At 36.5% G+C, this 72,089-nt stretch overlaps 1 protein-coding gene across 11 annotated transcripts; it reads left to right on the plus strand.

Moving 5' to 3' along the window:
* The first annotated feature begins 34,641 nt into the window (after positions 1–34,641).
* Positions 34,642–48,706, plus strand: LOC140863112 (putative disease resistance RPP13-like protein 3). 11 transcript variants are annotated; one of them, XR_012143837.1, is made up of 5 exons: positions 34,642–35,999; positions 36,730–36,864; positions 36,962–37,016; positions 44,244–44,311; positions 45,010–45,075. XR_012143837.1 is itself a non-coding variant. In XM_073266274.1 (4 exons), the coding sequence occupies exons 1-4, from the start codon at positions 35,063–35,065 to the stop codon at positions 48,526–48,528; spliced, it is 1,131 nt and encodes a 376-aa protein (XP_073122375.1). In that variant the 5' UTR covers positions 34,642–35,062; the 3' UTR covers positions 48,529–48,706. The 11 variants fall into 11 exon arrangements, 10 of the variants coding, with proteins under 10 accessions (XP_073122375.1, XP_073122373.1, XP_073122374.1 ...); XM_073266274.1 differs by lacking the exons at positions 44,244–44,311; positions 45,010–45,075 and adding an exon at positions 48,525–48,706; XM_073266272.1 differs by lacking the exon at positions 44,244–44,311 and having other exon boundaries at positions 45,010–45,144.
* The last annotated feature ends 23,383 nt before the right edge of the window (positions 48,707–72,089 follow it).

Genomic DNA, 72,089 nt, shown 5'->3' on the forward strand with positions numbered 1-72,089 from the left:
GAGGCCACAGCTCATATCCTAGGTGCCAGTCCAAGCAGGTTGATACAGTATATCCAAGATACAGATACCAGTCATAATCATGTTCGAGCAAAATTTATTTCCTAGTTCGAGCATACTTTCTGCCCAGATTTCAAGTCATCACCTACAACAACCTAAGCCAGAAAGCTGTCCGAAGTTGATCCAAGAAGCAGCGCCAGAGTTGATTCAATATTTTTTGCTCATCTTTGAGGCTTTCTACCAACATCAGATCTTACACGATTTTCTTAGAAATCGAACAATAAGTGGCTTCTATCTTTCTGTTGCGTGATATAAGTTTATACACTTATATTTACTATGAAAAAAGCACGTGCTACGCACGTGTTATCAGTTTGTTTTTAGTCAATTCAATCAAATATATCATATTAATAATAGAATATTTTCATTTCACAATTAATATTCAATTAAATTTACTTACACTTGGTCAAATATAAATAGAAACTTATATTGATTAGTGTTGGGTTCTCAGCAATATAATACAATGAAACGATATTTTATTATATAGAAAACTTATGCAACTACACATAATTTATAATTAACTCATTTTTAATCAAATTTTATTAAACTATTGCAGTATATTTGTAAACAAATGAATACTAAAAAATAAATAATAAATTAAATCAAGTTAAACATTTATAAGTAGTATGTATTATATATTTAACTTCATTAACATTCCAATAGTATTTTAATCTACGTCAATGATTTTATTATATATAATACAACATATGAGTGAATAAATCATAAAATCAAAAGACGAATGTTCTCTAAAAATCAATTTATATGTAATATAGTGAGCAGATATGGAAAATCATTTATAAATTTAAATTATTTTATTCAACTTAAATCCTAATAACAATTTCAATTAATTGACACATCAATTATATACATAAAATGGTAAAGAGATATGTGGAAATTAGTTTTACACTTTCAATCCAATTTAAATACTAATGATAATTTCAAGTTATAGACGTATAACAATAGAGAGACATGAGTAATAATGAATCTATATTAATTTAAAGTGATTCTTAGTTATCAGTATTGCATTTTATACATAAATTTTTTAATTGGTAAAAAAATCAAAAAAAACACTTTTTTAAAATGATAAAATTTAGAATGAATATATAATAAAAATTAATATGATAATTAACATAATTAAATTTAGCATCTTATTTAACAGTTACTAATAATTTATAATTGTTGAAAAATTAAGTTTTGGTGTTTACAATTACGAAGAAGGATAAACTGATCGAGCAACCAAGAAGCTCTAAACTGAATTATGGAGCTAAATTGCCTCGCTCAAACTGGCCGAAGACGCTAAACTGACTTCATCAGTTTATCTAGCTAAACCAACTTCATCACTTTACTCTCATCAGTTTACTACCTTGCCGCTTTTGGATAAGTTCTTTCGTACTCTGACACATCCTGCAGAAGGTAGTGCCGCGATCCAAAGTGCAAATATCGGCTCCAGAATTTGTTGTTGAAAGTGACAATTCCAACGGGAATAATTCAAAACCCTATCTGAAGATTCAATTTGAATTTATGACCGTTAACAATCCAAGGGTATAAATAGAGATCTTGATCATTCTAAGTAGCTCTCTCGCACGCTGAAGTTTCTGTATACATTGCTCGTTACGAGAACATTTAAAGTCTTACACGCTTGAAGATTGATCAAGGAACTCGAAGCACAAATGCTTAAGTGTTATTCAGATCATTGAAGGATTAATCTTGTGCTAAAGATTTTGAGTTGTATTCATCTTTGTTCCATTATCAGTCTAGGACTGAAACTGAGTTGTTGTACTAGGATTTCTTGTTTAGGCAGTGTCTAAGTCCTAAACTGGATCAGGGTTTTGCAAATTTCTTGTAAAATTCAAAGTCTTCTAGTGATATCTTTCCGAGGTGGAAGAAGGGGTGACATAGGAGTATTTGAAATCTTCGAGCATCCATAAACATTTGCTTGCGTTATTTCAGTTTACCCGCTATAATCACCTAACCTAAACTGATACCTACTCAGTGTTTAAATCTGTAATTTGGCATATTTACGCACATACTCTTGTTTGTCAAATTACATTAGACATCAAGATAAGCCTAGAATTCAGTCACTAAACCGATCGAGTTCAATCATTTTACACTAGTTTGTTTATAAGTGTATTCACCCCCCTACACTTGTAACCGATCCTATCAATTGGCGTTAGAGAAAGGTTCTTATCTCATCTTTGAACACTGTATCAAAATGTCTTCATTTAGCAAGATTCTTATGTTCTCCAAATAAGATTTTGATGATTGGAAGATTCGCATGCAAGCGCATCTATCAGCTTTAGATGATGACATGTGGTTTGTCATCACTGATGGACCTCTTACAATCACCAAGATTAATATTGTTGTGCTATTTCTGGTGGTAGTCCACAATACATTGAGAAGCCAAGAGTTGAGTGGACTGCAGAAGATAAGAAGAAAGCAAATTTTGACAACGTGGCTAAAGACATCTTGTACAAGACTCTTGACAAGAACACTTTCAGCAAGATCAAGATGTGCAAAACAGGAAAAGAAATTTGGGAGAAACTGATTCAACTTTGCGAAGGAAATGGGAATACTAAAGAGAACAAATTGTTTGTTGCTACTCAAAAGTTTGACAACATCAGGATGAAACCTGGAGAATCAATGGAAGAATTTGATGAGAGAGTCAGCAGAATTGTCATTGTACTTAATGCCCTGGGAAATACATATCCCAACAGGGAAGCCATTCTCAAATTTATTCGAGGTCTTCCCAAAGAATGGGATGTGAAGACAATGGCTATGAGGGAATCGAAGGACTTGAATAAATTAGAGCTGCATGACTTGTTTGCGGACTTGAAGGCCTTTGAGTTTGAGTTGCAAACTCAAGAGTAAGATCAGTCTAATTATCAACTAACCAAGTCTCTGGCAGCAGTCAAGATAGAATCACCTACTAAACCAGAGAAGACTGCAGAACAGTTAAGCAGTGATGCAATGTCCTTATTTGTAAAGAAGTTTGGAAAATTCATTTGAAGAAATCATGAGGGTTCTTACAGAATAAGTTTTCAAAAGAAGAATGCAATCGAAGAACAAAGAAGTTGCTTCAATTGTGGAAAAACAGGACACTTCATAGCCAACTGTCATAAACCAAAGAAAGATGAGCAAACCTCAACAAAAAGATGGAAGAAGTTTGAGAGAAGGAAAAGCTCAAGAGATGTCAAGTACACATCACGAAAGAAGCATGAAGAACTGGTTGCAGAGGATAGCAAAGCCAAATGGGCAGAAATGGATAGTGAATCAGACGAATCTAACTACTCCTCTAGTTCCAGTGACGATGATGAAGAAGTCGAGTGTCTAATGGAAAATGATCATGAGCAAGCATCCACTAGTCAACAGGTATTTGATTTTAGCTCTGAAGAGTTCACCAGAGAGGAACTGATCACATCACTTCACGATATGGCTGAAGAGTACCACAAACTATCCATAGCATTCGATGAAGTCAAAGCCAAGCAAGAGGATCTGCAAGATGTCTCAACTGAACCCACTTGGGAACACTCAGTTGAGAAAAATTGTCTTGAAACAGAGATTTCTGAGCTCAAAACTGAGAATGAGCAACTCGAGATCCATATCATGAATCTTACAATAGGAAAAAAAAAGAATGGATGATTTAGTAAGTTCATGGAATAGATCTTCGAGCATGTTGACAGAAATCCATGATTTACCAAAACCCTTGAATGACAAAACTAGTCTAGGGTATGGTAAAACAGTTGACATTTGTGAATCAAGTACTCTACCCAAACTGAATATGTGCAAAGGAAATTTTATAAACTTTGCACGAGCAGTTAGGAAAAATGAACTTGATAAGCCCATTCTTATGACTTGTCAGTCAATAGAGCAGATGAACAGAAAGAGATTTGGTATTGGCTTTAATCCTTAGGAAACTAAAGTTGAAACTGCTAAAAGTCCTGAAAGGACTACCGCATATCAACCTAATCCTATGAGAGGAAATCGAGGTCAATATCTCAATCAACGTCCAGTTCAGAAGCGATATCGACAATTAAAGGATACTGGAAAGGACAAACAACATATGGTCTCACAAGCACATCACACTCCACAATCTAGAGCACATAATTTAGTACGCACCTATAGGAACACTAAAACTGGTAAACTGGTCAAAGTATTTCAGGTTTGGGTTCCTAAAGGATTAATCACTCGTGGACCCAAATAGATGTGGGTACCAAAAGTTATTCAACTTTGTGAATGCAGGTAACATGTACTAAAGAACAATAAGATGAATCATGGTATTTAGACAGTGGATATTCGAGACACATGACTGGAAATGATAAACTACTGTCGGAACTCACTAAATACAATGGTCCAACTATCACATTTGGTGACAACTCACAGGGTAGGACCGTGGGTAAGGGTAATATTATCCACGTTAACATAATTATTCAAAATGTTTTACTAGTTGAAAATTTTAAGTACAATTTAATTAGCATCAGTCTAATGTGTGACTATGGATATTCTGTTGAATTTCAAAAACTAACTTGTCTTGTTAATGATGCTTCTGGTAACATTATTTTGACAGGAAATAGATGTGGAAACACATATAAAGTATGCTGGAATGTTCAGTCTAGAAAATCAGTTTGCCTCGTAGCTTCCAACTCTAAGCGCAACTGGATTTGGCACAAGAGTCTGAACCATCTTAACTTCAAATCAATTGCCAGTCTGAGTAAGCTTGAGCTAGTAACAAAACTGCCAAAAATTGATTTTTCTAAAGAAAAAGTATGCTCATCTTGTCAATTTGGGAAGAAAGTTAGGTCATCTTTTAAAAACAAGGGTTATAACTCATCTTGTCGATGCTTGGAACTGTTGCACATGGATCTGTTTGGTCCAATACTAGTAACCAGTTTAGGGGGAATGAAATATACTCTTGTCATTATTGATGATTACTCCCGTTTCACCTGGGTCATTTGTTTGAAATCCAAAGACCAAACTGCTTCTCAACTGATCAAGATTTTTAAAAGATTTTTTAACGAAAAATCTAGTAAGATTGACAGAATCAGAAAGTGACAGGGGAACTGAATTTGTCAATCAAACTTTGCCTTTATTTTTAGAGCATTATGGAATCAAACATGAATTCTCAGCAGCTAGAACGCCACAACAAAATGGTGTTGCAAAAAGGAGAAATCGTACTCTTAAGGAAGCTGCGAGAACCATGTTAGCTGATTCCAAAGTGTCGCAAAGGTTTTGGGCAGAAACTGTGAACACTGCTTGCTACACTCATAACAGATCGATGATATGTAATTTTTTTTTTAAAACTATGTGTACCATTTAAACAAGGCTCCATATGGACTGAAACAGGCTCCAAGGGCTTGGTATGACACTTTAACCAATTTTCTTCTTGAACACGAATTCACCATAGGCACAGTTGATAAGACCTTATTTAAATTTACAAAATGTGATCACACAATACTAGTACAAATATATGTTGATGATATTATCTTTGAGTCAACTAACCCCAAACTGTGCAAGAGATTCTCTAATTTAATGTAGGAGAAATTCGAGATGATCATGATGGGTGAACTAAATTTCTTTCTTGGTCTGCAAGTTCAAAAAATTGAGAATGGGATATTTATAAGCCAAACTAAGTACACCAAGGAACTAATCAAGAAGTTTGGTATGGGAAACTGAACAACAGCAACTACTCCCATGAGCGCCTCAATTAAACTTGACAAAGATGAAGGGAGAATATCAGTTGATGCAACAATGTATCGGGGTTTAATAGGGTCATTACTATATTTAACCGCCAGTAGACCTGACATTGTATTTGCAGTTTTTCTTTGTGCTAGATTCCAGTCCAATCCAAAGAAATCACACTTCGTAGCTGCTAAAAGGATACTAAAATATCTTAAAGGAACTCAGAGCGTTGGTTTGTGGTATGCTAAGGATAATTCCTTCAATCTAGTTGGATACTCGGATGCAGACTATGCTGGATATAAACTCGATAAAAAAAGTACAAGTGGATCATGTCAGTTCCTCGAGGATAGACTGATCTCCTGGTTTAGTAAGAAGCAAACATCCATAGCTACTTATACCACTGAATCTGAGTATCTAGCTGCAGGTAGTTGTTGTGCTCAACTGCTGTGGATACAAAAACAGTTGAGGGATTATGGAATAGAAGCAAAGGAATCACCCATATTTTGTGATAACACTAGTACCATAGAAATCACTTGCAATCCTATACTTCACTCAAGGACCAAGCATATCGAAGTCAGATGTCATTTCATCTTTGATCATGCACTCAACAAGAATATAAGGCTGGAACGGAACACATATGAACCGAACAACAGGCCGCGAACATCTTCAACAAACCACTTCCAGAGACTAAGTTTTCTTACTTTCGAAATACTTTAGGGCTTATTGAACTGACTTAAATTTGTATCGATCGGTTTCTAATTTGAAAAATTTTCACCAGTTTAGCATGGCCTAAACTGAACATATTTCAAACCATAAACTGTCTGTTATAAAGTTAGTTTACTCTAAGTTTTGGTTGATAATTTATTTCATCGAAGGTGTTTCCCAACTTATAATTTCTTTTGTTTATTATCCTTTATATGTTAAGTACTAACGTCTTAGGCATATTTTAAGTGGGAACGTTGTTATCTTAACAGTTTATCCTTTTGCAATTTACCAACAGGAGCACCATGTATAGGCAAATATCAAAACAACACACAATGAAAAAGAAAAGGGAGAATCTTATTTCAAATAATGGCCCAGTACAATTTCGATTCAAATTCTACAACCATTTTCCATAAGGACATATGCTCCTCCAGCTCGCCCTATTCTATTTCTTCCAAGCCGTGGAGGAAGGACACCATCCTCCACTCCTTCTTCAGGAGCAAAAGCTTAATGCCCTCCTGGCTAAGAACATAAGCAGGGTCGTTGATTCCAAGCACCTGCTTATATTTTTTCCAGGCGTCGCACCTCTTCAGGACTAAGGGCCTCAAACCCTCGGAACTGCATATGGATAGCCTTTGCCCACAGCCAGGCAACCTTCTCGTCAACAAGATTTTCATATTCTTGTCTCAGATTATCCAATTTTTTTGTTGCTTGCTTGATGTTGATTATGTTATCTAACTTGGTCCCTTGTTATAGTATAAAAGTTCAGACATCGAAGCATCTCTTCTATTTATTATTTTGGTTTTTATTTTTCAAAAAAAAGCACCATTATTTTCGGGAAAATATGAAGCGTCACTTACGTGTATTTCATGAAAAGAGCCATTATTTATGTGAAAAAATTTCTGAGACTTGATTGCATGTAATAATTCTCTGATAACATCGTTATTCTTGCTTATTATTACGTTTGCAGTTTACTTTTTTTACACTTAATAGATAAACTAAACCAGTTTAGGTAAAAAGTACATGAGCATACTCAGTTTAGTAAACCTTCTTTATTCATTCATAAGAGTTCAAGACCTACATTTACAACTTTTTATGATTCTTCATCATAAGAAATATTTCAAAGCTCCAGTTCATCACCCATGCTCGAAGAGGGGCAACTGAAGGATCCATAAGCTCATCCGATGCAATGCAATCCAATGTTATATACTCTTTGATGAGCATCATGTAGAGAACATTTTCATCCTCAAAAATGTCTTTGGGTTCAACTGTATCTAGTGCTATCATATAAAACATCTCCCTTTAAGCTATTTCATTCGCCTCTTCAAACTTCCTTGGAGGAAACTGAGAATGATGTTACATATGGAGCTCCTCAATCTTCAACCAAACCTTCATAACCTTTACAAAAACTCTATCTTCAATCTTATTTTTCTCAGCCTCGAAGTAACTTTCCTTGCACACTTCACAAGCAACATATGGGTCTTGACCAAAACCAAACAAAGGAACCTTGCTATCCATTCTTCTAAAAAACTGAAATAATAAAATTTCTAAGTGTTTTTGCTTCATATTTATAGTAGGAATAAGTTGCTAAATTAGAGGGAAATGTATGTACTTTCTCCCGCGTTGATATTGTACTATTTTTTTTGAATTTCAAAAATTTATGTGCCACGTCATCTCCTTGTTGTATTGACCAAGTCACACACTCTAACACATTTCAGTTTATCAAAAAATCCCTCAATCTTACTCACTTGCACTAATTCTTCTTACTCATTTGCAGCGACTATTACAATGGCTACTTCATCTGCCGTATACATTCTCAACGCTCTCGCCGTCGATTTTGAATCACTATACAAGATGAACAAACAAGGCATCACCGAGATTTGCAAGGCACTTGAACGATCTGGTCTTCGATCCTTTCTGGATATCAAAGCTCTGGAATTCTATCAAAAGGATTTACTATCGTTATACCACAAGAGTGAGATCAAGGACGATGGCCAAATCATACTATCTATCAGAGGACATCTTTTCCAAATCAGTGAAGAGTTCTTCGCCAAAACCATCAGTTTACCTACTTCAGGTACTATTGACTTCAATGCTATATCCACTGCTGATCTCACTAAAATGCAAAGTACATTCTCTGGCTCAACTCAACCAATATCTTTGTCTGGATTCAAACGAGACTTGAAGCTTGAATATCAACTCTTAGCCGATATTGTTGCTAAGTTAATTTTGGCAAAAGGAGGATCCTTCGCCAAATTAACTGTAGAAAAATTTAAAGTAATGAAAGCAATCATGAAAGGAGTAAAGATCAACTGGAGCACTCTTCTCTTCAATATTTTCACTCAAATGATGACTGCCACAAACAAATCCTCCGGATATGTGTTGCAAATCAGCAGAATATTTGAAAATATAGAAGTGACTCTTCAAGAAGCCTCTCAACTGCACAAGCTTCGAGTCATGAATGCTGACTATCTGACCAATTTGCATTCCAAGGAATCGACTGATTCCACTGCCTCAAGAAAGCACAAAGCAGTGGTCAAGACACAAGCCAAAAACAAGAGACATCTTGTTCTCTATGACAGTGAAGAAACTGATAGTGAAGAGATTGTGAAGCCCCAAACTAAAAAAACAAGAACTCTACAGCCAAGGGCTACTAAATCTCCCACTAAACTGATCATCTCTGTGATTCTCAAACCGGTGGATGTGGCATCTACTGAAGACACTCACTCTCTTGATGAAGCAGTTGATGAGCTAGTCAATCAAGCCAACACTGACCTCAAAAGAAAACAACCAATGATTGTTAAACCAATTCAGAGTCTAAGACCTTCTCAAGAAATCTCTGAACCAGAAGATTCAGCAGAAAATGTTAAAGTTCAACGCGTCTCCCTTCAATATATCTCAATTTTGGTGGTTTTGCCTCTTGCCAGACCCTCAGGTGGTCTATCCTCCAAACAAATAGTTGAGTACACTCACTCAGGACTGGACTTGGCAACAGGCAGCTCTCAAATTGCTTCCTCTTCAGATCTTGACAGACCTTCAAATGCAATTCAACTTCAGATAGATCTGACCATGGACGAAGTACTTGAATATGCTGAAAGACATACTGATGAAATATTTGATATTTGGCATAAATACAGGACTTTTACCCAGGCTAGACATCTGACTAAGAATAATGCACTGCATAAGTTTGTTAAACTTGAAGAAATTGTGTTGAGAATAGTCAAGACCGCCAATATTCAAGAAGCATTGGACAGGAGACAATACTTCTATGATCTGATGAGAATAAAAAAAACTCAGTCAAACAGTTGCTGAATTTCAACAGAATTATGATTCACATGCCATAACTTCTTATGAAGATAGATCTATTTTTACTCAACTTCAAAATGATCTCATCACTGTGCAAATGGGAGTCAAGTTTTGGGAAACTGATAAAACTTTGGAGATCCCAGAACCCTTTGTTTGGAAGAAACACAAATCTCTCTCAAGGTCTAGATCCAAACACAAGAAAATCAAGAAGAGTCATACCTCTACTGAATCTTCAAACCATATAGTTGATCAGGTGTTTAAAGAGCTTCAAAAGGAAGCTTCAGTTGCTCCAAATACAACAAATACATCAATTGAGCAGCAACTTCACAACTCTGGGGCTAAAACTGCCCTACCTGAACTACACTTAATGAATGTTGATGAAGTGATTTCTCACATTGAAGATGGCGAACAACAACTTCCTCTCTTACCCGACACATCCATGGAAGAAGTTGTTCCTTCCATCACTCATTTAGAGGAACTTGAAGAACCTCAACCTACCCTTTTGGAAGCACTACCTCATTCCACTCCTGTAAATGAGGATGAGACATGAACTTTGTCTAATATTGAATCTGCAGAACAGCAAACTCCTCTAATGGAAGATTTACCTCCTCCAATTCCTAGTGAGCTAGCACTCACAACATCAGAACAACACTCAGTGCCTCTAGATAATTCACCTCCCATTACTGATATTCATGTTCCATCAAGCTCAACTCAGGAGGAACCAGCTCAGTCATCCAGTACAACTAATGTATTACCAGCCACACCTCCTATTGCCACTAATGACAAGCTCACAGAACCAGAAAAATAATTACCAATTCCACACAACAGCAGAGATTTATCTCTTGATGAAAAAGCCATTGAGATTGAGACTTCGTCTCAAAATCTTGCAATGTTGTTCACTCTGCTCCTGGATCTTCATCTCATAAATGCAAAGGAAAAGAGAAAACTGCGATGAACTCAACTGAACCTCAATCTCCTTCTAAAGGACAGAATACAGATTTTCTCTGTGTTCTACGAACTGATCTATCCTCCAGTGGTAAAAACATTCCATCTTCAAAAACAGATCAAGAAGCTGAATGGTATGAGCTAATTTCTAAACTCGAAACTTTAGTGTACAATATGTCCAAAGATGTTACTGCTCTAAAGGACAATCAACGAGAAACAAGAAGCAACGTTTTTTTTCTGAGACAGTCAATGAGTGCAAAACTGATCAAACTCCAAGAAAAACTTGCACTACTGGACAAATTTTTACTGGATTTTAGTCACGTGAACAGTTCATAATCTCAACTACATCACTCTCACCAGTCCCTGGAGACAAAAGTTGACAACTTGAACGGATTTGTTCAATCCCTGCACACATCAGTTCACTCAAATTTTCAAGGACTTTCCAATCAAATCATCAACTTAACAAGCCTCTCTCAGAATATCTTGCGAGTTCAGTACGAAGCCCAATCATCCGAACATCATACATCAGCATCTCATTTACCATCTCGCAGCTCTTCATTGCCAAGACCTTCATCTGATCAAAGATAACTCACTTTGTGTTATTACAAAAAATTCTTATGTTATCTACATTTGTATCTAAACCTCCAGCTCTTTATTGTTGTTTTATCAAAAAGGGGGAAGATTTGGAAGAACTTGAAATTGGATATCTTTGACAAAGATCAGTTTATATTGAATATCAGTTTACCACTTAAATATCTCAAAGTTTTGATAAACACCAAAAAGGGAAAAATTGTTGGAAAATTAAGTTTTGGTGTTTACAATTACGAAGAAGGATAAACTGATCGAGCAACCAAGAAGCTCTAAACTGAATTATGGAGCTAAACTGCCTCGCGCTAAACTGCCTCGCTCAAACTGACCGAAGACGCTAAACTGACTTCATCAGTTTACCTAGCTAAACCAACTTCATCACTTTACCCTCATCAGTTTAATATCTTGCCGCTTTTGGATAAGTTCTTCCGTACTCTGAAATGTCCTGCAGAAGGTAGTGCCGTGATGCAAAGGGCAAATGTCGGCTCCAAATTTTGTTGTTGAAAGTGACAATTCCAACGGGAATAATTCAAAACCCTATCTGAAGATTCAATTTGAATTTATGACCGAATCCAAGGGTATAAATAGAGATCTTGATCGTTCTAAGTAGCTCTCTCGCACGCTAAAGTTTCTATATACATAGCTCGTTGCGAGAACATTTAAAGTCTTACACACTTGAAGATTGATCAAGGAACTCTAAGTACAAACGCTTAAGTGTTATTCAGATCATTGAAGGATCAATCTTGTGCTAAAGATTTTGAGTTGTATTCATCTTTGTTCCATTATCAGTCTAGGACTGAAACTGAGTTGTTGTACTAGGAGTTCTTGTTTAGGCAGTGTCTAAGTCCTAAACTGGATCAGGGTTTTTGTGAGACCTCGATTCTAATCGGCTAATAACAAATAATCCATAATTAAACATCATTAATCAAAGCCTAATAGAAAAGGAAAGAAAAAAAAATATTTTTTTTTGAATTAATAGTGTCGCGCTCGATCCTAGAAAATTCCAGGATCGAGCGCACCATATTCCTGAGCTCTCTGCCGAGAAAAAATAAAAGTGCCGTGCTCGATCCTATAAAAATTCAGGATCGAGCGCACCATCTGATCAAAGTTACTGCCTCAAAATAAATAGGAGACGCGCTCGATCTCAGAAAATCGTAGGATCGAGCGCACCCTGGGATCAGAATTTTTCCAGAAAAACTGAACATGTTTCAAATCTCAAATCAACAATTCAACTCAATCTAATATCAATCTAACATGCTCAATTCCGAATCCAACAACATGTAATCAACATACAAACTTCAATCTTCATCATTCATAATCAATTCTAATATTGAACAACGCTCGAGTTCTAAACATGCTTTCAAAACATAAACTAGATTGGCATGCATTTCCAATTCTAACTCGAAGTCCCACTTCTATTCTTCATTCTCGTTCTATCCCTGTCATCTCTGACTCGATTCTGCCCCACCTGTTGCCAAGCACACATACAAAGACAAGACAACAGCCGGACAAACCGGTGAGAATAATATTCCCAGTAAAAGAGACAAACATGCAATATCAGATAAGCATTTCAAACGAAATACATCAACTTCCAATTATTCAAATATCAACCATGAAATTCCAAGAACGTGTCTAAACTCAATTCAAATGCATAAAATGCAATGCATGTCTTTAAAATTTGGGATTATCAAGTCGGATAATCAAAAGAGTTGCTGCTTTTGCTTTTGGGATCCCGAGGACGAGATCACGTAAACGACTCACCGACTCTCCCGATCGAGGTGGTGCTACGTATCTCCATCCTCTAGACTTTGGTGCAACTATAAGGAGTATGCTAGCACTAGGTGAAACGGCTACTCCCAGGACACTCACAATATAATCCCCAAAACGTCTATCATAAAAGGGTCGTCCTGCCCGCTGCTCAAATCAATGATTCTTGGCTCAAGATGAATGCAATGCAAACATAACTCAATCAACTAAATTCAAGTAAAAGCAAATAACATGCAAGTATGTGATTCTTCGGAACACTCGAATCAAGTCGGATTCGAGTCACACGTTCCATTCCAATCTAAGTCATCTTATACCTCTTTTCAACAACTTCGATGCTCCAAACCTGGAAACAACAACGATTCCTCAATCAAGATTCAATCAAACTACCTCAATCGATAATAAGAAATCGATACTATACCGGCTACAATCTCCAAGTTGCACAAAGTTGCAATCTCGCAACTCAACTTGCCTCAAATAAATCTGTACAAGAAGTAATAAGGCTCGAGATTAACATACAACTCAATTGAAGGCTTGACTCAAATAATTCGAACCGATAGACAATCCAAAACTCAAACCGGCGGCATAACGGTTATAATCTGATCAAACCGGAAATGCAGACAGCATAATATCAATCCAAACAACTCATAACAATCATCCTTTACTCAATCCAATTCAATTCCAACAAATCTAAAAAAACACATTTTCGAATAATCTTCCAAAAATCAAAACAATTCCGAACGACACTCTATTTCAAAACCGACAAAGAATAAAGGATCAGAACTCTGCCAAGATCAACATACTCAAAACTCAATCAATTCTAACACATCCAAAAATATAAGTCTAGTTGATCGAAGAAAAACTTACTATAGAACGAAGCTCTCGCAGCCGTGATCGCTAATCTGCCTTCAAAAATAAATTCCAACGGACGGATCGACAAAAACGGAGAATTCCAAAGCTTGAAACTCACGTTTCTCTCAACAATGGAGGAAGAAGGCGAGATGGGGGAGGAGAGAATGGAGGAGACCAAGTCAAATCCCTTATAAATATCTAAAAAAACCCATTTTTGCATTTTAGTCCATGAAAATTCCAAAATTTGCAAAAAGGACCCTGATCAAAATTAAGGCGGCTCTTGAACTCTGCAATCTCTGATTATCTCAAATAAAGTCAATTAAGATAAAATCGGGGCGTTACAATTCTCCCCCTCTAAGAAGAGATTTCGTCCTCGAAATCAAACACGGTTCCAGCACGAACTGTGACTCTCGACTTATTCCTCCAAGTTCGTCAATCCAAAGTCGACTCATTCTCGTCAGCATAATCTTCCTCTGATCAGTCACAATCGAATCATTTCTGGTTCCAACTCAAGGCATAACGTCTAAAGTTCGACTTTTCTAATCTGGCTATCCGTCGTTTTGAGGATATCAACTGAACTCAGATGAACTGGAATAACAAAACCTCTTCGGAGACTAATCCAGAGGAAACGGTATAACAAAGATCTTTGTCTGAAATGACCAAATCCGGCAGTCAAAACAATCTGACAAAATTCTGACAAAATATCCTTCATCTGATCCTGTCTGAGAACCAATCCATAGGGAATACAATAGCAGATTAATAATCGTCAATCATACACGGATGGAAACTCAACTCAAACAGATCACAGAAGTCTCGCGACATATCTCTCGAACGTAATCTCTATCCCATTCTGATTCGGCTCAAAAGAAAAATTCTTGATAGGCCTCCTATCAGTCTCAAACTCTAATCAGAAGTGTAACAATCGTCGATCAAAGAAAATACCGATAGTAGATAAAATAAGAACATATCTTTCGGCTCAGAGCATCAGCTGTTGCATACAATTCCTCAGGGAAGATTCGCAGTCAGAATCTCATATTATCTAATCCTCTTCTCTATCTCCAAATCAGTTCCGTCTGCGAAAACAATTACTCCAATTCCTAAGATTAGAACAGATCACGAAAATTCCTCATAAGACAATAGATAACAGATCTTCTGATCAATAAGATCACTGCGAGCCCAAAGTCCAGATTCAGACATTGAGTCTCGAGAGTCTTCAGCTGTCTCTATGCTCAAGCAAATAAATTATTCTTGTGAACAATAGCATACCACAATCTCAATAAGAAGAAGTTCCAGGCACTGAAGATCATCAGTCTAGAAGGAAGTAAGAATTCCTAAAGCGCTGATCAATCTCTTCTGCAATCAATAAGAACTAGTATCATAAGATGAAGTCCAAACAGAAGAACATACTCTGCGAAGTAATCGGCTTCACCCACGATAAGAATCCCTCGAAGAATCAGGGATAGAATTCATAAATTTTCCAATCTCGGATAAGGACGTCGATCTAGATCATAAAATCGAGGAAGACAACTCGATCCAAACAGTATTCAGACATCGAAGAATAACATACCACTGTTTAGCACAAAATCTGCTAAACGATCCTCAAAAGCTCTGAATGATCAGTACAATTCTCATTCAAAAAAAAATAAGAATTCAACGATAAGAACAGTCCCGATCTCAAGTCGTTGCTGAAATTAACCTCATAACTCGGAGGAAATCCAGAAATCTCATCTAGAATACGTCAGAAAACTCTTCAACCACTGGTTATCAGCCAATTCGGGCTAGATTATAACATCAACTACAAACAAAGAGAATTCCTCTGCACAATTCTGAAATAAACGGTTCATCTATAGAATAATATCAAAGAAATCCTTGAATCAAAATTCTTACCAGAGGAACAATTCAATGGATAATAAAAATCCAAATCCAAAAGCCTAAGTACTATACTGCCTAGTTCAATCTTATTCCCAATCAAAATCCAGAGTTGCGACTAAAGAACCCAAAATCTCAACAAGAAGGGAATTCATCATCTAGAATCCTCAAAAGAAATAAGGGAACTCACCCAAAATCCATCAGTCAAAAGTGTAGTATAGAGAATCCCAAATTTGATCGATCTCTACTAACCAACTTTCACATCCCGCGGCATTCTCATTACTCTTCAGAGTCGGTGATTAAAACGACTGAAATATCATCAATAACTCTTCAATCAATGCCGAATAGATATCCCTCTGATCAGTCGCAGTATAACTCTATCCTGTCTGGATTCTATGCAGTTCGATTCCTATTCAATATACGTCAAGAACATATATCTCATACTCAAGCGAGTTAGAACACAATTACCTTGATCTTCCAACATTCGGTGTCCAAAACCTCTTTCTCGAATAATTCAACCATCCCGAGAAAATTCGAATTCGAACCAAAAATCCAAGCAATTCATATCTCAAGAAAATCATGCTTTAGAATGTAATCACATAATCATGTAATTCAATTAATTCTCAATCAATAAAGCATGCTCGCATGGTATTTAATAACTCAATTAAATAATTCAAACACATGCGAGAATTCAATTCATGCGGACTCGATCTACCCCCGCTCACTTCTAAATTCAGTCCAAGATCTTATCGCTTTGATACCACTTAATGTGAGACCTCGATTCTAATCGGCTAATAACAAATAATCCATAATTAAACATCATTAATCAAAGCCTAAAAGAAAAGGAAAGAAAAAAAAATATTTTTTTTGAATGAATAGTGTCGCGCTCGATCCTAGAAAATTCCAGGATCGAGCGCACCATATTCCTGAGCTCTCTGCCGAGAAAAAATAAAAGTGCCGCGCTCGATCCTATAAAAATTCAGGATCGAGCGCACCATCTAATCAAAGTTACTGCCTCAAAATAAATAGGGGCCGCGCTCAATCTCAGAAAATCGTAGGATCGAGCGCACCCTGGGATCAGAATTTTTCCAGAAAAACTAAACATGTTTCAAATCTCAAATCAACAATTCAACTCAATCTAATATCAATCTAACATGCTCAATTCCGAATCCAACAACATGTAATCAACATACAAACTTCAATATTCATCATTCATAATCAATTCTAATATTCAACAACGCTCGAGTTCTAAACATGCTTTCAAAACATAAACTAGATTGGCATGCATTTCCAATTCTAACTCGAAGTCCCACTTCTATTCTTCATTCTCGTTCTATCCCTATCGTCTCTGACTCGATTCTGCCCCACCTGTTGCCAAGCACACATACAAAGACAAGACAACAGCCAGATAAACCGGTGAGAATAATATTCCCAGTAAAAGAGACAAACATGCAATATCAGATAAACATTTCAAACGAAATACATCAACTTCCAATTATTCAAATATCAACCATGCAATTCCAAGAACGTGTCTAACCTCAATTCAAATGCATAAAATGCAATGCATGTCTTTAAAATCTGGGATTATCAAGTCGGATAATCAAAAGAGTTGCTGTTTTTGCTTTTGGGATCCCGAGGACGAGATCACGTAAATGACTCACCGACTCTCCCGATCGAGGTGGTTCTACGTATCTCCATCCTCTAGACTTTGGTGCGACTATAAGGAGTATGCTAGCACTAGGTGAAACGGCTACACCCAGGCCACTCACAATATAATCCCCAAAAAGTTTATCATAAAAGGGTCGTCCTACCCGCTGCTCAAATCAATGATTCTTGGCTCAAGATGAATGCAATGCAAACATAACTCAATCAACTAAATTCAAGTAAAAGCAAATAACATGCAAGTATGTGATTCTTCGGAACACTCAAATCAAGTCGGATTCGAGTCACACGTTTCATTCCAATCTAAGTCATCTTATACCTCTTTTCAACAACGTCGATTCTCCAAACCTGGAAACAACAACGATTCCTCAATCAAGATTCAATCAAACTACCTCAATCGATAATAAGAAATCGATACTATACCGGCTACAATCTCCAAGTTGCACAAAGCTGCAATCTCGCAACTCTACTTGCCTCAAATCAATCTGTACAAGAATTAATAAGGCTCGAGATTAACATACAACTCAATCGAAGGCTTGACTCAAACAATTCGAACCGATAGACAATCCAAAACTCAAACCGGCGGCATAACGGCTATAATCTGATCAAACCGGAAATGCAGACAGCATAATATCAATCCAAACAACTCATAACAATCATCCTTTACTCAATCCAATTCAATTCCAACAAATCTAAAAAAACACATTTTCGAATAATCTTCCAAAAATCAAAACAATTCCGAACGACGCTCTATTTCAAAACCGACAGAGAATAAACGATCAGAACTCTGCCAAGATCAACATACTCCAAACTCAATCGATTCTAACACATCCAAAAATATAAGTCTAGTTGATCGAAGAAAAACTTACTATAGAACGAAGCTCTCGCAGCCGTGATCGCTAATCTGCCTTCAGAAATAAATTCCAACGAACGGATCGACAAAAACGGAGAATTCCAAAGCTTGAAACTCACGTTTCTCTCAACAATGGAGGAAGAAGGCGAGATGGGGGAGGAGACAATGGAGGAGACCAAGTCAAATCCCTTATAAATATCTAACAAAACCCATTTTTGCATTTTAGTCCCTGAAAATTCCGAAATTTGCAAAAAGGAGCCTGATCAAAATTAAGTCGGCTCTTGAACTCTGCAATCTCTGATTATCTCAAATAAAGTCAATTAAGATAAAATCGGGGCGTTACAGTTTTGCAAATTGCTTGTAAAATTCAAAGTCTTCTAGTGATATCCTTCCGAGGTGGAATAAGGGGTGACGTAGGAGTATTTGAAATCTCCGAACATTCATAAACATTAGCTTGCGTTATTTCAGTTTACCCACTATAATCACCTAACCTAAACTGATACCTACTCAGTGTTCAAATCTGTAATTTGGCATATTTTTGCACATACTCTTGTTTGTCAAATTACATTAGACATCAAGATAAGCTTAGAATTCAGTCACTAAACCGATCGAGTTCAATCATTTTACACTAGTTTGTTTATAAGTGTATTCACACCCCCCTCCCCTGTACACTTGTAACCGATCCTATCAATAATTAAATCATTATTTTAGACAAATTTTATTAAACTAATGCAGTATATTTGTAAATAAACTACTACTAAAAAATAAATAATAAATTAAACCAAGTGAAATATTTATTAGTAGAATAATTATATATTATATATTTAACCATATTAACTTTTCAATACCACTTTAATCTACATCATTGGTTTTATTATATCTATCTATATATTTATATTATAATATATGGGGGTCTTATACTAACCGTTTTCGTGTGTCTAATCATACCAAATTTTTTCTCATTTTATACCTAAATTTAACACATATCTTCTTCAATTTATATCTCAAATGATTAATGTATCCTCATTTTTCTCTAACATTATTATCTTATTTTCTCTTTATCTTATTTTTCAAATTTTATTATCCGTTTTTATTAAATTATCTAAATACATTTTTACAAATTCTATTTACTTTTTAAAAACTCACATGTTTTTTATTTATTATATTTTTTACGTTTTTCCCAATAATTGAATTGTCGAACACGTGAAAATCACGTTATACAATTGCTATTATAATATAATATATGGGTGAATAAATTATAAAACGAAAAGACTAACTCTCTCTAAAAGTTAATTTATGCGTAATATGGTGATGAGATATTATAAAAAAAAAAAGTCATTTATATAATTAAAATTTTATTATACTCAAATCTTAATACTAATTTCAATCAATGACCATTTAATTATATACATAACATGACAAGGAGGTATGAGGAAAATTAAATCATTTTACATGTATGAGTAGTAAAAAAATCTTTATAACTTAAAAGTGATTATAAGTTATTAATATTCTACTTGATATATTTATTTTTTTTATTGGTAAAAAATGAAAGAAAATTAAAAAATTATTAAAAACAATAAAATTTAGAATGAGAATTAAAATAATAATTAAACTTATTAAATAACGTAGAATAGTATTTAAATTTTTTAAATATATTTTTATTTTTTACTTATGTTATTTTATTTATATTTGTACTTAACTCTTTAAAGTAAATTATAGTACAAAAAAAAGGCAAGATTTGTATCCACTTAAATTAACATGTCATTTGGTGTCAAAAAATATTGATAAAAATATTATAATAAAAATATTAATATAAATTAGACAATGATAACTATTAATCGGAGAGAGCATCATTTTTAGTTATTACTGAAAATATAATGCATCTGAAAATTATTGTGTATAAAAATATTGATCATTAATTAATTAACTACTTAGGACAAATTTTAGGTTTTTTACTTTAAATATGTGTGTCATTAGTAGTAATGATCTTTTATTAGTATGAGGTAAATTATGCAGTAAAAAAAATCTTGTGATTGTGTTTTTGGTTTTATAAACATTATATTGCATTTATAACGTTAACCCTATATATTATTATAGCATATATAAGTGCAATCAATAAATAAACTATTTTGATATAGTTTATTTGTTATTAAAATTATTAATCTTATTTCGCACTACTAAAATAAAAAATAACTAATTAATCATTTAAAACTTTTTAACAAAAATTTACACAACAACAAAAGCTGTATTTAAATAATATACATATATATATTATTAAGAATAAGTTCAAATTTAATATAATAATAAAAGCACACTATATTATTAAGAAAATAAAATTACTATTTTATTTGTTTTAACCCATCAAACACAATATTTTAATTTATTTTCAAAACATCATATTGAATTTGTAAAGTTTTAATATTTTTTATAAAAAAATTTGTAAAATTAACCATCTATACTATTGTAATATAAGTACAATCAATGAATAAACTATATGGATATAGAATATCACCATGTATGTATGTATGTATGTATGTATGTATGTATGATTAAGAATAAGTTTCACATTTAATATAATAATAAAAGCACACTATATTAGAAAGAAAATAAAAATACGATTAAGAATAAGTTTCACATTTAATATAATAATAAAAGCACACTATATTAGAAAGGAAATAAAAATACTATGCAATCCTTTTTTAAGAAAATTTGTAAAATTAACCATATATACTATTGTAATATAAGTGCAATCAATAAATAAACTATATGGATAAAGAATATCACCATACATACATATATATATATATATATATATATATATATATATATGATTAAGAATAAGTTTCACATTTAATATAATAATAAAAGCACACTATATTAGAAAGAAAATAAAAATACTATAAAAAATTTTTAACCCATCAAATACGATATTTTAATTTGATTTCAAAATATCATATTGAATTTGTAAAGTTAACTCTCTATACTATTGTAATATAAGTGCAATCAATTAATAAAATATTTTGATATAGACTCTTTATTATTATTGAAATTATTAAGTCTATTTCTCACTATCACAATAAAAATAAATAATATTTTTTTAGAAATTTTTACATTTATAAAAAATTTGTGTCAAACATATATATGAAAAAGTAAAATATTTGACAATATAAAAATATTGTGTTGAATCCGATATTTTGGTGATAACAAACAACAACTCATTGTATAGGAATGTGCTGCCAACCATTGTATTTCAGGAATCTACTACAACTTCTACCGGAAGCTTGTCAACCGCCTTTGCTCTCGACCGGCTGAAGTCACAAGCCTATCGACTGGCTATCAAAACCAGCAGAGGATAAATCCATCTACCGGAAGCTTGTCAACCGCCTTTGCTCTCGACCGGCTGAAGTCACAAGCCTATCGACTGGCTATCAAAACCAGCAGAGGATAAATCTATCTACCGGAAGCTTGTCAACCGCCTTTATCTCTCGACCGGTTGAAGTCACAAGCTTATCGACTGGTTATTCAAACCAGCAGAGGACAAATATCTCTACCGGTAGAATGCCAACTGCCTATCTAGATATCTCGAGACAAGTACCTGTGACAAGATGTTCTTTGCAGGATCTTTTATTAAAAGCAGAACCAGCGTTTCAGAAGATTTGTTGACTCCTGCAAATCAAGACAACAGGTTGTACCAAAATGGCAAAAACACAGAATGACTGCAGATAAAGCATTCGACCGTTTATTCCAGTTTTGGACCCTGGAAGTTGTCTGCAGTGTACGATCCTCATGCAGAATCATCAATGCATTTATGAGCATTAAATGTGCATTCAATGCAGCATCAGAACGTTCAAAATAAAGACGTTGATGATTGACCTATATAAAGGGAAGATTGCTCAAAAAGAGAAGAACAACAAGAACAACAACAAGTGATACGAGACAACGAAGAGAGACAAGCAACTCAGAAAAATTTCAATCACTTGACTAATATCAGAAGTCCTCATCTGATATACTTGAGCACACTTACAAGATCATTCATCTGCTGCTCAAATAAACCCTCGCCTACAGTTCACATATCTGATCGTCAAGGATCATCCTAGGGTTTTCAAGCCTCTCGACCGCTCTGCAGTCTGAGAAGCTCAACTCAACTATACTCAGTGTTGAAGAGACTTGAAGCTGCTCTGAAAGCTTCCACCAGTCTGATAAGAACTGAGAATCTTATCTGTGTAAATCTAGGAGTTTCGGATTAGGCATTGGATAAGTCCTAAGTCTGAAGTGGGTGTATTACAAGACGTTGTAATAACCAAAGTCTTCTAGTGAATTCCTTCCTAAGTGGAAGAAGGGGAGACGTAGAAGGATTAAGCCTTCGAACTTCCATAAAATCGTGCTTTAGCATTTACTGCCATTTATCTTACATCCTGCTCATACATTGCATTATAAACTTTGCATCACTAAAACCTCTGAACTATTTCCGCACTATTTAAGTTGTTCAAAACGTTTTAGAAGTTGAGAAAACTGATTAAGTGAACTAAACCTCACTTGATCATTTTAAAGAAGAAGAAGAAAAGTTTCAGAGTGTATTCACCCCCCCTCTACCCTCTGAACCGATCCCAACAAGTGGTATCAGAGCGGGTTCCTTTCTCAACTGCTGATCTGAAGTTTTCAAATCATGACTTCTTTCAACAGAATTCCTATGTTTTCTAAAGAAGAGTATGATGATTGGAAAATTCGCATGCAGGCACATCTTGCAGCACAGGATGATGACATGCTATATGTCATAACAGACGGTCCTATCAAAATTATGAAGGTCAACCCAGCTCTAGCCGATGGTGCAGGACAAATGATTGAGAAACCAAGAGCTGAGTGGACCACTGAGGACAAAAAGAAGGCCAATCTTGACAATGTGGCCCGGGACATCCTATACAAAACACTGGACAAGAATATGTTCAGCAAAATCAAGTCATGTTCCACAGCAAAGGAGATTTGGGAGAAGCTCACTCAGCTGTGTGAAGGGAATGACCAGACAAAGGAAAACAAGCTCACTCTGGCCATTCAAAAATATGACAACGCCAAAATGAAGCCAGGGGAAACCATGGCTGAATTTGATGAACGGTTCAGTAGTATCATCTGTGATCTTATTGCTTTAGGTAAAACTTATACTAACCGTGAAATTGCTGTGAAGGTTATGAGAGCTCTGCCCAAAGAATGGGAGATCAAGACAGTGGCCATGAGAGAGTCAAAAGACTTGAGCAAGGTTGAACTGCATGATCTCTTTGCAGATCTCAAAGCCTATGAGTTCGAGCTCAACATGAGAACAGAAGATGAACCATCTACTTCTCAACCAACCAAGGCCTTAACCTCAACCGTGATATGTCCACCGGTCGAGGAAGCTCCAAAGAGATCAGCTGAGCAAATCAGCAATGAAGCCATGACACTCTTTGTCAAGAAATTTGGTAAATTTATGCGTAAAAACAATTCTAAATTTAAAAATTATCATAAATCGGACCATACAAACGATGGTCCTACTTGTTTTAACTGTGGAAAGCCAGGCCACTTCATTGCAGACTGCACCAAGCCTAAGAACAATGATCAGAAGCAATTCTCCGAAAGAAGAAGGGGTAAGGAGGATAAAAGGACGTTTAGAAAAGGAAGAGACCAAAGGGTTCTAGTAGCAGACGAAAGCAAAAGCAAGTGGGCTGAGTCTGACTCTGACAACTCCAATACCGGAAGCTCTTCAGATGACAGCGATGATGAAAAAGTGGAATGCCTTATGGCCGACATCGAAGAAGAAGCTGAGGAGGTATTTGACTTTGGCTCACCTGAATTTACTCACAGTGATTTAGTTACTGCTTTACACGAAATGGCTAATGAATACAAAGCATTATCCAAGGAGTTCGAGGAAGTAAAGGCAGAAAGAGCTGACCTAAAAGATAAGTCAAGCAAATCAAGCTGCATGCAGCAAAAAGAGTTTGATGGTCTTAAGGTCAAGCTAAGTCTGCTGGCTACTGAGAACGACACCTTGAAAAGAGTATTCCAAGCTACCTTGATTGAGAATAAAAAACTACTTGAAACCATTAAGGCTTGGAATAAATCTTCGGTAACCATTGACAAGATTCAAGAAATCCAAAGACCGGTACATGATAAAACCGGTCTAGGGTTTGGAACAAATGAACAGTCTATGGAATCCTGTATTCAGTCAAGCCTGGACAAAGGCAATCTTAACAAAATAAGATTTGTCAGGTCCAGCACGATATATGAACACGATAAGTGCAGCTTTGACAAAAATCAGAAAGTATCGAACGAACGAAGCTCTAAGCATAGAGGGCTGGGATATGTGGATCCCCAGACCTCTAATCAAAGAGGAACTTGGATCAAACCAAAACCTAATGAAAGAAGAAAGGGAAACCAATCTAATTTCAAAAGGCCATGGAATGAGTCTAACTACTCTAAGAAAAGATGGTCAAAGGAGAAGCCTTACCAGTACTTTAATTGCAGGCCAGTTCAAAAGAGGTACAGGCTAACTGATGAAAATAAAAAAGGCAAGCAGCACACAGCAACCTCACAAGCACACACATTTACTGCCTATCGACCGCACAGATTTCTGGACACACACACGGGCAAACCTGTAAGGGTGTTCCAGGTGTGGGTCCCGAAAGGGCTAATCCGACCTGGACCCTACTAGATATGGGTACCAAAAGTTCTTCACTCTTTGCAGGTACTAAAAGTCCAAACGGGCGAGAAAACCACTTCTATCAAGGACACTACCTGGTATTTAGATAGCGGTTGCTCACGACACATGACAGGGAATCCAGAACTTCTAACAGAAGTGGTGTTGTGCAAAGGACCAAAGATCAGCTTTGGAGACAACTCCAAAGGTAAAACCGTGGGTAAGGGTAAGATCATCCATGGTAACATCATTATTAAAGATGTGTTACTTGTTGACAAACTATGCTATAATTTGATAAGTATTAGTCAACTATGTGACAATGATCATTCGGTCGAGTTTCACAAACACACTTGCCTTATAAAAAATGACAAAGGTGAGACTCTTATGACCGGTGTACGAGACCTAAACACCTACAAGGTAGACTGGTCTTGCTCACATATTTCTTCACCTACTTGTCTTACTGCTCATCATGATAAACATTGGTTGTGGCATAAGCGGTTAAATCATCTAAATTTTAAGTCCATTTTTAACTTGAGGAAGCATGATTTGGTTTCTGGTCTGCCCGAAGGAGATTTTATAAAAGACAAAGTTTGTCCTGCTTGTCAACTAGGAAAGCAGGTGAGAGCAACTTTTAAAAATAAAGGGTGTATGTCTTCTTCCAAATGTTTAGACTTACTTCACATGGACCTATTTGGTCCTATACCAGTAAGAAGCATAGGGGGAATGAGATATGCTCTTGTTGTTATAGATGACTTTTCTCGATTTACTTGGGTCATCTTTCTCTCTTCAAAAGATCAAACTGCACCTCACCTGATTAAGCTTTTTAAACGCTTGCAAAATGAACAATCTACTGTGATAGATAGAATCAGGAGTGATAGAGGGACTGAATTTTTAAACACCACTCTTATGACTTATCTAGATGATCAGGGAATCAAGCATGAGTTGTCAGCTGCTAGATCCCCACAGCAAAATAGGGTGGCTGAAAGAAGGAACCGTACTTTAAAAGAAGCAGCCAGAACTATGATTGCTGATTCAAATGTTTCTCAAAGACTTTGGGCAGAAGCAGTTAACACAGCTTGCTATACTCAAAACAGATCTATGATTAATAAACGATTTAACAAAACTCCATATGAGATCTGGAATGGCACAAAACCTGATATTTCTTATTTCAAAATTTTTGGGTGCAAATGCTTTATCCACAACAATGGCAAAAACCATTTGACAGCCTTCGATGCCAAAGCAGACGAAGGAACTTTTATTGGTTACTCAGCCGTTAGCAGAGCTTATCGAGTGTTCAATCAAAGATCACTAACGGTCGAGGAAACCATTCATGTTGTTTTTGATGAATCTACTCTATGTACAGAACAAACTCAAGGGAGCATAAATGATCTGAGTCACAGACTGGAAAACACAAATCTACAGGAAGAGAGTGACAGTGATCTATATCCTCCAAAGAAGGATGATCCAGTTCCCTCTACCGGGTGTGATCAAACAAGGCCAGAAGTGGATCCACCGGTTGATAACAATCCTCCAGCCAATGATGATCCAGTAAACGAGGACGTTCATCAACCAATTGATGACAACCCTTTAGGGAATTATTTTAGGTGGAACAAAGATCATCCACCTGGGTTGGTCATAGGTGACCCTTCTGCTCCTCGAAAAACACGTGGTCAAATGATTAATGAATTCTTGCATGCCGCTTTCATATCTCAGGTAGAGCCCAAGAAAATAGATGAAGCTCTATCAGATGCCAGCTGGATTGAAGCTATGCAAGAAGAGTTGAATCAATTCACCCGCAACAATGTTTGGCATCTAGTTCCTCGACCGAAAAATCAAAATGTGATTGGAACTAGATGGGTTTCGTAACAAGCTCGATGAACATGGCACTGTTGTGCGTAACAAAGCTCGACTTGTTGCTCAAGGATTCAGACAAGAAGAAGGCATAGACTTTGAGGAATCTTTCGCGCCAGTTGCAAGACTAGAAGCTATCCGCATCTTTCTTGCTTATGCAGCCTTCAAGAATTTTAAAGTTTATCAAATGGATGTGAAGTCTGCATTCCTCAATGGTCTACTTCAAGAAGAGGTGTACGTTGAACAACCACCAGGTTTTGTCAATCCTACTCATCCTTAATATATCTATAAACTTGACAAAGCTCTCTATGGATTAAAACAAGCACCACGTGCTTGGTATGACACTTTGCTAAAATTTTTACTGGAACATGATTTCCAAATTGGAACGGTCGATAAGACCCTGTTTAAATTTGTAAAAGGTGATCATGTGTTACTAGTACAAATTTATGTTGATGACATTATATTTGGGTCAACTAACCCCAAGTTGTGCTCAAAGTTCTCTAAACTGATGAAGGAGAAGTTTGAAATGAGCATGATGGGCGAGCTAAACTTCTTTCTTGGACTTCAAGTAAAGCAACTTGAAACTGGAATATTCATCAATCAGTCCAAGTATGCCAAGGAATTGGTAAAGAAGTTTGGAATGGAACAATGCTCAACTGTATCTACCCCCATGAGTACATCAATTAAGCTTGATAAAGATGAAGGGGGAATTCCGGTCGAGGTAACCATGTATCGAGGCCTTATTGGTTCACTGCTCTATTTGACTGCCAGTCGACCGGATATCATGTATTCAGTTTGTTTATGTGCTAGATTTCAAGCCGCACCTAAGCAATCTCATTTCATTGCTACCAAACGAATACTTAAATATATTAAAGGAACTACTAATGTGGGTCTTTGGTATCCCAAAGATTCAAATCTTAATCTTATTGGCTATTCAGATGCAGATTATGCAGGTTGTAGAATTGATCGCAAAAGTACAAGTGGCACATGTCAATTCCTTGGAGATAGACTAATTTCGTGGTCAAGTAAGAAGCAGACATCAATTGCTACCTCGACCGCCGAAGCAGAATACCTTGCTGCTGGCAGCTGTTGTGCTCAAATACTCTGGATTCAACAGCAGCTTAATGATTATGGGATTCGGTCGAGTGAAGCTCCAATCTACTGTGACAATACAAGTGCCATAGCCATCACTCACAATCCAGTGATGCACTCTCGGACAAAGCACATTGATGTCAGGCATCACTTTATCCGAGATCATGTCTTAAAGAAGGAAATCAGGCTGGAATACATCTCTACCGATCAGCAAGCAGCAGACATATTCACCAAGCCTCTACCGGACGCTAAGTTTTCATATTTTCGAAATATTCTTGGCTTAGTAGATTTAAGTTAGTATGCATGTGTTTAGGGGGAATGATTGTCAATATGACATTAATAGATTAGCTGTTACGTTGCCATTAATATTGGCATATCATCCGCCTTTAACTAGTCTCTGACAGGCTTCGTACTAGCAGCTTGGTGCTTTGAACCAAATGACATTAATTGGGCGCCGTGATTATGCTCTTCAAAACTTTTTGAATTTCAAAAATACTTTTCATGACATCACCCTATGGCCCATAGGTTCCTATATATACTTCTTTACACTCGTATATCAATCTTTCACCTTTGCTAAAAACTTTCATATTGTATTAAACGCTCCATCGAATTACTCTCAAGCTCTTGCTTACTCTTTGCTCGAGTTCTTATCTACAGATATCATGTCGATCCAGAAGACTTGCCTCGCCATCAACTTTGATTCCGTTGTTAAGGCAAACAACGCAGGAATAACTGAGGTCTTCACCATGCTTGAAGCCTCTGGACTAAAGAAATTTCTGGAATGCAGCGCCATCTGCGATTTGCCTGTTTTGAAGGAGTTCTTCGCAACCGCTCAAATCGAGCATGGGACTATCAAATGCTTGATCAAGACAGAGGTCTACTCCTTCAATCAGAAGTTCTTCGCCAGCACATTTGATCTGCCCTCCAGGGGTTTGACAAAATGCACGGATCTTCCAGATGGTAACTGCTCTTATTGGTTGAAGGAGTTCTCAACTACTGATGCTCCGATCAAACTGCCGGCCCAGAAGACATCTCTCAAAGCTCCATTCAGGCTACTGACTAATATCGTGGCCAAGAATCTTTTGGCCAAGGCTGGATCTTACGACAAGGTGACGCTGGAGAAATTTCAATACATGGCTTGTATTGCCTCCAAGATCAACATAAACTGGTCAGACATTCTGTTCAATATTCTATGTGAAATGATCAGGGGCAAAGGGCAATCCGAGGGATTTGCTTTGCAAATCTGCCACATCTTGGGCGTCCTTGGAGTGGACTTTTCCAAGACTGAGCCTCTGCATCCCACCAAATGGCTCAACAAGTCTACGATTCTCAAATTCCTGAACAAGAAAGAGACTGCGGTCGACACCTTGCCCTCAACCGCAAAGGTTATTGCTATCCCTCAACCGCTTTCAACGGTTTCGGTCGTGGCCAAACCAGTCCATACCAAAAAGTCTGCCAAGCGTCAACTGATCATCGAATCTGACTCTGAAGATGAATCACGTGAGAATGTTCCACTGATTCAAGCTTTCAGCAGGTCATCCCCTTCGGTTTCCAAAGCAGCTGTGTCATCCACGCCTGCAGGCGAGAAGAAGAGGCAGCACAAGAAGCTAAAGTCTCTTTCTGGACTTGCTCCTACCCTGCCAACGGTCGAGACTACTACCGTTGTTGCTTCTACTGCTCCTCGTCCTACAAAAGGTGTGATAATCCGGGAAGGTGCCTCATCAGCTCCTGAGGTCACTCTAGCTGATCCCAAAGACAAAGGGAAAGGTGTGATGATCTACACACCCAAGGCTCAACCAGCAGCTACGATAGAACTCAATATGATCATCTCTCACGTGCTCCGTACTGTCAAGCGTCATCTACAACGTTTTGACAGATGGCATCACTCCCGCACTCACTTGACACTCGCTCAAATATTTCCTAAATGGAAATCTCTAAACGTCATTGAGCAGAAGATGCTTCTATTTGCTGATACTGAAGACATCGTGGAGGCTCTGGGAAGAAGACATCTCATAGACTTGAAGCTTCGAGGAAGCCTGCTATCACTGCTAATTAATGAGCGTGTCAAGAATTTCAAATCCAAGAGTCCTACCGCTGCCGATGACTTTGTGATTTTGACTGGACTACAGGATAGTCTACGTCAAATCACTCAACTACTTCAGCACTTCCAAGCTCTCAACAATGTCAAAACACCAGCTTCAGCAGCCTGTTTGCAAGCTTATGTGCTGGAAGCACAAGTGATGATGAAAACCTTTCTCACTCAAGATCAGGGTGAAGAAGACGTCTATGCTCTCCCTTCTTCAGATGGGATTCTGACCGATCTCATCACTGCTGACCTCTTTCAATCATATGCTCTAAGATCGAGTGTAGCAGCATCTTCATCGGTCGACCCCTCCTCAACCGCAGTCCAAGCAGTTACTCAACCGGAAGCAGTTGTGATTGCTCACTCCTCTCCCGTGACGACCGCTCACACTTCTCCCGGTCATTCACAAGATGTTTTAGAAGTGGTTGCACAAGAGATACCTGTCACCTCTGTGACAGAGGCTCCTTGCAGTAGTGAAGCAACAGTGCCCCCAACGGAGATATCAAGCACTATTGTATCACCTGCATCTCCAGAACAGCAAGTGACTGATGCTGATCCAGCACTTCAACCGTCTCCATCTACTGAAAAGTTTATGGAAGATCTCATTATGGATGAACCAAGTGCTGATCCTGGTACTCCACCAACCATATTGGCTGCAGTCGAAACTATTACATCTCCAACTGTACCATTATTGGAAGGTCCATCGGGTAGCTCTCCAGCAAGTTCACCCGCACCACATCATCATGAGTCTAGCCCGGTTTCACCAAGAAATGACTCAGAAGGGCAAATGATTCAGACTGATGATTCTTTAATTGAAGCCATGGCCGCAGCTCTAGATCATACCTTGATAAATCGGCTTCATGAGCTCATGCAAACGGTTAGGTCCTTCTCTCAAGACATAACAAACTCATCCTTATCAGTCGATAATTCACGCCAGACGATGATTCGGCATTTCGAGACCGTGTCTCGAGACCTTGCTCGTCTGTCCACAGAGATCACTAATCATCATCGCACTCAAATCAACACGCTCTCTACCGTCTCCGAACAAGTTATCCGATCCGAAAATCGCCTTCATAAGCAGTTGAATGATCGGATGGACACTATGCAAGCCACTCTACTTGCTCAAATCGATGCAAAAATAGACACTATGCAAGCCTGCCTTGGCACTCAACTCACTGAGGTCATCCTTCGGCTCAACCAAGGTGATGCCAAAAAGGGGGAAGAAGAGCAACGTAGAGCAGCAGAGGCAAGAAGACGTGAAGAAGAGTCCAGAAGAAAAGAAGAAGCCGACAGAAGAAGAAGAGAAGGCGATAGGTCAGGAGGAGCCAGTTGGTTCAAAAGATGAACAACTTATCTCTTCTTTACTTATCGCAGCCGCATCTTATTTTTTTCTGTAGGTGTAATAAAAATGCTTATTGTACTTAATGAAATTCATTCTCTCAATGAAGTTCATTTTAATGCTTTCATATTGTTCTTGGAGCACTTAAGTTTTGTCATCACCAAAAAGGGGGAAATTGTTGAATCCGATATTTTGGTGATAACAAACAACAACTCATTGTATAGGAATGTGCTGCCAACCATTGTATTTCAGGAATCTACTACAACTTCTACCGGAAGCTTGTCAACCGCCTTTGCTCTCGACCGGCTGAAGTCACAAGCCTATCGACTGGCTATCAAAACCAGCAGAGGATAAATCCATCTACCGGAAGCTTGTCAACCGCCTTTGCTCTCGACCGGCTGAAGTCACAAGCCTATCGACTGGCTATCAAAACCAGCAGAGGATAAATCTATCTACCGGAAGCTTGTCAACCGCCTTTATCTCTCGACCGGTTGAAGTCACAAGCTTATCGACTGGTTATTCAAACCAGCAGAGGACAAATATCTCTACCGGTAGAATGCCAACTGCCTATCTAGATATCTCGAGACAAGTACCTGTGACAAGATGTTCTTTGCAGGATCTTTTATTAAAAGCAGAACCAGCGTTTCAGAAGATTTGTTGACTCCTGCAAATCAAGACAACAGGTTGTACCAAAATGGCAAAAACACAGAATGACTGCAGATAAAGCATTCGACCGTTTATTCCAGTTTTGGACCCTGGAAGTTGTCTGCAGTGTACGATCCTCATGCAGAATCATCAATGCATTTATGAGCATTAAATGTGCATTCAATGCAGCATCAGAACGTTCAAAATAAAGACGTTGATGATTGACCTATATAAAGGGAAGATTGCTCAAAAAGAGAAGAACAACAAGAACAACAACAAGTGATACGAGACAACGAAGAGAGACAAGCAACTCAGAAAAATTTCAATCACTTGACTAATATCAGAAGTCCTCATCTGATATACTTGAGCACACTTACAAGATCATTCATCTGCTGCTCAAATAAACCCTCGCCTACAGTTCACATATCTGATCGTCAAGGATCATCCTAGGGTTTTCAAGCCTCTCGACCGCTCTGCAGTCTGAGAAGCTCAACTCAACTATACTCAGTGTTGAAGAGACTTGAAGCTGCTCTGAAAGCTTCCACCAGTCTGATAAGAACTGAGAATCTTATCTGTGTAAATCTAGGAGTTTCGGATTAGGCATTGGATAAGTCCTAAGTCTGAAGTGGGTGTATTACAAGACGTTGTAATAACCAAAGTCTTCTAGTGAATTCCTTCCTAAGTGGAAGAAGGGGAGACGTAGAAGGATTAAGCCTTCGAACTTCCATAAAATCGTGCTTTAGCATTTACTGCCATTTATCTTACATCCTGCTCATACATTGCATTATAAACTTTGCATCACTAAAACCTCTGAACTATTTCCGCACTATTTAAGTTGTTCAAAACGTTTTAGAAGTTGAGAAAACTGATTAAGTGAACTAAACCTCACTTGATCATTTTAAAGAAGAAGAAGAAAAGTTTCAGAGTGTATTCACCCCCCCTCTACCCTCTGAACCGATCCCAACATATTGTGACCAAATATTGTTTGTGAAATTTTATGTTATATACTATACATTATCTATTAATAATTAATTTTGAGATTATAATTGAATATATATAAATAAAAAATTAAATACACCTTCATTACTCATAATGCAATAAATCTCTCATTAAAGTTTGACTAAAATTTTAATTCCTTTTTTGTCCTTGTTTTTTACCTCATTTTTTCACAATTTTCCATACAATTTTTTTGATCCATACACAATTTTAGGGCAAAGTTATAAATTCACAATGAAAAAACTTTGTTCATCATGCATACTTTATCGTAGAAATAGATTCTTGAGTGAGTTAAGCTTTATAAAATAAATTACATAAGCTTTTGAAAATTCGATCCGCGTGATACGTATATTCGTTTTATTTCGATATGCTATTTGTTGGCTATTTGTGATATTATTTGAAGCATGTTAGAATTATTGGAAGTATTTGATATGTACTGTTAAAAATCGATTTAAAAATTGTTAAGAAATTTTTGATGATTTGATTTGATATGGCCCTGACGCGGTGGGTTATAATAATCGTTCATTTGGCCTCTCTCCTTAGAGGAGTAACATATAGGAAGTTGATAAGTAAACCACGAAAAATAAGATAATTAAAAGTGCAATATTTGCCTTGTATTTGTGTCAGATTCAACATGCTTAATTTGTTTCGAGATTATAATATGTGCATGTGTATATTTTGGTGTTTATCATGTCTAATCGATCCCCGGCCCACTTGATGAGTGTTTTACCAAAACACTCACTCCCTTACCTTCCTCCCCATATACCGAAAAACAATTGGAAGAGGATGAGCAACATGCATTCTGGGGTTGGTAATCATGTAGTGGAGATATTATTAGTATCTTTTGTGTTTTATTGGTGTTTCCGCTATTACAGTTTTCTTATTTTGTAAAGACATTTTTTCGGTTATGTAAAACTGATTGAAGACTATTTTGTATACACGTGGTTTGTTGTTTTACACTACGACATGTTAAATAAAGCCGATGATACGTCTCGTTCTCAAAATGTGACATTTTTAACAGTAAAAAAGTAAATGTTCAATGCTACTTATACGTTATTTTTAATAATTAAATAATATTCATTGTATTAAGTACAAATAAATTTCATCGTATAACAAATAATAATAAAATTAATTTCAAAAAAACAAAAGACCAATATAATCGTATTTAATTTCAAAGAATTATTAATTATGTTTATAATGAGAACATAGAAAAAATGGGTACTAAGAAAAAATATTATTTTATGGGTTTATAAATTTATCAGCATTACATTTCTTACCCACTTTTATTTTGTCCAGTTGACTGAAACGAGATTCCATTTTCTTTTTAAAAAATGAATATAAATAAATAACTTCTAGAAACTAGTAAGGATTTTTTTAAAAAAAAGTTTTAAATGACAATAATAATATACAAAAATAAAAATAATAAAACGAATTACTATATAAGTTCCACATCAGTCTACCTGATTTAATAATGGGTAATGCTACATGTACACGGAGTTTTACACGTTGGATTACACATGACACTTAAAATTACGTGATTATCCCTCCACTTGATTTGGAAAAAATCTTTCAAAAATGCTTGTAGGATAATCATGTAATTTTAAGTATCATGTGTAACCGTGTACATGTAGCATTACCCTTTAATAATCGTCTTCCATTGTTGAAGTTTTACCAAGCTTTCTCCAACTCCTTTAGTTTTGTCATCTGCAGCTGTAGATTCTCTTACCGAACTCGTAAACCAGATCTTACCCAATCTTCAATCCTATTTTCTTCTTTATCCCAAAAATAAGATGGCATCCCTCCGTGACAACCTCGTTTTCTTGCAAGATTTCCTTCAAAATATCCTGGGCGAAACCATTAGCGAAAGGGATGTTCGAATCCGGGATGCTGCGGATCAAGCGAAAGATATAATCCAATCCCATGTCTCAAAGAAAGACGCTGCTCGAGACGAAAAGGAGTTTGGTGCATTCCAACATTGCATCAACGAAGTTGATTCGATCATTAAGGAAATTCAGGAGAAAGAAGATAATAATCTGCCTTCCAAAACTTCATCGGTTGGCAAAGAATCCATGGTGGGAGTGGATCAAGACTTGATTCAAATAAAGGATTGAGTCATGGGAGATGAGCAGAGTACAAATCATCCCCATCACCGGGATGGGAGGTATTGGCAAGACCACTCTAGCTAGAAATGTTTACGAAGACAATTCGACCGTCAACTTCTTCGATACTCGTCATTGGGTGACAATATCCCAAGAATATAGTGTCCCAGATATTCTTGGAAGCATCCTTTATGTCAAAGGGGCGGAAGCAGAGTTTTTAATCGAACGTGTGTACAAAAGTTTAAAGGGTAGGAGATATCTTATCGTGATGGATGATATGTGGCATTCAGAAGTTTGGGTTAAAGTCCGAAGGGCATTCCCCGACGACTTTAACGGCAGTCGTGTGATTATTACGACGAGGTTGTCTGAAGTGGCCTTGGACATCGATTCCAACAGCCGCCTTCATCGGATGCAACACTTCTATGAGGATCAAAGTTGGGCTCTATTTCGTAGCAAGGCCTTTGGAAACGACTACTGTCCTCCTAGGCATATGGAAGAAATTTCTGAAATTGGCAAATCCATTGCAAGTAACTGCAAAGGACTCCCCCTTGCTACTGTGGTGATCACTGGAATGCTGAAAGCCAACAAAACGAGAGAGTACTGGGAGAATATTGCAGAAAATGTGAACGTAGCATCCACCATAAATGATGATCGATACTCGGGAATCTTCTCTTTAAGTTACAGTAACTTGCCTCGTCACTTGAAGTCTTGCTTTCTATACATGGGATTCTTTGCAGAGGATTACGAGACCCCTGTCAAAAAACTGATTAAATTATGGGTTGCCGATGAATTTCTGGAACCATCATCATCAGAATCTAAAAGCTTGGAAGAGTTGGCGGAGGAGTACATAGAAGATCTGGTCGAGAGAAGCCTCGTTTTGGTGGCGCGCAAGAGATCTAATGGCAGGATGAGACATTGCAAGATCCATGATGTCTTAAGAGATCTAAGCATAACAAAAGGTAGAGAAGAAAGGTTTGTTCTGCATTTCACCTACATGGATAAAAGCAAAATTACTCTTTCGAAACTGGTTGAAATCCAACACCGCCTGATTATTCATACTGATCAAGCGGGCTTAAAAAAAACCAAAATTTGCAACTCAACAGTTCATACTCTTCTATATTTTGGCTCAAAAACCAGTACACTCTCCTCATTTGCTTCAAAGCTTACATCACTAAGGGTATTGGACGAACTACTTGTAGATTCCAAGTTTTTCCTCGACCAAATCTTCAAACTAGTTAACTTGAAGTACCTTGCTTTTACCTATAACGAAAGCGATAAATGTGTGATTTTGTAGTACCCCGGTTCTATTTTACAAGATTAAGTGATTTTAAACATGTTAGAAAGTGACATCTAATTTTAAAAATGTCAAAACATGTTTAAGGAGTCCTTATTTGATGAAAATAAGTGGAAAATCAGATCTAGAACGTCCGAAAATGGTAGGGTAGGTCCCGGGGGTCCAAAAATGAGTTCAGAAGGACCAAAACAGTTCGGAGCACTCGGAACAGTTTGGGCCCTCCGAACCCGAGTTCGGACCGTTCGAACTCAGCAGAGACAGATGTCTTAAAGGCTTGTACAAGTGGCAGTTTGGACCGTTCGAACCCAGTTCGGATCGTCCGAACTTTGCCTATAAATAGGCCATCCGAGGGCCTCATTTTTCACACCAAAAATCTTTTCTCTCTCGTTCTTTAGTGCTTTCTAGGGGTTTTTGGGTGTTTCCAGCCTTCCTAGGCTTGGTCCGGAGGTTGGCCAGGTGCTCTGGGGTTGCGGCGGAGCGGTGCCTAAGTTCTGGGGCAGTCGTCATCAGCGGGCTGACGACGGACGCAGGTATAGCTCTGGCTCCTTATAGTAAATATGGAGTATGCTATAGATTAGTTAAGGCTTTTAGAATAAGGTTATAATGCATGAGTATTTTGCATTGTAGTGCGGATTATAGTCTTGGAATTTAGAGCTGGTATAGCTTGCCTAGTAGAACTAAGGTACGTAAGTACAGACTGAGATAGCCAGCTAAATATACATGTTTATGTGTTGCATAATTATGTGTTGCATTATTATCTATCATGATATGCATGATTTAATGTTCATGATTTGTATGCGGCATTTGCATACCATGTTGAGTCTGTTATCCTTTTGAGATAGCCAGTTGTTCTAGAGTCGCTCAGCCCTAGGGTTGTTGTTATTATACGATCGGGTACCATGTGACACCCACTGGACCGATGGGGCAGCGTGTGCGGTTTTACCCAGGACGGTGATAGTCCAAGATCGAGTTCAGTATGTGTGGCACCCACTGGATCTTCGGAGCAGCGTGCACATATTGGAGGCGCCTGTGTACTAAGCATGATTTTCCAGATATGATCCCATTTACCCAGAGCATTCATAGTTCATGTTGCATGCATCATATAGACCTGTATATTCAATACTTTATGTACTGGGCGTTAGCACTCATGTCCCTGCTTTTATCTCGGACACCCCATTCGACGGGGCAGGTTTGCAGGTGGATCAGGAGCGAGAGTTGTAGTTGGTCGGTGACCAGGTCTTGGTAGCAGGAGTCTTCAGAAGAGTTTTAGATTAAGATTTTATTCGGTATATTCAATTTGGTTGTATCATTATATCAAGATTTATTTATCTTGGAATTGTTTATCTTTAAGATTTTCCGTTGTTATTTCTCTGATTATGTTTAATTAAGTTCAATGCATGCTTAAGCTTCTTATTAGTAGGTGATCACGGCGCGGGTCACTACATTTATGGTATCAGAGCATGCATAGTAATCTTGGGATCTAGATTGCTGAAATTGGGATTGACCTCTAATCATCGTGTAGATGGCGGGTCATGGTGACGAGAGTAGCCACGGCAGCATAGGTGGACGATGGGGTGATCAGGACGATCGAGAGCATCGTCGGGGCCGTCATCACCATCGCCATGATGATCGCAGGCGTTTCAGCATGCATAGGTTTATGCAGATGGGACCAAAACCTTTAGTTGGAGGAGAGTCACCGGAGAATGCGGGGAACTGGCTACGACGTATGGAAGTTTGTTTTCGAGAGTTTCGATGCACTGAGGAGCAGCGGATGGAGACTCTTGTTTTTTGGTAGAAGGACGAGCTCGAAAGTGGTGGGATTCTACTTCTGTGCCTTTTATTGCAGCCTAAGGAGTTGCTACTTGGGATGAGTTCCACATGGCTTTTCATAAGCTGTATTTTCCTCCTGCTCTCCGACAGACGAAGACAAGTGAGCTGTTGGGTTTGTGGCAGGGATCGATGTCGATCGAGGAATACTAGTTGAAGTTCTTTGAGTTACTGCCCTATTGCCCCCAGATTTCTGATAGTACAGAGGCGAAGTACAATATGTTCCTTCAAGGCCTTAATCCGGAGATTCATGACCGAGTTGTTGTAGGAGATGACATGACTTACGAGGGACTTGTGAGTCGATGTCATCAGGCTGAGGACAGTATTCGCCGTAACATATCTTTCCTCTCATCTAGACCCACGAGTTCTTTGGGTCCACGCACTCAGTCATTTAAGAAATCCGGATCTTCTTCATCTACAGGATCTGGTGAGACTCGTCAGTTGGGCAAGAATAAGTTATAGTGTGATCATTGTGGGAGAAATCATTCTACTGAGAATTGTAGAGCAGCTGCTGGAGCTTGTTTCATCTGTGGAAGTGTTGATCACTTCAAGAAAGATTTTCCCAAGCGTAGTGGACAGAGTGGACAAGCATCTAGGATGGGATCTCAGGTTAGTAGACAGTTTGAGGCATCAGTACAGCAGAGGACCCAGGGTAGGCATCATGGATATGGTCAGCAGTCTCGGATGCAGGGTCAGATATATGCTTTACAGGGAGCTCAGACGCAGTCAAAAAATAATGATGACGCTCATAATGATTTTGACGGATGATGTATTTGATTTGGTTTGATAGTTCTGTTTTGTGATAACAGAATGGTAATAAGTTGTAATTTGAAAATTATGTGGAATTATGATTTGGGGATTCTCTGGAGTTAATTCCAAGTATTTTATGATTAATTTTCAGCGGTGATGAATTAATAGATATTTTCATAACAAGGGGTTAGAGTTGTGCTGGTGATCAGTTCTAGGCTTTCTCCTGAAACAATTCAAAAAGTCAGTGGTTTGACATAGTGTCTGGGATGACTCAGTGTTAGGGTCATTGGTTATTGATGATGGATTTTCATCATAGATTCAGTGATAGATTATACCAGGTGCTGAGGATTGTGCAGGGTTGTTCAAGACGGTATAGGAAGCGCGACCTACGCCGGTGTTTTCTGGGAAGTTTATTCCAGATAGGCTATTGGGGGAGGCTACCTAAGTCTTGATATTTTGCACAGTTATAGCAAGGGGTATAATTATCAAAAGGAATGTTTTTATGAATTTGATATTGGTACTGGATTAGTGCCAAGAGATTTGAACGCTATCATCTGAATTTATCAGAGATACAGATTTTAGTTTCCATTGACAAAATAGTCTTGGAAAGAATTCCTTGACAAGTGTACATTCTGGATTGTTAGTTTTCTCTGGTGGTACTGGGAGAGAACCAGGAAATTCGATCAGTATTGTCTAGAATTATCGGAGTTGCAGATAGTGATCGGGGACATGATCAGTATGATGATTTGGGTTTCTTATTAAGTGATTGTAAGGATTATTTGGATTCAGTGAGGTCTTTTAAAATTATATTAGAGAATAATGAACTCGTTGTTATTATTCAAGTCCATGTTGGTACTTAAGATGTATTTCGAGGATGAAATTATCTTAAGTGGGGGAGAATAGAGTAGCTTGGTTCCATTTTACAAGATTAAGTGATTTTAAACATGTTAGAAAGTGACATATAATTTTAAAATGTTAAAACATGTTTAATGAGTCCTTATTTGGTGAAAATAAGTGGAAAATCAGATCCGGAACGTCCGAAAATGGTATGGTAGGTCCTGGGGGTCCAAAAATGAGTTCAGAAGGACCAAAACAGTTCGGAGCACTCGGAACAGTTCGGGCCCTCCGAACCCGAGTTCGGACCGGGACCAAAACAGTTCGGAGCACTCGGAACAGTTCGGGCCCTCCGAACCCGAGTTCGAACCGTCCGAACTCAGCAGAGACAGATATCTTAAAGGCTCGGACAAGTGGCAGTTCGGACCGTCCGAACCCAGTTCGGATCGTCCGAACTTCGCCTATAAATAGGCCATCCGAGGGCCTCATTTTTCACACCAAAAATCTTTTCTCTCTCGGTCTTTAGTGCTTTCTAGGGGTTTTGGGGTGTTTCCAGCCTTCCTAGGCTTGGTCCGGAGGTTGGCCAGGTGCTCCGGGGTTGCGGCGGAGCGGTGACTAAGTTCTGGGGCAGTCATCATCAGCGGGCTGACGACGGACGCAGGTATAGCTCTGGCTCCTTATAGTAAATAGGGAGTATGCTATAGATTAGTTAAGGCTTTTAGAATAAGGTTATAATGCATGAGTATTTTGCATTGTAGTGCGGATTATAGGCTTGGACTTTAGAGCTGGTATAGCTTGCCTAGTTGAACTAAGGTACGTAAGTACAGACTAAGATAGCCAGCAAAATATACATGTTTATGTGTTGCATAATTATGTGTTGCATTATTATCTGTCATGATATGCATGATTTACTGTTCATGATTTGTATGCGGCATTTGCATACCATGTTGAACATGTCATCCTTTTGAGATAGCCAGTTGTTCTAGGGTCGCTCAGCCCTAGGGTTGTTGTTATTATACGATCGGGTACCGTGTGACACCCACTTGACCGACGGGGCAGCGTGTGCGGTTTTACCCAGGACGGTGATAGCCCAAGATCGAGTTCAGTATGTGTGGCACCCACTGGATCTTCAAAGCAGCGTGCACATATTGGAGGCGCCTGTGTATTAAGCATGATTTTCCAGATATGATCCCATTTACCCAAAGCATTCATAGTTCATGTTGCATGCATCATATAGACCTGTATATTCAATACTTTACGTACTGGGCGTTAGCGCTCACGTCCTTGCTTTTATCTCGGACACCCCATTCGACGGGGCAGGTTTGCAAGTGGATCAGGAGCGAGAGTTGTAGTTGGTCGGTGACCAGGTCTTGGTAGCAGGAGTCTTCAGAAGAGTTTTAGATTAAGATTTTATTCGGTATATTCAATTTGGTTTTATCATTATTTCAAGATTTATTTTTCTTGGAATTGTTTATCTTTAAAATTTTCCGCTGTTATTTCTTTGATTATGTTTAATTAAGTTAAATGAATCCTTAAGCTTCTGATTAGTAGGTGATCAAGGCGCGGGTCACTACAGATTTCTCCATCCATCTCCAAGCTCCAGAATCTCGAGACCTTGATCATCGAACGGGGCGGTCTTCCTTCCGATTATATGTGTGAAGTAATTCTACCACTGGAAATTTGGAAAATGCCGAGATTGCATCATCTAGTCCTGATGAGGAATACGTCCTTGAGCTTTCCCTATCGCGATGGGCTAAGTGGAACATACTCCGCTCTAGAAAACTTGCAAACCCTTTCGAATGTGATGAATTTCAAATTCACCAAGGAGACAGTAAAAGGCTTTCCAAACCTAAAGAAACTGAGGATCCAATACAATAGCATTGAACCTAAAAAGTGGGTTACGTTTGGGCTTGACAATCTTGTCTACCTGCAAGAACTAGAGGAGTTAAATTTTCGCTTCCATGTCGGCTCCGCACTTGTAGATAGTAAACCTTTGGCTACAAATCTTGCCTTTCCACAGATTCTTAGGAATCTCACTTTGACGCGCTCTGGAATCCCATGGGAGAAGATGTCGATGGTCGGTTCGTTGCCGAATCTTGAAGTTCTCAAACTCAAGAAAGACTCATTCGTGGGTAAGGAGTGGGAACCAACCGAAGGGGAGTTTCTTGTACTAAAATACTTGGAGATGGTGACCTTAGATCTGAGGGAATGGCGGGTCAAAAGCGACCATTTCCCATGCCTCGAGACGTTGTTTATTCGATGGTGTTATGAACTGAAGGAGGTTCCATCCAGCGTGGGAGACATACCAACACTTGAGAGATTAACAATGCAAACTTTCAATGTGGAAGCAGAGGACTCTGTGAGGCTAATTGAAGCTGAACAACAGAGCCTGGGAAATGATGTGTTCAAAGTTCGTATATTTGATCCATCAAAACGAGTAGAAACTACATCCCAACAGTGGAGGGTTGCACGACGACAAGACCGGATCAGAGAGTTGCTCGGCGACGAGGCCGGCATTCGCAAACTGTTCCAATTTCATCATTAATCTAGTAATTTCAATTCTTGTATATTCATATGCTAGAAATTATGTAGTATGTGTTGCACTATATCAAAACCGCATCATGTGCTACATAGCAAATCGAGGCACAAGGGCACGAGTCACCCCAGGTGAGGAGTTCGGCTAAGCCAAAAAAAAAGATGGAGTTTAGAAAAACATATATCATAAAAATTTTATTTGAAACAAATTAGATGGGCATTGGGCAAAGTCATATGTTGTAAATTAGTGATCAACGAGACAACGACAGCAAATGTGAAATGTCGATGGTAAATTTTCTAAATCGAACACATGAAATCGGTATTATTTGGAAAGAATTTAGCTATTTAGTTTTTATTTTATCGTGTTATCTCTTTAATTTTTAATATTAATTGATACAAAAAATTGTATTCTTGGCCCTGAAAATCCTTCTGCAAAATAGAAAAAGAGAACATCTGGAGCATGATGCTTGACTCTTGCACTAGCTAACGAGTGTCGCTAACTCCTATGAAGTTCTTGTACAACAACAGCTATCAGATGATTATATGGAAGACATCTTTTGATGAGTTGTACGAGCAGAAATGAAAATCCCATTGTATTGAGATGATTTTTCTGAGTCACCTGATTTGAGACCAGATTTGATTCAAGGTTTATGAACAGACGAAGATTGTCTGTCGAGAATGAAGAGGACTTGGACTAGATAGTCAAAGTATACGAATTTTAGATGCAGACTTTCGTATTTTGATCGGAAAGATCAAATATTTTTGAAGATTTCGACTTCCAGAGGATTTGTGAGATATGAGAAGAAAGAGAAATCATCTCTGAGATTGTTTGAATCTCACTAGAGTCTGGAGATGACAGGCGATCTTGCCTACAGACTTGTGATGAAGCATCTCTTTCTGGTTTTCACAAGGTGATTTCCGTATTTCGTTGCGGATTATCGCCAGATCCGTGTTGCTGAATTACCCAACCAGATTTTCTTATGTTCTTTAGTTGATGAGACCGTAATTGGACGAGTTACCGAATTGCTTGAGACGACTGATTCAGAGTTTTGACCGAATAGAGAAGTAGCTTCGAAACCAACCGATTCAGTTTGTGTTAGTACAGTTGAGCTGTTACGGATTTGAAGAAGAGATTTTGAGACATAGTCCGATTTGAGACAGCTTTTTATGGACTTAATTCTGATATATGAATTCGGTTCAAGTGTTGGATATTATCCCTTCTCTTTTGGAGATTGAACTGTATTCGATTTCGAGGACGAAATCAATTCTTAGAGGGGAAGAAATGTAACACCCCAAAATTAGGGAATTTGAGGATTTAATTGATATTTGATCAGGGACTGAATTGCAAATTTGGAAAAATTCAGGGACCAAAGTGCAAAAATGGGATTTTATATAAATACACTTGGCCCTTATCTTTTTGACTTAGTATTATCCTTTCCTCTTCTCTCCTCCTTCACGCCACCAACCTCCATTAACGTGAATTTGAGCTTCTTGATTTCATTTCTTGCTCGATCCGTCCGATAGAATTTTAATCCGAATGCAGATTCACGTTCACGGCTGCGAGAGATCCATTCTACCGTAAGTTTTTCTTCGATCCAGTATACTTTGATTTTGGGGATGTTGTCAGAATTTATTTAAATTCGGATATGTTATTCTTGAGCTGAGATAGATCGTATACTTGAAGTCGGATCGAAAAAAGAACGTCGTTCGGATTTGTTATGATTTTATAGGCATAACTCGAGAATTGGGTATTGATATTTGTTGAATTTTGGATTGAATGGGATAATTTGTTGTTGTTGGGAGTTGTATTGGATCTATTTATTGATGTCTGTGTTTTTCGCTTGTTCAGATTATAGTCGTTATGCCGCCGGTTTGAGATTTCAGAATTTTGGAAGTTTGTTTGAGTTTTTGGGACTGATTTGAATTGGATTGTTGTTATTGAGTTCTTTTTATCTCCGTACAGATTGGACTGAAGAAGATTGAGTTCAGAGTTCGCAGAATTGGAAACGTCGCAGAATTGATCGAGTTTTGGTAAAGATTTTACCTTAATCGTTGAATAACGATTGTATAGAATTCTGATTAGAATTCTTATTATTGTAACTTTTTTAGATTGCAGCTACGTCAAACAAATAAGAGGTAAGAGACAACATCGATTGGAATGGGAAGATTTACTCGAATCCGAATTGATTCGTGTTTTCCCGAAGAAATCACATACTTGCATGTCACTTGAAGTATATGTTTGATTGTTTTCTGAATTACACTTGCATTCATATTGAGCCTATTATGTTGTTTTAGAGGGCACAGAAGCCCAAGAAAATTAGACGTTCTGGGGATTATAGTCGAGTGGCATTTGTGGGAGAATTACTACCAATTTTCGATCAAATCTCTGTAGATGCCCCAGAGTCTAGAGGATTGAAATATGCACATTTCACCTCGATCGGTTGAGTCGGTGAGTTGTGTGATATTTTTTCCTCGGGATCCCAAATAGAGCAGAGAACCATTTCCTTGATTTATCAGATATGAGAACTCGATTTAAAGACATGCATTGCATTTTATTGCATTTCAAATGGAGTTGTTGATATACTACTTGACGTGCTTGTCTTCTTGTTACGTATATCATGATTTGATATATTACGTGGATTATATTTTTTGTCTCTTTTATTGGGAATTGTATTCTCACCGGATTTATCCAGCTGTTGTCTTGTCTTTGTATGTGTGCTTGACAACAGGTGGGACAGGTTCGAGTTAGAGGCAGCATGACTAGACTGGAATTTGGACGATAGAAGTGAGGACTTGGTTTAGAAGTCGAACTTTGTATTCGAACTAGTTTTGTACTTATTGTATTTTGGATTCTATAACATAGAATAGATGCATGTTCTACTTATCGATGATTTGTACAACTTTAGAACTTCAAGGGTCCGTGTACCTTCGCATTGTTTGGAGTTTGCAGTTTTGTTCATGCACGGACCCCGTGCCACCTCCGGGTGAGGGTCCGTGTAATGAGGCAGAAAGTCGGGTTTTTAGTGTATTTCTTTCACATGGACCCGGACACGGAGGTGGTGCGGGGTCCATGTACTCTTCAGATAAATGCACGAACCCGTGCACAGAGGGTGGACGGACCCGTGCACGGAGGGTGCACGGGGTCCGAGCATGTTCTTTAAAAAAAATTCTTACCTTTTGTACGGACTCTCTGTGGATTATTTAAATGTTATGCTTTGATAGATGATTAGAATCCGGGTCCTCACAGAAACAAAAATTGAAATTCAGATCAATCAAAACAAATGGATTCATACAGATCGAACTTAACAAAGTTGTCCAGATCAAGTTTCCGGCAAAATTGGATTATTTTGGATAAATCAAGCATTTGATCTATGTCCCCTCACAACTATTTTACTTCAACAGATCAAATGACCATCCTCTAGAAAAAAAACCCAGATCAATCAAAATCTTATATCTTATGCCAGATCGAGTTCAAATCATATTTAGTCAAGATCAAATATTTACACTTCACAAGTGTAAAAGTCTCCAATCCAGATCAGATCAAACAAACGATTGGAATCATCAGCTGCCGAAGTTGTTGAGCTAGAATACAAACTCATTAAATAAAGTTTTGAACATTGGCTAGCCTTTCTTATAGTCAAGATTTGTAAGCCAATGTATGAGATATGTTGGCGGCTCATTCTCAGAAGATTTTTGCGGCTCACTGGCTAGTTTTGAAAGTTATAAATACATGGTGATTCAAAGATTCAAACCAAAGAGTGAACAATACGAGAAATCATGAATTCAAAGTTTGCTTTCCAATTCATCCTAAAACCAAAAAACCTTCACTCTGTATTCTAACTCAGAAACTTACATCACCAGATCGAAGTTTCGAAGCTCTGAGTTAGATAATATATCAAGATCGATCGAGCTCAAATAAATATACTTCACATCAAGAAAGATCCAGATCAAAGTTTCCGAAGCACATTTTGTGACTTCATCTTGTAACTCAAGCAGAGTATTTGATCTGCTTTAAGAGAAGTTTTGCTAGGAGTTCCTCTCAAAAGTGTTGATAGGATCGGATTTGTACAAAAAGTTATATAAATCAAATTCTTCTAGTGGAATCCTTCTGGAAACAGAAGAAGGGGTGACGTAGGAGATTAAGCTCCGAACATCCATAAAAATCCTCTGTCTCTTTTACTTACTGCACTTACATTATTTTGATCTGCCTTAGCTTTCTCAAGAAGTTCAATTCTGCGAGGAAGATTCTTCCTCCTGATCTTATCAGATCTTTCGAGCAGAACTGTAGTAGCCTAGTTCCATTTTATCATATTAATTAAATAAAAATTGTTAAACATGGATTAAGGGCTTAAATTGGAATTAATTGGAGAATTTTCGAAAATTTGGGTCAAGGTAGGTTCGGAGGGTCCGAACCCTTCCGAGGCATGAATCCTTGAATCGGAGGCTACGGACAGTTCGGAGCGTCCAAACCCAGATCGAACCGTACAAAATCAGTTAGGCCATGTTGCTGATGAGGTGTCAAGGTTGATCGGACACAAGGTCCGAACTGTGCATGCAGTGACATGTCCCGCATGCAGAGATTGGACCGTCCGAAGTCCCGATCGGACCGTCCGAAGTCCGCCTATAAATAGGCCATCCGAGGCTCACTTTTCTTCACACCATTCAGCTCTCCTCTCTCGGTTCTTAGACATTTCTAGGTGTTTTAGGGATTTTCCAACCTTCCTAGGCTTGTTCCGGAGCTTGGCAAGGCGCTCTAGGGTTGCTGCGGAGGGGTGCCCTAGTTTTGGGGCAGTCGTCATCAGCGGGCTGACGACGGACGCAAGTATAGCTTTGGCTTCTTATAGTAAATAAGAAGTATGCTATAGTCTAGTTAAGGCTTTTAGAATAAGGTTATAATTCATGAGTACTTTGCATTGTATTACGGACTGTAGGCTTGGACATAGTGCTGGTCTAGCTTGTCTAGTGTATGAGGCACGGAAATATTTATTCGAGATATCCAGATGAGTATGTATGTATTATGTGATTTGAATGATTTATATGATACAACATGTCATGACTGTATGTTGCATTCATATGCATATTAAGCTTTATTACCTTAGAGGTAACCTCTAGTAGGCGCTCACCATACGAGTCGTGGATGGTTGGATATGTAAGTCTTGTGTCAGGTCATCATGTAACACCCAGAAAATTTATACGTAAATCCGCATGCATAATTAGGAGAAATTAATTTTTAAAATGAGGGTTAAATGTATTTATGTGATATTATGTGATTTATATGCATGATTTAATTTATTTTAGGTGGGCCGGGCTTGAGTCTTTTAATTTTTAAGTATATTATGTTTTAATTGGTTTTTGGCCCAATTAATTAGAAATAAAATTATTTGGGCTTTCAAAATTATTTTTAAGTTAGCCCAATGATTTTTATGGGCTTGTGGGCCCATAGGAATTGTTGGGCCAGTCAGTGATTTTATTGGGCCAGTCCATGAATTTTTATGAATTAATTAGTTAATGGGCCTAAATATTTTTATTTAAGCCCAATAATATTTAAGCATTTTATTTTAGTAAAAAAAATTATAATTTTTAAAATTATTTATTAATTATGGGGTAAGTTAGATATTGGCTTTAAGTCAGTTAAGGGGCTTAGTAGGGAGACCAACAGTCTGGACTGAAACCATGAAAAAAAATCCCTAAGTTCGAAATATATATTTAATTATTTTAGTGCATGAAAATATTTTAAGTATAAGTATATATTATGACAAATCAATTAAATATATATTACGGACAAAATTTTCAGTGCATGCATTCATGAAATTTTATATGCTTATGATTATGTATGTGTTGAGCAATAAAATATTTTCTTGATGAAAATTGATGTAATGTGACATAAGGGTGGTTATCCACCATATGATTTATGATGTAGTTTACTACCATAGGATGTGATTTATCACCGCCACGTACGTTGGTTCAGGAGACTGATCGGTCGGCACAGTTAACGTCACACTTACGGATAGGATCATAGACTGTTTCAAAGAAATCCCATGCTCAACTATGTTATGTATGACGAAGAAAAGATTATGATTATGTTTAAGATTATGATTCAGCATTTATGTTATAAAAATATTTTCATGCATGTTCATGTATCATGTATATGTATTAGTATGATTATGTGATGCATTATTTTAAACCTTGATATTCAAGTTTAGACATGTTGAGCTCCTAGGCTCACTACGCTTATATGGTGCAGGTGAGACAGATGTTAATTATGTAGCTCCTACAGGTGGTGAGGACGTATGAGTTCACAGAACAGTGGCCCCGTGACCGTTGCAGCTCTATAGTTGATGTTTTAAGATACAGTTATTTTATTATGCTGAGTTTCAAACCAGTTATACTTTATTTGTTATTTCCGCTTATGGGAGTTTTTCACTAGTATACTTATTATATTATTTCATGCATGAAACCTTTTTAAGTTGTTAGTTGTTTATTATTATTTGAGATATTTTATTTAATAAGAAATATTTTTCTTGCATGTTTATACATATGTGTATGGGCATATATGTATAGTATTATTTTTAGTATTTTAAAAAAAAAAAAAGTTTTCCGCATTTAAGTTTAAAGAGTATTAGATGTTTCATTTGGTATCAGAGCGCGGTCCTTGGAGGGTGTCCTACTGCCACGTGAAGCTCAAAAATCTCACTATCGGTCTGTAAGTTTTAAATGTTTTAATAAGATTTATTAGGAGCTTATGTATTAGTTTAAGAATTTCATACTTAGTAAAACTTTTGAAACCCTAGCTATGCATTGCGATTTACGTAAAGAAACATGTGGTGGTGCAGAATGCCTCCGAGATAGATTAGCAGACGCGGGGGACCTCCACCTCCACCTCCGCAGAACCCTCTTTCAGCATTGGAGCAGGCCAATGCAAACATGATGGCTGGGATTACTGCTCTGTTGGAGCAGCAGGAGGCGCGCCCGAGACTGTCACATGAGGAGGACGTGGCTGAGCGGTTCCAGAAGAAGGGACCGAAGGAGTTTTCGGGTACTACCGATCCGCTAGTTGCTGAGGAATGGATTCGGTCCCTGGAGACCATCTTCGATTACATGGGGATTACTGATGCTGACCGGGTCAAGTGTGCAACCTACATGATGAAGGGAGATGAAGCTCTATGGTGGGAGGGCGCTGTCAGGGGAGTACACCTTCCTACCTTGACTTGGGCAGAGTTCAGGCGTACCTTCTACGCCAAGTACTTCACGGAGGATGTGCGCAGTCGCATGGTCCAAGAGTTTATGAGTCTCCGTCAGGGGGACAAGTCAGTGGTGGAGTACATGAGTCATTTTGAGAGGGGCTGTCACTTTGTGCCCTTGATTGCAGACAGTGCACCAGAGAAGCTGAGGTAGTTCGTTGAGGGATTGCGGGCTGAAGTCAAGCATGACGTTTGGATGATGGACGTCACTACATATGAGGCTGCAGTTAGCAGAGCTTTGCGTTCTGAGGAGGGCAGAAGGGAGATTCAGAGAGAGCAGCAGAGTAAGAGGCAATTTCATCCAGGGTTTCAGAGGGCGACTTCGTAGCCTCCTGCGAAGAAGCAGTACGCAGGGCCATCTAAGGGCCCAAATCAGCAGAAGCCACAGGGTCAGCACCAGCAGAGGGGCGGGGCCCCTAAGACTGGAGGAGTTCCGATATTCCCGCAGTGTCAGAAGCCACACACCGGGAAGTGTTTAGTGGGTTTCAATGTATGCTATCTTTGCAAGGAGCCAGGGCATGTGTCATACAACTGCCCGAAGAGGAAGAACACCACTAGGAGGGTGTTTGTTATGCAGGCTGAGGAGGCTGACCCAGATACCTCCTTAATCACCGGTATTTTCTAACTTCTTCTTTTAAGTAATTTTTGGGGATTTACTACATGATTGTTTGTTTACAGAGTTGTCTGATTGAATGATTAGAGTAAGATGTACTTTTACTTGTGTTTAATTAAGAGAAATATTTATAACTTTTATTGGGAGAGATTAAGTTTAGTATGTGATTGTTGGGATTTTCTGCGTGCAGGGAGAATTCTAGTAGGAGGAAACTCCATGTATGCGTTGCTAGATTCAGGGGCTACGCATTCGTTCATCTCCCTAAAGTTTATCAAGCGGGTAGGCATCAAACCTGAGGTTGCTGTTACAGGTTACGATGTCACTATGTTGTCTGGCCAGATTCTTACTGCCACTAGTATCTGCAGAGGCTTGGAGATGGATTTACAGGGGCACACTATCAGAGCAGATTTAGTGGTCTTACCATTGACCGGGTTTGATTTGATTTTGGGTATGGACTGGTTGGCGGTCAACGGGGCAGTGATTGATTTTCGGCAGAGGTCTGTGGCAGTGAAACCAGAGGAGGGCGACCAGTTTATTTTCTATGCATCTTCGAGCAGTGAGATCTCGCCTGTAATTTCTTATGCACGTGCGAGGAAGTTATTGAGACGTGGTTGCCAGGGGTTTCTTGCCAGTGTAGTCACATCAACAGAGCCACCTACCAGTTCCCTAGCAAATATAGAGGTGGTACGTGACTTTTCAGACGTTTTTCCCGATGATGTTGCAGGAATTCCATCACGAGGGAAGTGGAGTTCAGCATTGAGTTGATGCCTGACACTGTGCCTATTTCTAAGGCACCGTATCGACTCGCTCTTACAGAGATGAAAGAGTTGAAGGAGCAGATTCAGGAATTGTTGGAGAAGGGCTTTATTCGCCCTAGCTTTTTCCCTTGAGGAGCTCCAGTGTTGTTTGTGAAAAAGAAGGATGGTAGCATGAGACTTTGTATCGATTACCGCGAGCTCAACAGGGTCACAGTGAAGAACAAGTATCCACTACCAAGGATAGAAGACTTGTTCGATCAGTTGCAGGGAGCTTCGATTTTCTCTAAGATTGATCTGTGTTCTGGCTATCATCAGTTGCGGATCAGAGACGCAGATGTGTCCAAGACAGCATTCCGGACACGATATGGGCATTATGAGTTTTTGGTGATTCCATTTGGGTTGACCAATGCTCCTGCGGTTTTCATGGATCTCATGAACCGTGTTTTTCAGCCGTACCTTGATCAGTTTATCATAGTCTTCATTGATGATATCTTGATCTACTCGAGGAGCATGGAGGAGCATAGACAGCACTTGCAGACAGCATTGCAGACTTTGAGGGAGCATCGACTGTATGCGAAGTTCAGTAAGTGCGAGTTTTGGCTTGAGCAGGTGGCATTCTTAGGCCACGTGGTTTCGAGAGATGGGATAGCAGTGGATCGGACGAAGGTGCAGGCAGTGCAGGATTGGGGAATTCCGAAGAATGCTTCAGAGATTCGCAGTTTCTTGGGTTTAGCAGGTTACTACCGGAAGTTCATCAAGGGTTTTTCTTCTATTGCAGTACCCTTGACTTCCTTGACCAAGAAAAATGCAAAGTTTATATGGAGTTCAGACTGCCAGAGGAGCTTCGATCAGCTTAAGGAAGCACTCACTTCTGCGCCAGTGTTGGCGATTCCAGTGCCCCATGAGGAGTTAGTGGTGTTCACGGATGCGTCTAAACTGGGTTTAGGCACCGTGCTTATGCAGAGTGATAGAGTCATTGCTTATGCGTCGAGACAGTTGAAGATTCATGAGCAGAACTATCCGACGCACGATTTGGAGCTTGCTGCAGTGGTCTTTGCTTTGAAGATCTGGAGGCACTATCTGTACGGTGAGAAGTGCAAGGTTTTCACAGACCACAAGAGCCTCAAGTACTTCTTCACTCAGAAGGAGTTGAACATGAGGCAGCGCCGATGGTTGAAAGTAGTGAAGGACTACGACTGTGACATTAGCTACCATTCGGGTAAAGCTAAGGTGGTGGCTGATGCGTTGAGTCGGAAAAATTCGGTGGTATCATGTTTGACAGTACAGTTACCACTTCAGGAGGAGATTCAGAGATTTGAGCTGGAATTCTACTCGAGTGGTCATACACCGAGTTTGGCAGTGTTGGTAGTACAGCCGAATCTTCGAGATCATATCAGGGATGGACAACCTGTAGATGAGGAGTTGCAGCGGATGATGCATAAGGATGATGTTAAGGGTAGTCTCCTTTTTACTGTCAGTGATGGCATTGTTCAGTACCGTGGTCATATGTGCGTACCGAATATTGATCATCTGAGAACTGAGATCCTGACAGAGGCTCACACATCTCTGTATTTCATTCATCCCGGAAGTACGAAGATGTATAGAGATTTGCAGTCGTTATATTGGTGGCCCAGCATGAAGAGTGATATCGCACGATTCGTATCTGAGTGCTTGACTTGTCAGCAGGTCAAGGCAGAGCACCAGCGTCCAGCAGGGTTGCTTAAGCCTCTACCCATTCCGATATGGAAGTGGGAGAACATCACGATGGACTTTGTAGTTGGCCTTCCGAGGAGTGCTAGAGGATGTACAGCTATTTGGGTGATCGTGGATAGACTCACCAAGTCAGCTCATTTCTTTCCGGTGAGGACTACTTACTCGTTGACACAGTATGCAGAGCTTTATATCAAGGAGATTGTTAGACTACATGGCATACCAGTGTCGATAGTATCAGACAGGGATCCGAGATTTACATCTGCTTTCTGGAAGAGTTTGCACACAGCATTGGGGACTAGATTATTGTTCAGTCCAGCGTTCCATCCCCAGACAGATGGTCAGTCTGAGAGAGTGATCCAGGTTCTCGAGGATCTACTGAGAGCTTGTGTCATCGAATTTCAGGGCTCTTGGGAGACTAGATTGCCGTTGGTGGAGTTTACCTATAACAACAGTTTTCAGGCATCTATAGGTATGGCTCCTTATGCAGCTCTCTACGGGAGGAGATGCAGATCTCCCGTGCATTGGGATGAGGTTGGTGAGAGGATTCTACTTGGTCCCGAGATTGTACAGTAGACTGCAGACATTGTGATTCAGATTCGGGATCGTATGAGGACTGCTCAGAGTCGTCAGAAGAGTTATGCGGATACTCGACGACGAGATCTTGAATTCGCTGTTGGTCATCATGTGTTTCTGAAGGTATCACCTATGAAAGGGGTGATGAGATTTGGTCGGAGAGGTAAGCTGAATCCGAGGTATATTGGGCGTTTTGAGATCTTGGAGAGAGTTGGTACGTTGGCCTACCGTTTGGCTTTGCCACCAGGGCTTGCGGCAGTGCACAACATCTTCCATGTATTCATGCTACGGAGATACATCACGAACCCATCGCATGTATTGGATTACGAGCCTTTGCGGTGAGCACCGGATCTAGTATTTGAGGAGAGGCCTGTTCGGATCTTAGCTAGAGAGGAGCGGAGATTGAGGACATGGGTCATACCGATGGTCAAAGTCCAGTGGCTGAATCACTTCGAGGAGGAAGCCACTTGGAAGACCGAGGCAGACATGAGGATTCGCTACCCGGAGTTATTCGGTTAAGTACTTTAATTTCGAGGACGAAATTCAATTTAAGGGGGAAAGAATTGTAACACCCAGAAAATTTATACGTAAATCCGCATGCATAATTAGGAGAAATTAATTTTTAAAATGAGGGTTAGATGTATTTATGTGATATTTTGTGATTTATATGCATGATTTAATTTATTTTAGCATTTAACCCGCAATATTAGGATTTTTAGATTTTTGAGAATTTTATCGCGTAGACGAGACCGTGGACGGACGAAATACCAAAATTTTTAGCCAAAAATATTTTAGGAGTTTTATGAGCCTTAAAATAATATTTTAAGATATTTTGTAAGAAAATTTTAGTATTTAATTATATATTTATTTAAGGATTGATTTTTAGCCAAAATTAGTCCCTTTATTGACTTTTATTAAATTTTAAAATTTGCCTATTTTAATATTTCGGGATTTATGTTTTATATCAGATTAGTAGGTATTTTTAAAAGTTTAAAATCTTATGTTTATGTTATATTATCTACCTAATTAAATTATATTAGTTATTATCCTATTTTCTACCCAAAATTTAATCCCAAAAATCACTCCCTAACCGATTCCAAATCGGATCAGCCGCCTCCCTCCTCATCTTCAACCCTCCTTCACGCCATTTTCCAGAAAACCTAGCCTCCATAGCCGATCCCTCAGTCGTCCTTGAATATTTTGGTCCGTTCGTCGTTCCGGAGCCCCGTAGACGCATCAATCATCGTCCTAGAATTTTTAAGGCATGTCTAAAACTTTTATTTGGCCACCATATAAGCTATTACTCATGCATGACGTGTTTTATTTCAGATTTTTCATGAAAATTTCGAGTTTATGCATGTATGCCTTGTATTGATGCATGTTCTTGCTTGTTTGGTCATGAATCACGTTTTTTCCAAACACGGTACGGTCCAGGGCTGAGGGCGCGGTCAGGGGTGTCCTAGGGGGCCTTGGGGTCATGCTAGGCTAGGTGGTTCAGGTCGATTAAGGGCAGGAGGCAAGCTGATGCAACTTTGGTCCAAGGTGGGCGCAAGTTAGGGTTTTGGAGAAGAGGGGTCGGCTGGTGCTTGCAGGGCCGAGAACCAGCCAACCCGTGGCCAGGTTAGGACCGGCAGGACCTTGGGAAGGTCCTGTCGGTGGCGGTCCGGCCGGTCGTGGCCGGACTGGTGCGGCAGCAGCCCTTGAAGGGCTGCTGCACGTAGCCGAGAGAGAAAGAGGGAGGGGGGATCGGGTTTGGGCTGGGGTTGGGGCTGGGTCGGGTCTGGGTGGTACGGGTCGGGTCTGGGTGTCTAGGGTCGGGTTAGGTCGGTCCGGGTTTGGGTTAGGTGGGTCGGGCTCGAGTCTTTTAATTTTTAAGTATATTATGTTTTAATTGGTTTTTGGCCCAATTAATTAGAAATAAAATTATTTGGGCTTCCAAATAATTTTATTTGGGCTTTAAAAATTATTTTTAAGTTAGCCCAATAATTTTTATGGGCTTGTGGGCCCATAGGAATTTTTGGGTCAGTCAGTGATTTTATTGGGCCAGTCCATGAATTTTTATGAATTAATTAGTTAATGAGCTAAATATTTTTATTTAAGCCCAATAATATTTAAGCATTTTATTTTAGTAAAAAAAATTATAATTTTTAAAATTATTTATTAATTATGGGGTAAGTTAGATAATGTTCTTTAAGTCAGTTAAGGGGCTTAGTAGAGAGACCAACAGTCTGGACGAAACCATGAAAAAAATCCCTAAGTCCGAAATATATATTTAATTATTTTAGTGCATGAAAATATTTTAAGTATAAGTATATATTATGACAAATCAATTAAATATATATTACGGACAAAATTTTCAGTGCATGCATTCATGAAATTTTATATGCTTATGATTATGTATGTGTTGAGCAATAAAATATTTTCTTGATGGAAATTGATGTAGTGTGACATAAGGGTGGTTATCCACCATATGATTTATGAGGTAGTTTACTACCATAGGAGGTGATTTATCACCGCCACGTACGTTGGTTCAGGAGACTGATCAGTCGGCACAGTTAAGGTCACACTTACGGATAGGACCATAGACTGTTTCAAAGAAATCCCATGCTCAACTATGTTATGTATGACGAAGAAAAGATTATGACTATGTTTAAGATTATGATTCAGCATTTATGTTATGAAAATGTTTCCATGCATGTTCATGTATCATGTATATGTATTAGTATGATTATGTGATTCATTATTTTAAACCTTGATATTCAAGTTAAGACATGTTGAGCCCCTAGGCTCACTACGCTTATATGGTGCAGGTGAGACAGATGTTAATTATGTAGCTCCTGCCGATGGTGAGGACGTATGAGTTCACGGAACAGTGGTCCCGTGACCGTTGCAGCTCTATAGTTGATGTTTTAAGATACAGTTATTTTATTATGCTGAGTTTCAAACCAGTTATACTTTATTTGTTATTTCCGCTTATGGGAGTTTTTCACTAGTATACTTATTATATTATTTCATGCATGAAACCTTTTTAAGTTGTTAGTTGTTTATTATTATTTGAGATATTTTATTTAATAAAAAATATTTTTCTTGCATGTTTATACATATGTGTATGGGCATATATGTATATTATTATTTTTAGTATTTTAAAAAAAAAAAAAAGTTTTCCGCATTTAAGTTTTAAAGAGTATTAGATGTTTCACATCATGATTGGTTGGACACATGTACTAGTATCAGGTCACCATTATCCACTGGATATAGGAGTCACCTCCTGAGGCGACGGCGCAGCGTGCTATATATCCTGGGCCCGGTTTATGAGCATTTCTTGACCTGAGAGTCTTGGCACCCAGTTCACTTGCATGTACATGCACGTATAATACCTTATACGCATACTCTCGTACTGAGCTTTTTATGCTCACGTTCCGTACTTTGTTGTATCTGGACACCCTATTCCATGGGGCAGGTCTGCGGCTGGATTAGGCGGGTGGTTCCAGGAGATCTTAGGCGATGGAGGACCAGCAGGGTTATTGTCTAGGCTTTTTTTTCTGATGATTTATTTACTTAAGTTAAATGCATGTTTAAGTTCTGATTAGTAGGTGATCACGGTGCGGGTCACTACAAGAACAAAGTTTTTAAGCAAATAAATCTTCTGGTTTTCACAAATCAGATCGAATTAACTTTAATTTTTTAAAATAGTGTATTCACCCCCTCTACATATTTTTCGATCTCAACACATATATTGTAAATTAGTGGTCAACGACAGCAAATGTGAAATGTCCATGGAAAATTTTCTAATATTTTGAACATATGAGATCGGTATTATTTCCAAAGAATTTAGCTATTTAATTTATTTTATCGTGTTATCTCTTTAAATTTTTTATCTAAGTTGGTACAGAAAATTTTTCTATTTCTATAAATAATATTCATGCATGGTTTTAACTACAAATAAAATTCATCGTATAACGAACAATAATAAAATTAATTTCAAAAAAGCAAAAAACAATATAATCGTATTTAATTTTTAAAAATTATTAATTATGTTTATAATGGGAACATAGATTTATAGAAGAATCATCTGAAATATAATTATTTATTAATTCATCAAAACTATTAGTTTAGAAAATTGACTCAAATCGGTACTAAGAAAAAATATTATTTTATAGATTCATCAATTTATAAGCATTGCATTTCTCACCCACTATTATTTTGTCCACTTGATTGATCCATTTTCTTTTAAATAATGAATATAAATAAATTACTTCCAGAAACATAAATTTTCACTAGTAAATTATATTACTTCTAGAAACATAAATTTTCACCTAGTCAAGTTTTAAATGATAATATTAATATAAAAATTAGTCCACATAGGGATGTCAAAGTTGGCATAAGGTCAGCCTAGTGTGATCTAGTGTGATTTATATAGCTAAAATAATTTGTAAGGTAATACATTCATCAGAGGATGATAGTAGCTGTGGATTTTCATATAAAAAAATAAAAATAATAATAATATAAAAAATAAAAAAATAAAACGTATTACTATATAAGTTCCACATCAATCTACCTGATTCAATCGTCGTCTTCCATTGTTGAAGTTTTACCAAGCTTTCTCCAACTCCTTTAGTTATGGCATCTGCAGCCGTAGATTCTCTTACCAAACTCGTGAACTAGATCTTACCCAATCTTCAATCCTATTTTCTTCTTTGTCCCAGAAAAAAAAGATGGCATCCTTCAATGACTACCATATCATGCACGTGGCGCTTGCTTCAAACTATAAAGTTATTTTTTCAACTTGTAGACATGGTCCAAGTGTTGTGGATCTTCAAACCCATTGGATTGTCTCGGATGCAATTCTTAACTAAAAATACAATTCAAAAAGGTGTTTTTTTACATCTATTTGATAAAGTTTAATTCACATGGCATGCAATAGCTAGCAATAGTTGAACTGACTCAATGCGGGCTAAGAAAGCAAATGTCTCATCAAAATCAACCCCTTCAACGTATGTGTATCTTTGAGCAACCAACATTGCTTTGTTCCTAACGATATTTCCTTACGCGTAGGTCTTATTCTTAAAAATCTATTTTGTATCAATTATGTTGCCATGGTCAGGAGGTGGAACTAAGTACCACCATCATTTCAGACGAACTGTTCAAGTTCATATGCATTGATCCAAAATTCATCTTTCAAAGCTTCATTTATATTATTTGTCTCAATGTCAGAAATAAAACAAATGTCTTACATGAGAGTATACGAAACTCATACATACTAACTCAATCATCTTGCGGTAATCAACCCTTTATTTTCTTCAAGTTTGCATACTAACACAAAAATTTATAGATACTCTAATGCAATAAAACATTTTAGGTGTAACACAACTAAAATTATGAAGAAGCAATTGAAACTCGTAAGTTAAAATTATTTTCCAAATCTTGTATTTATTAAAGGCAAGCTATACATCAAGAAAGGATAGCACATATAGTACATTTGCATTAATGATCTACAGAAAGGCGTTGTGCTTCTTAATGCAAAGATCACTATAAATAAAGATTGCTTGAAGAGAGAAGAACAACCAGAACTCTATCTTTGCAACTTGAATCTCTCGCATCTACTTTACTAAGAAATCTCTTTGAGCAATCACAACTATTTTTATCTACCTTGCTCTCTTCAACTCTCGTTTGCCAAAAAATTTATCAGATCTTCTAGGATCAAATCAAAGGATTTCAATCTCCTCGACCGCTTAAGACAGAAAGCTCGAGAAGAATAGTTTGATAGTTTGAATAGGTAGATCAAAAAAAAAGCTATAATTGTGAAAGTTTGATAAGAACTATAATCTTATTGTGTGGTATACTAGGAGTTTCGAGTTAGGCATTTGATAATTAAGTCATAATATTGGAGTAGGTGTATTACAAGAAATTATAATAGTCAAAGTCTTCTAATGAATTCCTTCATGTGTGGAAGGAGACACTAGAAGGATTCAACTTTCGAACTTTTATATATATTGTTTTCTTTACTTTATTTTCTTTAAATTATCTTGTTGATCTAATCCTGATTTGAGTGCACAAATTTCATTGAAGATTCATGAACTATTTTCGCACTTTAAAGTTGTTCAAATAACTTCAAAAGTTGAAATTTTTGGTTAAGTAGAGTAACATCTACTCGGTCAGTTGATCATTTACAGAAAATTTTGGTTAACTACTAGAGTAACTTCAAAAGTAACATCTACACACACCTGATCTCAATAATAAGCATAAATTAGTTTTGATATAGTGTTCATCTCATAATATAAATATTGCTAAAATTTTTGTATATAACAGATTTTAGGCAAGTTTATTTTATATATATTTAATTTTGATTAAAATTCTTATATATCTAAGCTATCTAATATCTAATCCAATTAATATATATATATATATATATATATATATATATATATAAAAGTTTTGAGTTTAGTTCATTTACAAAGAAAATGTATATTTAAATATTTAAAAAAATCTTAGAGAACCAAACAACAAACCACACAAGTTTTTTTTTTTCAAATTAAACAAATTAGTTACTGAAAACAATGATGCAGGCCCGGACCTATAGTTCTAAATTTGAGGCAATTTTCTCGGACCCCAAAATTTTGGGGGCACCAAAATTTTAAAAAATTATGAGTATAGTATATATAATTAATTTATGACCTCATTCTATGAATAATAATTAATTTATAGTAGTCTGTGATGAAAACTTGATGTCTCAGTGTCCATTTATCTTTTTATCTCTCGTAAACATTCAGCAAAAATTGATAATCAATACGAAATATCTATCTACCAAGTTCCCGCTAAAAATCAAATCCCCACTATTCTATGATAATCAAGTTCACTATCACTCGATCTTTATTTATCGATTCTTTTCAGGATATTTTCCAACACTTGACTGAATAATTTTTGTGATCCATCAGAAGTTGTATTTACCGAAAAAGGGTTTTCAAGTTGAATTTACTATATTATAAGGAAGATAAATGATCATACATCAATCAAGAAAAAAAGTGTTTGATAACACTTATTATGCAAAATTAATCAATATTTTGCTTCCACAACTAAGAGACGATCAATATTCAAGTGAATATTTACCGGTTCAAAACATTAATTTCATATTTTGTTTGGATGATCTTGGCTTTATTAGTATTTGTTTATGACATGTTTTTATCTATTTTTAATTTTTTTGAAAGGTATCTATTTTTAATTTTATTTTTAGAAGTTATGTTATTTATATTATCATATTTATCGATAAAAAAATATATGAATGTTAAGCTTTAAGGGCACCAATTTTTTTATGTTCGCCTCAGGCCTCACAAAACTCAGGTCCGGCACTGCAATGATGTATTGTTAGTTGCGGTGAGAAATGTGATAAAATCGAGTGATTTTTCGTAAAAACCAAGGGGAAAAATGGAAAAATACCCAAAACGTGCACGCATAAAATAAATAAAACAATAATATCACAATTTTAAAAAACATGTAAGTATCAAAGTGATTAATCAAAATTAAATCCGATAATGACAAAAAAAACATGAAAATCGGAGCTGATTATAATATTGACGAATTTAATTGAAAATAAAGCAGAAAAAATAAAAATAAAAGATTAAAAACATTGAACGATTTGAAAATCAAACAAAAAAATGATTGAATAAATCACAGTTGTTTAAAATGATCGATAGATAAACTATGACAGAATATTTGTATTGAATAAGAGGTGGAAAAATTGTTTATGAACTTTCATTTGCAAAATTTTACGATCAAATATATAATGCTTTCAAGTTTGATTACTTACTTGTTATTAATCTTATATCTTATCTTATCTTATCTTTCTTATATTCTATTAAAAAGGATGAGTTGAATTGTGTAATGTTCATTTTGCTCTTATATTTATATTGTAATTGTGTTAAGTTTGTATTGTCCTTTTATCTTTTTTATTTATTGTCTTAAATAAATTAATTAATTATTGTGTCAAATTTGTGTTTGAGATCTTAATTTTAAATAGTGCATTCAAAATTAAGCATTATAAAAATAATTAACATATAGTGATAGATGAGATTGATGTGTGTGTCTATGGAAGAATGTCCTCTTATCCTTTTCATTTATTGTGTTAAATAAATAACGTAAACCTGTGTTTGTGATTTGTACGTCTTTGAATTATTGTGTCAAATTTGTGTTTGAGATCTTAAATTGCAAATTTAGGTACAATGCGATTCGATTTGGGTTGTTCGAAAAATATATTGAGCAGCAATACTAGATCAAATGTATTTTTCCTAATAACATAATTTCTTAACTAATTTAGATAGTGCATTCAAAATTAAGCATTATAAAATAATTAACACGTAATGATACATGAGATTATATGTGTCTATGGAAGAAATTGGTTAATGTGATAGACATAAATACAAGGCTAACAATTGGGTTAAAAATCGTGAATAAATTAGATTAAAATATACCAAAATGATAGCATTCTTATTAAAAATATATATATAATAAAAAAAAATTGATCCATTAATTTGTCTATTTTTGGGTTTTGGTACACTAACTTTAAATTTTAAGTGATTTTGGTCCAATTGCTGACGTGGCAGCTTGACAATTCAGCATTTTCCGGTACCACGCTATATTTTCTCGACGTCACGTCAGCATTTTCCGGTGTCACATCAACATTTAGACCAAAATAGTCGAAACTAAATTTAGTGTACCAAAACCAAATATTGAAAGTTAATGGACCAAAACCAAAAAATAAACAAGTTAATGGAAAAAAAACTATTTTTCAAAAAATATATTAAAAAGTGTGAAGAAAATGGCAAAACCGCGAAAAAAAATCTAAGTCAGCCATCCTCCAAAAAAGATACCATAGAGATTGAAAATGATGGGAAGATTGCTGATTTTTATTAAAGGAAGAAGAATTTGAAACAAAACAAGGGCATGATCCAAAAAGTAAAAATTAAGCAGGAGAAGAATTTAAAATGCTTTTTAATATCAAGAATTGAAATTTCTCAATGGAGAATTAATTTTTTACTTTTCCAAATAAATCTATATAAGTATCTATATTCCAAACATTACGTATCTCACTTGCAAATGTAGAATGAAGCTTTTGTTTTAAAAAAATAAGTCTATATAAATATCTAATTTTCATTAGCCAAAAAACTTAATGTCACCATTGGTGTATCTCACGTGTGTTCGCTTACTAGTCTATTAAAATGACGAAGATAGTTAACTAAGAGATTATTACATTATTTTACCGTATAAATTATAAAATAATCATAATTCCATTTTGATTACTCTTTTAACTGATAAAAAGTCAAAGACGGAAGGGAAAAAAAAAACATCAATAATTAAATCAAATTGTAGCATTCACATGGTTTTAACTGCTACAAATCAAAGACGGAAAGGGGAAAAACATCAATAATTAAATGAGTAATGTTAGATGTATACCTCGGTGTACACCTTGGTTTACACCCTTTCTTATTAATTATAAAACTTTCCTTGATCAACTAAATATTTATTTCTTATCATGAGTATTTTGCAATTAATGAGGGAAATTAGAAAAATTTTAAGTAAGGGTGTAAACCAAAGTGTACACTACAAGATGTACATCTAGCATTTTTTATAATTAAAATCAAATTGTAGCATTCACATGGTTCTATATTATTTTTGGTAAGGCTGCCATAATTAAGAAAGAGTAATTTGGTTGTCCGTCACTATCCTTGATTATTTTATTATACAGGGCTTTGTTTTATTGGTTGAATGTTCAATATATTTTTATACGCAAAATAGTTAATCATGTGTGAATAATTTTTTTAATTCCTCAAAGATAGTTGATAATATAAAATTATTATAAATTAGAATATAATATTAAATATGCTTTAATTGGTTTAAAAAATATATGTTTACCATTCGAATAATGCATGTGGTCTTTGTTCCAGGAACAAAAATTGTAATAAAGCGATACAAAATGGAATGTCATATATTGTAAATTAGTGATCAACGACAGCAAATGTGAAATGTCCACGGAAAATTTTCTAATATTTAAACATATGAGATCGGTATTATTTCCAAAGAATTTAGCTATTTAATATTTATTTTATCATGTTATCTCTTTAAATTTTTTTAGATATTACTTGATACAGAAACTCGAATTTTTGGTCATTTATTTTTCTTTCAGAAAAAAAAAAGAGAATTAGAAGTCCAGTGTTTTATTTCTATACAATTTAAAGTATTAGATTTGCACCACTATCATGAGCTAGTTAACAGTAAAAAAACAAATGTCAAATCCTACATGTACATTATTTTTAATAATTAAATAATATTCATTGTAATAACTACAAATAAATTTCAGGGTTTTTTATTAAATTAATATAAAATTAATAAAATGTAATTAAAATATTGCATTCTGTAAAAATTGACCAAACTAGTACAATTCGGGACAGACTGTCCAGGATTCATATTTACATATATATTATATATTAAAAAAACGATAGGCCCAAAAAAAATCGGCTGGACCAAAAATTATCGGTCCAGCCGATTTTTTTTTAAATAAATTAAGTAAATAAGCTGTCTTATCGGTCAATTTTTGACCGATAAGACAGCTCTCTGAATCTGAAGCAGGCTGCTTCGGATTCAGAGATTCACGTCATTGATTCACGGACTCAACAGACTTAATTATTTATGCATATATTTGTGTTCAATGTATTTCTCCTTCCCATTTCATTTCATTCCCATAAATATTTGAATTCCTCTTGCATTTTTTTCATGCTTCCTTCGCCATTGTTAAAGGTAACCGGTTATGTTTATATTCATTATTTAATTTATTGTTTTAGATTTCTTTTGTTATGATATTTTTATTTAGTTGATATTTTGTTCTAATTTTTTAAAAATATTGTCAGATTATAATTTAATTGGACGGTTGATCTTGCTTTCGTACACAATTAACAGGTAATTATCATAATTTTCTTACAATTCTATTATTGTTTAATTTTTGTGGAATATAATATTTAAAATAAATTTAATTTAGTTAAAAGTTTTTTTTCGTATTTTATACTTAAATTATTGATGAATTATACACAATTAATTTATATTTATGTACTTATTTTAAGAATAGAGTAATAAATTAATTTATTTTAAAATTATAGGAACGCAATTTTTTATTTTTTTTTATTAATTAGTGTGATTATATTGGATTGATTGTATGGCATTGCCTGAGTTTAGATCAGACTGTTATTGTTTATCGTGCGTGATCTCTACAGTTATGCTACTTTCCCCAAGTAATGTCTTTTCCTCTCTTCGATATTATATTGTTTAGATTCATTAAAAATTGTATATACCCAATCCACATTATCATCCTTATTTATGAAAAATCTTACATATAATATTCCAATATAGCGAATTTAATATATTAATTAAAATGAAGATTGTCTTAATAACTAACTAAATAAAAAATAATTTTCAAAATTTTTAAATAAAAAAAATAGAATATTAGATACAATTGTGAGTTAATAGCAAACTAAAAATACATAATTAAATCTATTTAAGAAAAAATAGTATGTAAATAAAACTTCATGTTAAAATAAGTTGTAAGTATTCCGTAATGATTTTTTGAAAGAGTATATTTCCAATAGTAAAGAATAAAAATGCCTAATTATTATTATATCAATTAAGTATATATATACGAATTAATTGTTTGAATTTAAGAATAAAATATATTATTATACAATTAATAATTTTGAATGTTAATAATTATTATTTCGACAAAGAATTTTTGAAAATAATTAAAATTTCTAAAAAAAAAATTATAGTACAAATGTAAATATGATATTTATTATTAAATTTTTACTAATTTTAATTTCCTAACCCCAAAGTTTAAGTAAAATAATAATTAAAATATATAAAACAATTAAATTTAATAATAATATAAATATGTATTTATTGTAATAATTAAATATTTAATGTTAAATAAAGTTAGTAACGAGTACAATATTATTGTTAAATAAATAATATATTATAATGATCAATAATAATAAAAATATGGTGAATAATAATTACAGTAACTATAATCTTAGTTATATTATAAATCAAAATTAGTTATTATTGAATTTGTTGTAATTTTAATATTTAAAATTAAAATTAAAGAGTATTTTTGGAAATAAATAATTTGTCAAGTTTTTTTTCATTGGTTTTTTTTTTTTATTTCTCTTAGCCTCGTTTAAATTTGAGTTCATCTTCATTTTAAAAAGAAATTAAACTGAAATGAACTATTATCATATATATGAAATTTATATTGAAACTGAATATAATCTTGGTGAACATAATTTATAATTTTAGTGAAATTAATTTATAATCTTAGACAAAAATCATTAGTAGGAATGAATTTGTGTATATATTTTTTTAGTAATTCAAGTTTATAATATTTTTTTACATATTATCAGTCGAATCACAAATAATAGAAATGATGGATTATTATTATACCAATTTATTCACCTTTAACTAACACAATCAACAACATATTATTTGCTACAAAGAAAAATTGCATAAATGCAAAAGTTTTTATTATTCTCATCAGTTATATTTGGATATTAAAATTAATATAGCTTATATCCATATTTTATTAATTGCAGGATGACCGAAAATGTAGATAATGTGTTGTACTTACAAAATGGACATATTTCGAATAATATCAATGCCGAGAATATGGATTCACTAATACCTCCACGTCGTTCCGATCGTTTTCTATGGGCATTGTATAATGAAGGAATTCACCATCGTGTTCGTCAATGTTTGGCGCACATGGGTTTTTATGGTATCTTACAGTGTGGACCAATAAAATATTATGATCATCGCTTGCTTACAGTCATGGTAGAGAGATGGCATCGAGAAACCCACACGTTCCACCTTCCAGTAGGTGAGACCACGATAACCCTACAAGATGTCGCAATGATTTGGGGTTTGAATATCGATGGCATCCCCGTCACCGGTGTAGATACCGCGTACAGTAAAAACGAGTTGCAACAACGTTGTTTATATTGGTTGGGTTTCATGCCCGGTGATAATAAAATCAAAGGTGGCCACCTTTCCCTCGGCGCTATACGAAAGCACTGTCTTGATCATATGATTCAGGATGACAGCACAGATGACGACGTGGCAAAATATTCTCGTTGTGTGGCATTACTGATTATCGGTGGATGTATGTTTCCGGACTCAGAAAGTTCTGCTGTAAAGCTTATGTATCTACCATTTCTTCAGGACATCGATAGAGTGAATACATATAGCTGGGGTTCGGCTGTATTGGCTTATCTTTACCGAGAGTTATGCAACACATCCATGGAGTCAAAGAACGGTCTATGTGGGCCTCTCCAAATACTTCAGGTACAATTACACTAATATAAAATTAATATATGTTGTGGTTAATTTTTTTATGAGAAGTTGATATTTTATATCGTTACAGATTTGGGTGTGGTCACGGATTACACTTCTGACTCCGGATATGGTACAACAAAGTCATCTGGCATCGGAGCAAGTTGCCGATGTGCTTCAGGGATTACCGTTCCCACCTTATGGCACAAAGTATTTTTCATAAACACTTACTATTTATTAAGATTCTATTATTTCTTATTAATGTCCTATAATGTCTGCTTATTCATATCATAGGTGAAAGCGTGGGTTTTCATGGGTGCACACTGTGCGTCATTCTGTTCGTATAATGAGAGATATGCTTGATAGGATGATAGACGGACAGGTAAAATTTTTCACAACATCTATAACTATAAAAATATTTTATATATTGTTTTATGATAAGCATGTTAATATTTTTACTTTAATTTTTTGGCAGTTTAAATGGACTGTATATGATATGGAGTCACCAGAGTTGTCTATTTACCTAGAGGAAAATAGAAATCTCCTTTGTCGGTCTGCATGTCCACTGATAAATTTTGATATTGTTGAAATTCATCGACCAGAGAGATGTCTTCGACAATTTGGGATGCGTCAGGGTATTCCCCCACCCGCCACGAACTACGACATATTTCATAAATTAACACGTCAAGGGCGACCCAATTATGATTGGGCCGCCTTTCACAAACAGTTTGTGGATATGTGGACTGATAGATATAATTTTGTCATGAACGGGGAATTTATCATACATGGTACACCTGACACCACATTGGAGTATATTGGTTGGTACCGACGTATTTCTCATATTTTCGTATCTCCGACGCAAGTACCTGCGACTATGGTTGGATATCATCCCATAGATGGAAGATATCGACAATCTTTTGTAAGATGTGTTACACTTATTTTTTTTATTTTATTAAAGTTGAAAAACTTGAGATGAATGTTAACATGCTCATTCTATTATTTTGCTTATCATATAGGAACAACAATATCAGGGACAAGAACATGCATTTATGTCGCAACCTCCAAGATGGACACAAAATGAGGGTGAGGCCGGAACTTCTACGACAAATCATCCTAGGTGCACACAAAATTATGGGGATCCCGGACCTTCGACAACAAACACTACATTCTATACTTCGCCTATGGTCTCGAGTTTTGGAGGATATGATCATGACTTCCACACCCCATATGCTGGTAGTTTTACACAACTCCTACAAAGTGACTTCCAGCCATTTATGCATGATATACGCCCTCGATTAAATATATCACCGATCCCATTTCAAGAATATTCTGATATACCAATAACTGAGATGAATATGAGCACGGTTGGTCCCAGCACAACTCCTGCACAACCACGGACGGAGGGAGACGAGGAGGAGAGGTATGGTCGTGGTCATAGAATAATTGTAAGACCTAGATGCGGCACTGGTGGTCACCGTTATCATCATCATTGACAGTTCTGTATTTTGTTTCCATGTACATATAAAAATATTCATGTTCCCAAAATATATTGTTTCTATATTTTGGTTTTTTATAGTATACATTTTTTTAATACTCATTTACATACGAAAAAAATTAATAGTTTCATATATGCATCAAAAACTATATATATTTTAAAAAATTAATAGTTTCATATGTGCATCAAAAACTAAATAATTAATAGATTTCAAAATATTATATTTCAAAGACAATAATACAAAACACTTAAAAACCAAAAAAAAAAAATATAAGTTTCATATGTGCATCAAAAACTATATATATTTTACATATATACATACGAAAAATAAGTAGGGCCAATACAATAATACAAAACACTTAAAAAAACAAATTAAAAGACAAAGAACTTATATTTCAGAGCATAAATTGAGAATCCGTAGGTTTCATATCCTCAAAATGATCCTGTCAAGTGTCACCTACATGTAATGAGAACAAGGAAAAACATTAAGATCTCATGTTAAATTACATGGTGAGGAGTGATAAATATTAAATTAGTGTATCATCGAATTAAAAGAAACATAGGATATCATTATAGATCTCATGTTACCTTCGTCTCTCTCTGCCAGAAGATTGATCCATCTCATTTCTAATGCGGGTCGTGGTATCTCTACCAGCTCTTCTCCTCTCTCGTCGAACTGGATTGTGTTGTAATTGGAATGTCGGTGCTTCCCAATATTGTTCATCATGTACAGGGTAGAATCTACCATCATAAGTGTTCACATATTCGCTAAGATCATACCATGGTTGTACGAGCTGTAAAGGATCTAGTCCAAACCATTTTGATGCACATATGACATGTGAACAAGGGATTCCAAATATTGTTGTCTTCCCGCATGTGCAATCACGAGTAGAAATCTTAACAACTTGCATGTGATGTTGACTCCCCGGTCTTGCTCCCGTTGCAACGGATGTTGTCTGATCCCTTTGGTCAAATTGTACAACCCTGTGTTCAATTGACTTTCTCGACCACTTTCCAAATTTTTCGCAAGCATAATCAGTCCAAGGTTGATGTTTTTCCATCATTTTCTGACTTCGGCTCCTTCTTTGTATGAAATATTGCACGCATCGCTGTAAAGTCAATTCTACTATTGCGGTAATAGGAAGACGTCGAGCCCCTTTCAATACACTATTTATACACTCAGACATATTTGTCGTCATGATCCCTCGCCTCCATCCACCATCATGAGCAAATGTCCATTTCTCTTTGGGGATGTTAGACAAATAATTGAAAGCAACTACATTTTTTGATTTGATTGCTTCCATTGTGGCATTGAACTTGCTTATTTGATGTTGTGTCCCTGCTTCCCAACATAAGTCCTTCAGATGAATGTTTTTGAACCTATTATTGAAATTAGAACACACGTGTCTCAAACAAAAACGATGGACACCATGTGGAGGTCTAAAGTCAGGGAGATCTTGCACCGCACTTGTTATACCCGCATGCCTATCAGATATAAGACATACTCATCTATAACCTCGTGTCACATGTCGTGCAACATTACTTAAGAACCAATGCCAAGACTCATAAGTTTCTTCATCGACGAGCGCAAACGCTAGAGGCAACACCTGGTTATTAGCATCCAAAGTCACTGCAATGAGTAGTTTGTGCTTGTATTTCGTATATAGATGTGTGCCATCAACACTTATTCTGCGACAATGCTGGAATCCATCTATACATGGCTTGAAGGCCCAAAATACAAAGTTCAAAACTTTATGGGAATGCTCATTTTGGCGAAGGTGCTTACACTCTATAATAGTTCCTGGATTATACTTGGACAAAGCACCCATATATCTAGGAAGCAATGAAACAGAGCTTTCCCATGTACCATATACGATCTCAACTGCACGCTTCAAACTCTTCCATGCCTTAGCATATGATATATCATACCCATATTTTCCTTTGATACTCTCTCGAACATATTTGATCTCATATGCAGGATCACAACGTACAATTCCAAAAAGTGTGTTTGCCACCATATTTATGTCAAGGTTGTGGTGATCTATACCCACTTGACTAGAAATGCATGTATGATCCCCACCATACTTTGTTATCATGAAAAACCTTATATTCTGTTTGAATGATGCTCGAAGTCCCCAACCACAATTTCCTCCTTCAGAAAAGTTCTTACACTTGATCTTCCATATTGTTGGAGAACTGTGGACAACAACATATTCACGTCTTGCAATTCGAACAGAAAAATCCTTCACAGATGCTATTAATTCAGCTTTGTTCTTGAAAACCATTTTCACACAAAGTGCAGGCCTTTCAGGGTCGTAAAACTTAGTCCGCGATCTAGATGATAACCCAAATGAATCTGGAATTTGTTCATCATAAACTGTGTTGAAAAATTGAGGTATTTCGCGCATAACAGGACCATCGTGAGGAATGTTCTGTGCAATTGTTTCCCCACCATAGTTTGGGGCATGCGACGACGTGCCCTCGCCCTGATGTGTATTCATGAATAAGGCGTCGTCTTCACATAGTGTGTTATCATGGTCATCTTCTTCCCCATCATTTGATGCAACATCAGGCTCACTATCACTACTCATTACATTGTGAGAACTGTCCGCAAACGGGTCATGTGCCTCTGTAATATTTCCTGCAATTGCATCTGACATTTTGTTCCCCTAATCATGGGCCCTCTTGCGACATCTTGTTGTGTGGGATTCGTGAGATGATGATCCCAAGGCCGTGAATTCAAACCCCATGATAGTGTTTCGTGTTGGACCCATCCGTGATCTTCTTCTGTGGGAACCATGATATGATGATCCCATATGCAAGTATCAATTCCAGAATACGGTTGCGTACCTGCATCATCAATGTGGCGTGTAGAAGTTTGTGGCTGATCATTGAAATCTATTGTGCTCAAACCTTGTGTTATCCCTGGCATGAACGACTCATGATCACAATTTCTTACGTCGTAAGATACTGGAGATGATTCAACATACAGGTAGAAGCAATGTAGTGCCGGTGAATCAAACATGAATTGTAAACTATCATCATCTGTGATGTACACATGCTCTTCAATATGACGAGACATCACGTCGTAAGAATATTTTGTCGACAGTTTAATAGTGAATTGAGATGGGTCGATTAGTAGGAGGCGCTGCACCTCATTCACCAGTTGAGAAAATGTAATAGAACGTGGGATTTTCATTGGCCTACTTGCTGGTATGCTATATCCGACCCTCTCATTCTGGACAATGACATAACCACCTACGTAGAGTAATGCACTAACAACATCCATTTCTGTATTAAACAAAAAAAATATACGATATCAACATTCTTTAAAAAAAACTATTATAACAAAAAAAAAAAAAAAAACTGTTCATTTAAAAAAATTTAAATGATAAATTTTATAAGACCATTGATATTTATACTCTATTTTTTGTTTAATAAATTCCATATTCAATTCTTATAACATATATTGCTAATTATACACTTGATTATTCTATTTCTACTTCGGGAACATACAATAATGATGAAATCATGGAATATTTGATTTATCTCTAAAATTTTAATGTGTGATGATAAATTTCATAATTTCAATTAAATATATTGTGAATAATATTTAGCATAATAACTATTTTATAAATTTTATTTTGTTTAAATAAATTAATGTCTTTTATATCAGATAACATGATTACTTAAAAAATTATTTTTAAAATTTTGAAAAAAAATATTATTGCCATAAGATAAGATATTGGAATATGAAACTTAAATATAAGTTACTGGGAAAACTAAAATAATAAAATATTAAAATCAGAAAAAGTAATAAATCGGTTAGAAAAGAAAAAAAAAGGTAACGATACTTTAATGACTAATGTAGTTTTTATTTCTAAATATTTAAATATTTTTATAAAAACTTTTTAACGGACTAACTTTAGGAATTAAGATAACAAAACTACTCAAAATAGAATAATGAATGAAAGTGTATTATTGGTAATATATATTATAAAATTTAAAGATTCTATTCAACAAAAATTAGAGTACAAATATTACTCTCTATTTT

The sequence above is a fragment of the Henckelia pumila genome, chromosome 4, assembly GCF_033568475.1.
Source record: "Henckelia pumila isolate YLH828 chromosome 4, ASM3356847v2, whole genome shotgun sequence".
Lineage (NCBI taxonomy): Eukaryota > Viridiplantae > Streptophyta > Magnoliopsida > Lamiales > Gesneriaceae > Henckelia > Henckelia pumila.

Excerpts from the sequence above, each read along its gene's own strand:
- LOC140863112 (XM_073266272.1), top strand. The coding sequence starts at position 35,063 with ATGAGCAGAGTACAAATCATCCCCATCACCGGGATGGGAGGTATTGGC. Across the intron at positions 36,000-36,729 it reads AGATCTAAGCATAACAAAAG|TGCTTTCTAGGGGTTTTTGG; the intron begins GTAGAGAAGAAA and ends CTCGTTCTTTAG. Across the intron at positions 36,865-36,961 it reads CGGGCTGACGACGGACGCAG|TGCGGATTATAGTCTTGGAA; the intron begins GTATAGCTCTGG and ends TTTGCATTGTAG.